Genomic DNA, 72,089 nt, shown 5'->3' on the forward strand with positions numbered 1-72,089 from the left:
TTGTATCAGTATTCTTTGACAAGCAATTGATCTTCTTCATCTTCAAGCTTATTTGGATGCAATATGTGCCTCTTGTCCTTACGACAAGAAAAACACCAGTTGTTATTGTGTCTTCCTTAGGTTGAATTTGGTTTCTTAGTCCTGTACTAAGCAATGGGTTATTTCAAGGAGTAGTGTTGAATTAGAATATCATGGTCTAGCTACTACAATTGCTAAGCTCACTTCAATCCAATATACACTTTAGGAATTGTGTACAGCATAGGTTACCCCTCCATTTCTGTGGTGTGACAATTAGAGTGTTGCTCATCTTGCTACAAATCTTGTCTCTCATGCTCGCTTGAAACATATTGAAGTCGATCTTCATTTTGTTCATGACAAAATGTTACATAATGATCTTGTTATTCAATATATTCCCTCTATTGATCAACTTGCCGATGTACTTACAAAGCATCTTCAAGCACATTGCTGTTAACTATTTATAGTAAACTTTGTGTTGTTCCCAAATCAATTAGCTTGTGAGGGGATAATAAATGGTAGATTACCACCTCAACCTAACTGCTAGAATAATCTATTAGTTGCAGCAGCTATTTATTGTGGATGCATATTACGCACCCATGTTTTGCTCTTGTTAAATCTGATACATTAAAAGCAGATATAAATATTTAACATGACAAACTCATGAGTTGGGTAGTTTTTTACTTCATTCTCTAGAATTTCAATTCACTTCCAAAGCCTATAAATAACAAATTGTTCAAACATTGTACTAACATTTTTTTTCCTCAAAGCTTAAAAATCACAAATTGTTGAGATATTGGACTGCCTTTTTTTTTTCCTCACACTTTGGTATTTGAATTCATAATTTTAGCATTAAAAGGAACCAGTTGCTTACATTATTGATTTTGAAATGTCTATATTTTGTTTTGATTGATTAAATTATCATTAAATTGCTTTGGTTCATGAAAACAATTCCAATAAATTCTAAATTCATCCCAAACATAAGAAAAAAGGGAAATATTTTGAATAGACCTAATTATGCTAATTTGAAATTGGGGATGATTTTATATGAATTAATTGCATTTCCAAGGTGTTTCAATTAAGAATTAATATATAGCAATGAGTATGATTTCCAAATTTGATGGAAGAAAGAAATGATTGATGCCATTGAGGGACCAATTATTCTCCTCCATGTAACAAAGTTATGCTTTTTGTATTATATTTTTTCTTGGTGCAATTTTTTTTTTTTTTCTTCTTGGATAAACCATGAGTTTATTATTATTTATAGAATATAAAGTTTAGTCCAAAACATAAAATAAAATGCAATGAAATTGAAAATATTCCATTGAAAACTTAAATTTTAATGAAAATTTGGGACTAGAATAATTTGCCCCAATATTAATTTCATCAGGATCTACCACTAGTAACTTTATCTCCTATAGATTCCAACTATTTCAATATCATTTGATAAATTGCATCACCATGTAAAACATGGTAAACTGTTTTCTATGAAGTATATATTCTCAAACATAATTGATGATTATAAAAAATATTTTAATAAATTTTATATTATACGTAGGTAGAGGTACTTTTACAAAAAACAAATCAAAATTCTCAAATAAAATTTTATTTTCCAAAACAATAAGTAATAGATGAAAATTAGAAGCAAAACTTTATAAGTAATGGATGAAAATTTGAAAGAAAGTCAAGTGTTTCCTATCCTGCACATGCCATCCAGATATATTGTATCAAGGCTCCCCTCCATCTCTGCACTTTCTCCCACATCCTCTTCACAATTGGCAAATAATATTCTAAATGTCGCTATGTATTTCCGCACATCGAAAGAATCCACATGGTAAATACTGACAGAACTATTTGTCCTTTCTCTTACTTGCACTCCATGATCTTGGTCAGTTCATCTGAACACCATTTGGACTGAGCATAATTTTTTTATTATATTTTTATTTTACATGCACGTTTTGGTTATCTAGTTCTAGTGAACAAGAGAAAAGATGTTGATCCCTGTTAACATTAGTGGGAGTAATGATGATTTTAAAACCCAATTAGGATAGTTAGGGGCTGTTTGGCGGTGTTTTTTAAAAATTGTTTTTAAAATAAAGAACAATAAACGGTTTTTTAGAATTTTTTAAAAATTAGAGCGTTTGGCAAGATGTTTTAAAAAATAGTTTTTTTAAAATAAAAAACAAGAAACTTGTTTGGATGAAAGAATTTGTATTGTTTTTAAAAACAATGTATTACTTTTATTTTATAAAAATAATTTATAAAGATATGAAATCAAATTCAAGTTAAATCTTATTAAAAAATAAAAATAAAAATCACAATTATATATGAGTTAAAGATAGATGATTTTTTTTTATTGTATAAAAACAAAAATTTCTATAAGATAAAAATAATTTTAATATTCATTTTTAATACAAGTTAATTAAGTACTTTAATTAATTATATTTAATTGTTTGTTTGATCATGATTTCTTATGTTTTTTTTCAAAACTTTTTTAAAGTTAAAGATTCAAAAAAAGTTTTTTAATGTTTTATAAAATTAAGGATATTTGGTAGGTTATTATTATAAAAGGATTTTAAAATAAAAAACAAAAAGACTTGTTCGGATAAATTTTTAAATTTTATTTTAATTTTTTAAAAATATTTTAAATTTAATTTATATAATATTAATTAATTAAATTTAATTGAAGTCTTATTGAAAATAAAAAATAATTTTGTAATTACAAATAAATTAAAATATATATAGTTTTTAGTAAAACATAAACAATAATATTATAATAAAATCATAAATTATATTTTTAGTAGAAAATATAATATTAATAAATTTATGGTATTAATGAGTTTATTATTTAAATTTTAAATTATTTTTAAAAATTAATAGATTTACTAACAAATTCAACACATTAAGTTTTGTTTAATTTGGAGTTAATTTGCCTAACTAAAGAAAAAATTGAAAAATTATAATTTTATGTAGAAGAGAAATAATAGAGTATATGTGTTTTCATATTATTCTTAAAAACTAATGAAAACAACTTTACTTGTTCTCTAAAAGTTGTTCTCTATTTACTTTGTTTTTAAAATCTGGAAATAGAGAACAGTAACCAAACAATGTTATGAATTTTTAAAAACTATTTTCCATTTTTAAAAACAGAAAACTATTTTTAAAAACTCCTCCAAACAAACTCTTATTGACTTATGATATACCATTAGATTGGTTTTGGTTCTAGCTATCAACGTGTTCCTTCTGTAAGTCCCATTATGATAGGTACCTTTATTAGTCTGATTATGATGGACACTTTCGTTAATAACTAGAATTTTGTTTTGAATATATACATGTTTATCATGAAATTTGATTTGATACTTTTATGAAAAATTACACATATAATACAAGTTTGTTTCGTATGGTTGTGTCGTTATTTTGTTTTTTTTATAAAATAAATGTACTTAATCTCTATCCTTTATTGGGCTCAAGCTTACTCTTTTCATTAAATATTTTTAAGTACACTTTTAGAAAGGAGCGACATGGGTAGGAAAAGCTTGAGAAGTTATTTTATTTGTTTAGTTTTGTGACTAGTTTATTTGAATTTTACTGATTTATATTTACTACTACTTTTGGGATAATTGTTATAATTTGGATTTATTGATTTTGTATGTGAAGACAAATTTCTAATTAAGACTTTTGATAAGCTTAATTATTACTTTAGATAGGTTTTATGATTAGCATGTTGTTAATTATTTCAACTAGTTGGATCACATTTTCATTCAAGTCTTTGGGTTGTACATATGAAATGACCATGATGTCCTGACATCTAGGTTTGGGACGTCACAATCCAAATTACCATACCAAATTACATGTGACGTGATATGGGGGGGTGGGGAATAAAGTGATGTGGGAAGATAGGCTGCTTCCTGTGATTTTCCAAGAAGTTTTAATCAAGAAAGCACGAAATTTATGTGAAGACAAGGCAATAGTCAAAAGTCTACAAATTTATGTCTTTGAATTATAGTTTACTAACATTTCCCAGTTGAGGAAATGATGCTAATCTCACTAAAGATACAATAAACGCCAAACTTCAATGGTTCAGAAACCACTCAAGAATACTTATTCAAGCACTTTGAAAATCTGTCATGCTTTCAATGAAACAGTTTGAATTTAAATGCTTAACACATGCCATCATTTGTACCCCAGTATATGAAAAAATGTAGTAAACCATTAATTGAACGAAGGTAAAACAATTAATCAGTCTAATGATATATGGATTCTGAACTCTGAATTGCAAACAGCAGGATCCAGTAAACCATTCCAGCACCTTTGTCAAAACAGTGAATTTATGACTAAAAAAACTAACTAGGTTCATAAATAACAGCTGGCATCTTCCATTCATCACCAAACACCAACTTTGCTTGATTAATTTTCTTAATCAAGTTCCTTATATGTGCCACCCACTGTCAGAAACTTACATAGGCTTAATAACAAATTCCAGCAAAATCCAAAGCCAGATTTAAACAAAAATGTCTGCCTAAAATATCAAAGAAAACCAGAAACAAGAACCCCTTTAAGAATTTCAGTCGCTTCAATTAATATAACTCCATAAGAGAAAGACGAAGGCTCACCGTAAAGTCGACAGAGAGATAATATACAGACATGATTGAGGAGTTCACCAGAACATTGACAAACAAAATCATCACCGATTTTGAGCATGCATGACCAAATCAACAGAAGAGGGAATTTTATTGGGATAAAGAGCCTGGATCATGTTAGTCATTCATGAGGACGTTGCGCTTGAGCTTAAGTGTGGGATTGTTGGTGGGTATGTGATTGCTGCCACTAGAACTGGTGCCCATTCCACTTCCATTGAGTCCAGCACTGTCACTGCTTTTCTCGACTACAGTATGTCCCTATCAGCTGTATTTTATTTTGGTGTATAGATTCCTTCAAGATCTTCTGCATATATAAGACATACCCCACACTTCTTCACCACATTGAATGCACTTGAGCTGAATCTGTGGGCTGCTTCAAAAGAAATCTCAATGTGATTCCAGTCATTGGGGTCATTAAATTGAAACAACCTCAACTGGGAACATGGTTGATAACCCATCCAGATGTGTTCTGACCCAACATTGTTGCCTTTCCAATGGAAATCATGACCGAATTCTTTCAAGTCTCCATAATAAAAAACATCATACTCAAGTGGCATGCAATTCTCTCAGGGAGATGTTCAAGACAGAGCAGAGAGCAAATCCCAAAAAGTCATCATTATACCAATCTGGAAGCAGCTTTACTTTTATAGACGACCCCACTTCTGATGCCTGATCCACTCCGGAATTTCACTGCCAGGAAAAGCAACACTAAATGCAACATTTTCAAGAAATTTCTGCATCACACAGGTGAAGTAGTTTCAGAGGAACAGAAGCAGTGGAAGACACATAATTATGTGGAAATCTTTGGAATGCGTTCCTCTTATCACCGTTGGCTTGGTCCTCAACTGGTTGGAGCAATTATAGAATAGGAACTGTAGCCCTTGCAATGGTGTTACATTTGATGAGCCTGGTAAAAGGGCTGCACAATTGTGTGCATCTATGTCTGGGACACTTGACGGAAGCTCCAGAATTTCCATGAGCCTCTGGCACTGCCTCAACTGGAGGTCTTTTAGGTTTATAAGTTCACTGATGCCAGCAGGTATGCTTAGAAAATTCCTTTTGCTTAGATCCAATTTCTTCAGTGAGATTAAGGCGCAATACCATTGCGGATTGCTCCTTCTATTAGTTTGCAGTCACTTTGATCTAAATTTGTTAAGGACCTGAAACTAGAAAAAACAGAAGGTAGCGCAAACCGATCCATTTGAACTGTTTCTAGGCAATAATTGATACAATTCCATTTTTAAATCCATGTAACATAAGACAGGAATCATATGTTTAATCATGTGAGGAAACCGTGCCATAAATTTCTATAGAAAGGGAACAAACCTAAGTCCATTGCGCTTAATGAAGAAGTATGGATCTTCTAAGGCTAATAGAGAGAACCACCTTTCTGCAATCTCTCTAGAGATGGGAAGCGGGAGAGAGAGGAGTTCTATCTATTCAAAATTAATCAACAGACACCAAACTTTTGTGAAAATCCCTTTATATATGAATTCCCTCTATGCTTTAGGGATCATACCCTTTGGACTGTTGGGCCTCGCGTGTCTTAGGCCCATCATCTAAGACCCGTTATGGCATTAAGCTCTACACATAAGGTGACCCATACTCAATGAACACAAATTGAAATAGATACGGATAGCTTAATCAAAAACTATGCTCCATATGTGAGTCCATAATTATTTTAACAATCTCCCACTTGGACCACATATATTACAGAACAATGTTCATGATAGTACTTTATTGAGCTCATCTTTGCTATTCTATCTAAATATCCTTAAACAATCGGTTTACTAATTATGCTAACACAGGATTAAAGCGGCCTTCGTTAATCATAATTATAACTAGACCCATCAATAATCACAACATTAACAAAATTAGCAACATGGATCAAGTATGGATGTGTAGCATGGAAATTACATGGAATGTGATCTTTAATATGTCTATTTCCAATTAATCCTACTTTATGACTAAAAATAGTCAAGTTCCACTTTCAACACTTGATGCTAATCTGCTTCTGAAATCATCATTTCAATTTAGAGTATTCAAACACAATAGTCTTTGAAAACAAGGTCTATACAGAAAACACAAACATAATAACACATCAAGAAAACAAATACAAAATCTAAATACAAACTCCCACTATACTAGCACATCATCAATATGTACAACACCCATATGTGTGACATGCTCATGATATACTTTTGGTGGCAAACCCTTAGTGAGTGGATCCACAATCATGGAGTTTGTGCTTATGTGTTCAATTGATACTTGAAGACTCTGAACTCTTTCTTTCACAACCAAAAACTTGATGTCAATGTGTTTGGACTTTAACGAACTTCGGTTGTTCTTAGAATATAATTCTACGGCCTTATTATCATAGTTGATTCTCAATGGTTTTTCAATCCTATCAACAATTCGCAATTGAGTGATAAAATTTTGCAATCATATCCCATGGTTTGATGCCTCGTAGCAGACTATGAATTCTACCTCCATGGTAGAAGAAGCAATAAGTGTTGGTTTAACACTTTTCCATGAAACTGCTCCTCCAGCCAACATGAAGATGTAGCCTGAAGTGGATTTCCTGCTGTCAAGACATCCCGCAAAATCAGAGTCTGAATATCCCACGATCTCTAAATGACTGGATCTTCGATATGTGAGCATATAATCTTTAGTTCTTTGTAAATACCGCATAACCCGTTTTGCCTTTTTCTAGTGATCCATACTTGGGTTACTCAAATATCTGCCCAACATTCCAACAATGTATGCAATATCTGGATGCGTAGAAACTTGTGCATACATGAGACTTCCTACTGCCAAGGCATAGGAAACCTCTCCATATCCTTCTTCTCAAGTTCATTTTTCGGACATTGGTGCAAACTAAATTTATCGCCTTTTGCCACAGGCGTGTCTCTTAGTGCACAATTGCTCATGCCAAACCTACTTAACACCTTATCAATGTAGGACTTTTGTGATAGCCCAAGTATACCTCTTGAACAATCCTATAGATCTGTATACCCAGCACAAAAGATGCATTACCAAGATCCTTCATGTCAAATTTACTAGATAGAAATAGCTTGGTTTCATGCAAAAGTTCCACATCACTACTTGCAAGTAGAATATCATCTACATATAGCACCAAGATAATGAATTTGCTCCCACTGAACTTGAGATATATGCATTGATCAACAGTGTTCTCCTTAAAACCAAATGAAGTAATCCCTTGATCAAACTTTCGGTACCATTGTCGGGATGCTTGCTTTAAACCATATATGGACCTTTTTAATTTGCATACAAGTTGCTATCTCTGTTATTGGTTGTACATTCTGGATAGTGTCATCAACATAATATGACCATGTCCAGTTGTAATAATAGGAATACTAACAGATTCCTCTTCAAAGACCACCTTTCTTAATGGCTCTCTCCCACTTAACTCAACATCCTCAATAAACTTAGCATTGTCCGTTTCAAAGAAGGATCTAGTTGAGGGGTTATAAAACTTTAAATCTCTCGACCTTTCAGAATACCCTACAAAGTAGCAGCTCACTGTTCTGGAGTCCAATTTCATTTCATTTGTCTTGTAAGGCCTACCCTCGATCAGTTGGACAACCCCAAACATGCAAATGCCTAATACTAGGTTTCTTGCTAGTCCATAACTCATATGGGTTTTGGCTATTGCTTTGCTTGGACTCTGTTCAAAATGTAAACTACAATTTTGACAGCTTCACCCAAAAGTGATTCTGTAAGGTGGAATGACTGATCATACTTCTTACTATATCTTTAAGAGTATAGTTTCGCCTCTCTACTACACCATTTTGGCTTGGAGTCCTCAGCATGGTGTATTGAGGAACGATACCACAGTCCATCAAATATTTGGCGAATGGCCCTGGACGTTGCTCACTGGATCCATCATATCTACCATAATATTAATCTCCACGATCAGATCTGACGACCTTTATTTTCTTGCTTAGTTGGTTCTCATCTTCAGCTTTAAAATTTTTGAACACATCTAATGACTGAGACTTCTCATGAATCAAATAAAGATAGCCATACGCGAGTAATCATCAAAGTGATAAATATTGTTGTCCATTCCAAGAAGGGGTAGGAAATGGATCACAAATGTCCGTATGTATCAATTCCAAGACGTCATCGCACCTGTTGGCATCTTTTTTCCTCATATTTGTTTGTTTACCCTTAATACACTCTATACAGGCTTGAAGGTCTGAGAAATCAAGTGGATCAAGAATTCCTTCTAACACAAGCCTTTGAATACGTTGATTTGAAATATGACCTAAACGCCTGGCCATAACATTGATGAATTCTTATTTGTTAATTTCGCTTAATGCCATAATTACTTGAATGAAAGTTTCATTTCCATTAGAGGCCTTTATGTTCAATTTGTATAATTTGTTTGTTAGACTTCCTGTACCAATTACATTTGAATTTAGATAAAGACTAACCATTCCATTACTAAATGAACAATAATATCCCATTTGTCCAAACATGAAACAAAATTAAATTCTGTCTAAACGACGGTACTACAAAAGTCTCTTCCAAATCCAAAGTACATCCAAGTCTAATTATAATCTAAAAAGACCAATATCCTTCACTACAACCTTGTTGTCATTTCCACATAGATGTATCTTTCACCATTAGTTGGAAGTCGACTCCTTAGGCAAACCTGCATCAAGACACTTATGTGAGTAGTTGCACCTGTATCTATCCACCAAGTGTCAGTAAGCACTATAGCTAAATTATTTCTGAATAAACAAAGTTGAGAAGTGTATATTTCTTTTCACGCCAAGCAACGTATTTGGTACATGTCTTCTTCATATGACCAACTTTCTGTTGGGCTTTGTGGAGCCTAGTCTTGTTTGATCCGGTTTGGCGACCTGACCCGAATAATATTGCATGGCTTTTAATGGGAGATTTACTAAGGCTTGTTGGGTCCGTTTAACCTATTGTGGACACCTTTGTAATTAGGGTTTTTAGTGTGGTGTGGTTGCCATGTTATATATAGAGAGAAATATTGTAGCCGATGTGGTTGTAAACTGTTATTCTTCCCTGATAATAGTGATATCCCTGCAACTCTGGTGGACGTAAGCAAATTGCGAACCAAGTAAATACTGTCTTGTGCGTGTGCTTGTTTTTCTTTGGCGTGTGTTTTTCTCTATTTTTGTTTCTCACATGTTGGGAATTCGGTTTAATTCCCTACACTTTCTTACAACAGAAACAAGTGATCTCCTTATCTTGTTTCTTTTGCACTTTTTTGCTTTGATGTCCTAGAAAATGCAGTTTGTTTCCTTTATTGTCCCTCTTTTTTTTCTTGTTGGTACAAATCCTGAGATGTGGAAGGCAGTGAGCATGTTCTATCTTCTCTTGTTTCAATCTCTCCTCCTCTTGTACACATTGAGCAATAAGCTCATTCAGAGTCCATTTTCCTTTTGTGTGTTATAACTAATCTTGAATAGACTAAATTGTGTAGGCAGAGAGATCAAGACCAAGTGCACGAGTATGTCTTCTGAGAACTCTAACTTTAGTGCCTTGAGTCTAGTCACAGGTTTGGACATTTTCATTATATACTCCCTTATATTCTCTTTCCCTTGTACCGCATGGAGACAAGCTTACTAAGAATAGTGCTTGTCTCAACCTTTTCATTTGCAGCGAATCAATTGCTATCTGATCCAAGAATGTCTTGGCTTGGGTCTCCTCAGGTATTGCACCCTTATAGCTTTTGGAATTGAGTGCTTCATTATCATTAGAACTCATGCGATTGGATCACTCCCATTTTCCATAACAACCCTTTGCTCAGCAGTGCTCCCATTAAGAGAGCGATCCTCTCTTAATGCATAGTCCAAATCCATGCACTCGAGCACAATATAACTTGCTCCTTCCATTTCTTGAAGTTTGTTCATTAAGCACAGGAATGTTATTAACATTAGCAAATATAGAAGATGTGAATTCATAACAATAAGCTCAAATCAGTCATAAATAAATATCATGCATATATGAATAAATTATTACAAGATACCTAGCACAAACATTAATATCAGTCTTTGGACAAAAAATATCAACTTGTAATTGGTATTCTTTTACAAAATTAATTCATAAATATTAACGAAAAAAACCAAAGCAGTATGCCTGTCTTTGGACTCACATACAACACGCAGGGATAAACTTTATATGTCACATATTTATGACTACTTTATTTATTATTAATTTAAATAATCTTCCTTTGGACCGATTATTTTATACAATAATAACATGTTTACATATTTCAAAATAAATAAATAAATTATATAATATAAGTTACTTTGGCAACAAATATATATATAACTCATTTATTTTAAACTATTAAACATAATGTAACAAGAAATGGTAAATTCTTATTGCATAATATCTCAGCCATGAACCTCCTTAAAAGCAAAGCATTATGTCAATTCTTACGAATCACCAATACTTTTCATGGAATGCAATGGTATAAGAATCCAAACAAAGGCCCTACCAGTTTTCAATTCAACCGGAGCTTTGAGAACAACAATTCATTAAAGAAATCTTCACCAAATCCTTTCACTCATGCACATATGCAAACTCGCACCATCTTCACGGCGATGCATACTACTTATCATAAAACAAATCTAATAGTGGTGAATGTTGGTGGGCTTCATAACAAAGCTACAAACAACCACCTTTGCCACCCTTCCTCTAAACAATTTATCTATCTTTATTCAATTATTTTACTAACATTCCACTCCTTTTATATATATATTATAATATTAAACATTACCTGGTATAAGTTCCCATTTCTGGGTTTCAGGGATGGGCGGATTGGGGACTTATTCAAGGACCCATCTTCCAAAAATTAAGAATAAGAACTAAGTGGGCACATGATGCCAACACATCAGCGGTGGCACCAGCATCGGAACGACAAACCCATCACTGGAACGACGCCATAACGGCATCGCTCTAGATAGCAGCGCAATGAAAACGCCATAGCACCGCCTCCGATCACCAAAATCAGCGTCAAAACGGTGTCAAGGACGCCGGCAGTGCCTCCTCTGTCCGCCAAAATGAACAGCGCCGGAATGACACTATTTTGATTCCCAAACAACCACTTCTCTAAGCCGTGTCATGGCAGTGCAAGGCTAACGATGCCTACAGTGGCTCCTCAGCGACGCCAAAACGGCACCGAAACGGCACTTTTTGATCCCCAATGACGCATTGTAGTGGCTCTTCAGCAACGCTAAAATGAAGCCTGAATGAAGTTGCAGGAACGCCTGCAGTAGAGCCAAAACGGCGCTCCTCACCGGCGTCGCAGGGAAGACACCACCAATCTGTAGCAGGCCTTGGATTGCAATAGCACTTCCAACCCTCATCCAATCAGCGTCGCGGCAATCCTACGTTCGGAGACGCCGACAACAGCACCAAATGATGTCACAACGTGCAGGCGGCGTCGTAGCATCACCGTCGTCATGGTCGCAATGGTGCCAAGGATCGGAGTCATCTTCTCCGATCACCAATTATCCGCCAAAACGCCATTGCAGGTAGGGCCACCATGACAGGAGCGAAGTTGTATGCCTGATAAGGGCTTCGACGGATTAGGTTGCAACATATTTACAAAGAACTATGCATTAAGAATTGAAATATGGCAATTTCTCAAGGATTAAACATGTCGGCTCGAATACCAATTGATATAATTCCATTTTCAAATCCATGTAACATCAGACAGGAATCGTATGTTTAATCATATGAAGAAACTATGCCATAAATTTCTATAGAAAGGGAACAAACCCAAGTCCATTGCGCTTAATGAAGAAGTACGGATCTTCTAAGGCTATAAAGAGGAAACCACCTTTCTGCAATCTCTCTAAAGATGGGAAGAGGAGAGAAAGAGTTCTATCTATTCAAAAATTAATCAACAAACACCAACCTTGTGAAAATCCCTTTATATATGATTACTACTCAAAAAGTGCTATTTCATAGCTTGTAATTAACTCTTTTAAACACTTTTGAATAGTAGTTATTACCTTTTAACTCAATTGGCATGTTAAGGACCCTTGCAATCAATTCTAATCAAATTGTGTAAGTTTTGGTGTTTTTGTTAGTAATTTGATCACCAAAGCAATCCAAGATTGAGGAGAGTTATTTGGAATCCATGGCAAAGCAATGAAGAGCTCAGAAACATGAAGAACCAAAGCTTTAAAGTCCTTTGCCATAAGCAAATCCGGAATCCAAGGAGGGGAAGTAAAGAGAAATCTACCATGAAGCATTTTTTATGACAGTCATGTCAGCCACTTTTGGAGTACTTCCTGGAGTCCAATTTATACATGCTATATACCATTTCAAAGCTCAGGAAGTCAACAATCCAATGCTTCAACGCTGCATGATTCGGAGTTGAAATGAAGGAGTTACAGCCATTGGAAGCTAATCACTCCAAGCTGAAGGAAGAATTTTGCACGGCTGCGAAATCACCCTTTTGCTGCAAAATGATTTCGCAGCCATTTTGCACAGTGCTGTGGAATTTCTCCTGAAGTTTCCCTATATTTGCAACAAACTCTTTTAGATCTTTTCTTCAGATATTTTTGTGTCTAAATTTCCATTTTCTCCTTGTATTCAGCCACTCATGTAATTCCTTAGTTAGGAAGTTTCCAAGGAAGGGTAAATTACCTTCCTATATAAACTCTCTTGTAAACACTAAAAAGGTGACTCTCGAGGAGCTTTTTCTAGGAGATCCATCATGTATATAGATATAATATATGTGAAATTGACGAACAGAGCACTTGCTCTGTTTTTTCTTCATATTTTTGTTTTCTCATTAGTTTTCTTTCTAGCAAATCAAACTCTGAGGATTTTTCCTCAGAGGATGAGAGGCTAGGCTCTTCGTCTCTTGGAGTGAAGAAAGCCGGGTAAGTTTCCGAATGAAAAATTGGAAGTTTGTTGTTTTAGTTTTTAATGAAGAGAAAGTGTGATCCTTTAGTGATTTCTATATTTTTAGTTAACTTAAAACGCCTTTAAATCACCTGGGCCAACACTTGGTAAGGCAAGTGATCTCCGTCCATGGAGATTCACTAGTTTATCCCTTGCGAGCCTCTAGGAGGTGACTTGAAGGTAGGATTTTCTAGAATTGCCAACACTTGGTAAGCTTTTGAACTCCAAGGAGACATCCATTAGTTATCTCTTGCGAGCTTTTAACGGGTAATCCAAGCATAAAGATCACCTTGAATGGCAAGTGCTAGGTGAGAGGTATGAGCCATTGCAAGATGCATCAGTGAGAGGGATTTAGTTTTTGAACCCATTAAAGGGAAGCATCTATACCATACCGGTTAGAGAATTAACTATATGTTAATTCTCTAATGCGAGGAAACAAAACAAGTGACCGGAACTCCCTTTTGTATAAGGAACCTAAGCCTGGTGATCTAAACTCCAAGAGACACTTTTCTTTGTAAGTAAAATCAGTTACTATTTTTGGTTAGTTTAAAACCAAACCTTTTTTTTCATTCAAGCATCTTTATGTTTTCTTTTAAAGCTAACCTTGAAATGAAAAGGCACCAATTCAGCTTTGAATTAATATCATTTGCAAAGTGAAAACCCATCCCAGTGAACGATCCTAGAGCCACTATGCTATAGTAGCTTTGTCTTTGCTACCCTAATTCATGGTGTAATAGGTTATAAATTTTGTTGATTACTCCCTCAATCAAGGAGCACCAGCTGGACACGAATCAGCTGAGACACCAATTGGGCATTAATCAATATACAAATTCCCTCTTTGTCTTAGGGACCATAACCTTTGGACTGTTGGGCTCGCGTGTCTTAGGCCCATCATCTAAGACCCGTTATGGCATTGGGCTTTACACATAAGGTGGCCCATACTCAATGAAAACAAATTGAAATAGATATGGATAACTTAATAAAAACTATGCTCCATATGTGAGTCCATAGTGATTTTAACAATAACCAGAATGAAAAGAACGACCCAATGAGGTAGGTGCTAATATTTGACATCCAGGATAGATCAATACTTCAAGTTTTCTTGAAAGAACAATTGAGTCAGGTAGTTGTGTTATGGCAGTTCCATCTGCATGGAGTTGTGCTAGAAGTTGCAGGCTCCCAAGTTTCTTTAGCAAATTATTTAATTATGAACAACCAGAGACAATGAGTTTTTCAAGAGATGTCAATTTACACATGCCTTTTGGAAGACTCGCAAGGTTTTTACAATTCCTTAAACTCAATAAAACGATACCTTTTAGATGGTCAATTGACAAGGGTAGCCCTTCTATTATTGTTCCATCTAACACAAGCTCTTTCAAATTTTCCATATCCTCTATCATTTCTGCAAAATTCTCTAGTTTTGAACAACTAGAGAGAAAGAGATATTCAAGAGATTCCAACTTACAAACACTTATGGGAAGACTCTTAAGATTTTTACACCTTTTCAGATCTAATAAAACAAGTCCAGTGAGATGCTCAATTGAGGTAGAAAGTTCCTCGAGAGCAGTTGAAGCCAAATAAAGCTCCAATAAATGTCCCATGTTGCCTTGAATATCTGGAAACTTCTTAAGCCCTGAGCAGCCAGAGAAATTAAGAATTTTAAGCGCTTCCATGTTGATGATGTACGAAAAACTACTAAGCCTTTTGAGTTTTTTAAAGTCAATAAACTAAGCTTGCTCAACTTTCCAATAGATGGGTTAACCTCAAGCAAACTTGAACAACCATCAAGAATTAGTTTCTCCAGATTGGGCACACTAATTAAGAAGTTTCGAATTTTAATGAGGTGTTGAGAGCAACTCAGTCTGATAGTATTTAACTTTTCAAGATGTTGTACAGAAAAAAAGTGATATAACCTTTCATGGACTTTAGAGATTAACTAAAGAAGAAACATGAATAAATTATCAATAATCATACCATGCCATTTTCCCAGAGTTGTTTTAAGCTGCTATAATGCATGTCAAGTTCTACAAGGTCCTCCACATGAAATCTTGATGGTAGAGATTCCAAAGGATATCCTTGCCAATAGAGATATCTTAGCTCATAAGAAGAGAATTCAAAGTCTTTGGACAACTCTACTTTATTATCCTCCCTGCTTGTAAAAGTAGATTCCTGATCTGAATAGATTTTGAGCAACCTAAGATTTTTCATCATTGCAAAGGATTCGGTAGTAATGTGTATATGCTTTGGTATAGACAAGTCCAAGAGTATGCCTTTAATTGATTCTATTCCCTAACAAACAATGGTAGACAACAAGTAAAGATCAAAATACATAAAAGTAAAGTACAATTTGTAACTTAAAACAAAAATGATATATTATTGAACGATATGCAATCTAAATATCATTCAAGTTTGAAAGTAGGTTTCTTTGCATTTTTCTCTTATCGTTTTTCTTGTCAATACATGATTTACATCATCAACATAGCATAATCTGCTCCATTTTCTAGGCTCTCAGGAAATTCTTTTTGAACAACGTCTTGCTTCATTTGTTGTAACAAATCATGCATCCATATCTTGTTGTCTAAAATAGTTATAAGACACTTATCAATGATGATTTTTATTCCAACCTTTGCGTAGAAGTTGCAAGCATCTAGGATTCTTATAACAAAATCTTTATCCTCTCCATTAACGAAACAAGCAACATCTAGGAATATTTGCTTTTGTTTGCACTCTAATTCATCATAACTTCTCCTGAGCACGCTTTGAATTTCTTGGTTAGCTTCTTGTTCTAGTTTATGCAATTCATCTTCCCATTCACCTAGTGTCTTGTCACATAGGAAATAACCTAAAACTTTAAGACACAATGGAAGACCATCAACATAACGTACCACAAAGTTTGAAAGTGTTTCATAATATTCTTTGGGTTGGTTCTGATTAAATGCATGCCAACTAAAGAGTTCAATAGCTTCCTTTTGATTCAGTTTCTTAACCTCATATAATGCATCCATTTCACGTCCCAACAAATGCTTCTCTCTAGTTGTTATAATAATTCTACTTCCTAGACCGAACCAATTATGATCACTGGCTAAAGCTTCCAATTGCCTCAACTTGTCAATATCATCAAGAACCAAAAGAACCTTTTTACAACATAGCCTGTCTTTCATCATAAGGATCCCTTCATCAACATTGTTTGGTGATTCAACCCTTCTTATCGAGCTATCATAAAGGAGTTGTTTTTGTAAATCAAGTAGACCCTTTCTCTTGGAACCCTCTCTAACATCAACAATAAAGCAAGTAATCATGAAATCAAAGGCAATATGGTTAAATAAAACTTTGGCAATGGTGGTCTTACCCATTCCTCAAAATCCATAGATCCCAACCATGCAAACATCATTTGGTAATGGGTTTATAATCTGCAAAATAATTTCTACCAAGCGAGAACCCATCCCAATTACATTCTTCTCAACATGTAAGAGTTTTGACTCAATCCCTGCAAAATAGTGCAAGTAATATCCTTAATAGCATCTGCTTCAGACCTACCACCAGAAAGGTACATACATTGATGAGTTAGCAAAAAACATACATGGATGAGCCAATAGAGTAACAAATAGCAAAAAACATGAACTAAATTTGATTATGCATAGTCTCATTTATAAACCTAAATTATGGGCAAATAGAATGTGTTAGGGGGGCAAGGATGAATTAATTATATCGCAAATTTAAGTGTTTTCATTATGTCAATACACATTACAATGGAGATCAATAAGGTAATAGTGTGAAATCTATTTAGCTAACATGAACTACATGATTGGCAATCCTTAGACAAATAGAGATATTATACTTGGATGATCTTTAGCCTCTTTTTCAAGCACCACTAGAACAACATTAAAAAAAAGGCCATCTAAATGTAGTCCTTTAATCATCTTTGCTAACCTTCATCCATACTAGAAGAGCATTCACCTCCCTTCTTAGATTATGTTGGCCTTTATCGAAAACTTTACATACTTTCATAAGCTTTTTTTTTTTTTTTCATGAAGTCTATCCTAAGATGGTATTTGTATGAATTAGAAAGCACTAAGAAAAATCAAGAATAGTTGTTTGTGCATACTAGCAGATTAACCTTAGAAATAAATGAAAAGAAATAGGAAATCAATTAAATTTCAATATAAGATATAGTTATATCTTCCAAATGAGACAATTTTGAAGACTAAATATATAGATCATTGTTAAATATTTACTTATATTGTGTATAAAATCTTAAAAAAGAAATAAATGATGAAGAAGACAAAGGTGATTTTACCAAAAATCAACTTATTCCCATTGGTAGAGTTTATTACACCGAAATCCTACTTTTACAAATTATCAATGATTATCAAATAGTAAAAGCAATGTATCTTAATTACACATGCAATTCCAAATAAAACATCATCAATTTCACATACAGCCAAAACAATGTCTATTTCCCGATAACAAAATGAAAAGAGGAAGGGATAGCCCACCAAAAAAGTAAGATGTAAACAAGACACCTTATTGAAATCTAGAATTTTTCTTTTTTGTGTGAGCAAATTAAAAAAGGGTTCTTTTTGGAGTTTCAAGGATAAAGATGAAGTTTGAAAGCCTTTGTTTTGAATAAAACAAAAGGATATATGACATTTTAAATTATCAAATTTTAAAGTTTCATGAAGAAGCTTTTGCCTTCTATCTTGAGTCCCAATTACATGACTTCAAGTCGTAAGACCTTTTATATGCAACTAATATCTTGAAAGAGTAAAACTATATCATATAGGATAAAAAAAACTCCAAATTAGTTCTCCGATAAGAAAAACATCATATTTGTCCCTTACATTTCAAAGAGTCACATGCCTGACCATCATTTTTTGGTGGAGAAGTAGTTTGGAGAAATGCTTTAGAAAATCTATGATTTTTCTATTTTAACTTTTATGGGCCATGAACCTAGGTGATCTGTTAATAACCAGAATCAAGCCTCGAATTTAATAATGAATAAGATTTTGATTTTTTAGGACAAGACACAAATGCGAATATAGTTTTTCATAGATTTTTCTTTTATCATGTATAAAAAAACAAAGAAAACTTGCAAAAGATTGTATGAAACAAGCTATATTTACCCATTCTGTACATGCCATCCAGAAAGATTGGCTGGCCACTTCCGTCAACGCTGCCCCCCACCTCTCTACCTTCCTCCTTCCCTCCTCATGGTCTTTATGACAGGCAAATGCTTCTCCATAACTTTCCATCTATTTTCGCACATAGGATGGTTCCAGGTGGTAGAAAATCAGAAAAACTAATTTTCCATTTTGGTTCTTGCACTCAATGATCTTTGCCAATTCATCCAAACACCACTTGGACTGGGCATAGTGTTCAGAGAGAATTACAAGGCTGCACCTTGACTCCTCAATAGGTGTCAATGTGCAAGTTGTGAGCTCAATCACTCCTACTACTAAGTCAAACCTCATTATATAGTATAGCAACCATGAATTGCAATGACCAAAAGAGATTGCTCACTTTCTTTTACAATTGTAATTTTTTTTTAATTTGAAAGAAATTGGTAAACCATAAACTCCAATGCCTTCCTAATGCTATGCACTTAATAAGGTTTACTAAAACCATTGCTCATTCCATCACAAGATGTTTTAATATCTCCATGGATTTTGTTGAAGGTCTACCACCTTTCAAAGGGAAACAAACTATAATGGTTGTTATATATTGTCTCATAGAATAAGATGACTTTTGTCCCTTATCACATCCTTATACAACCTCTACAATAGCTTAACTTTCATGGAAAACATTGTCAAGTTGCACTTATTATTTATACTTGCATATGTTATATTTAAGTAAATATCCATGCACAAAATTAAATATTAAAATAAAACTTTGGTAAATAAATTAATTTTAATTACATTTTTTATTTATTTCTACATTAGTTTATTTAGATTAAATTGGTAATTTTGTTTTATTTATCCTAGTTTAATACTATACATACTTTCCTACAACTTACATTGCTTGTGAAGACTCAAAGTGTAAAAAAATGAACTTGGGAAAATACAGGTAAGTATTGTGAGCTATGAAAAGGATAATGACTTTTAGGCAGGCATAAAGTTGGCATTAGGAAATTGAAAATTGAGTGTTTAATTTAATTGAAAAATAGGATTCTAAAGTTGAGCGTGCACTTAAGCACCCTAATCAATCACTCAAATATTCCTTAAGAGTGCACAAGCATCAACAAGGGTCGCTTAAGCTTTACTTAAAAGGCGCTCAAGCATTCAAGCCCTAAATTGCCTAGTTTGGACAATTTGTGAAGTTTACAATTTTTATCATTTTACAAATTTGTTTTTGGGAAAATCATGATTTCAAAATCTTGTCCTAAGTGTACTAGGTATACAATCATTACTATTTGCATTTAACTCAAAACTCTCAAACTGATTTGCCAATGTTCAAGGCTTTGTGATAAAGTATTGCCTCCTTCTTAAGGTGTTGAGGAGTCCACTAAGGTGCATAAAAGTTTTACGTCATCAACATGGGTTAGGTGTAGGACTAGAGCATAAGTTTCAAGGAGTAGCAACTACTAGATAAATTTATGTACTTAATTCTTTATAAGTAATGAATATTTTACCATTGGAATCTCCTACCCCCATGATATTTTACTTAGATAAAGTGTCTGGGAGACTTTGTGGGAGGTTTTTCATATATATGGCATATTTCCTTGTGTGATTGGAATTATTGAAATAACCAATAATTATTAATCTAATTAAAAAATTCATTAAAAAAAATTGGTAATTTGTAGGCTAAATTCTAAGAACTACCTATGCAACCCTCCACCACCCTACCTTAGATAGTTTCATGGTATGAGATATTAAACTTTCATTTTCAAATTTGATTTAAATGATTTTTAAAATTATAAAACGATCATGATAATATTTCTAATAAGACTTTTTATATCTTTTGTTGTAAATAAAATAAGGAAAACATGATCATCACTTACAATTTTTTTTAATAAAATTTGTAATTAAATATAAAAAAAAACATATGGTTGTAAATAAAATTTTAAATATTTTTAAACAAAAAATAATGTACGATTTTATATCATCAAATATATCCAAATTAGATGACTTATCCTTTTAATATTAAAGGCATCTTCAAGTTCTGCAAATTATTGTTAAGTATTACAAATGTTATAATAAATAAATTATTTTTCTTCAAAAATAATTTCAACAATAACATTATTGATTATTTTATCATTCCTTAAGGTTTTTCCTAACATTTTTATGAGTTTTGATCAATTTTTATCACACCAATATTTTTTTACTAAATTTTTGTGTAATAATTTTGATATTTATGAAAATTCAAAGATTAATATTTTTTACAATTATGATATTTTAATCTCTACAAGGAAAAATTCAAATAAGGAAATCAATGCAACGTTGGAGTCAATGAATGGATATTTTTCCCTTAGCTTGAACAATCTTATACATAATTATTAGAGCACTAGGTATCCCCTTAAAGGGATTATGTCTTTCTTCCCCCAATTTCTGTTTTTGAGGTCTTAATATGTGAATCAACTTCCAAGTAAGAAGCTTAAGCTCAAAGTGATTCCAAAGCAATCCAATGTGACATCAAGCTATGGAAGATCAAGTATGGGTCAAGTAGAGATCACAAGAAAGGAGGAAATGAGAGATTGATACTAGAACTCCCTTTTGGTAAGACAGTTCACTTGTATATTGATAATTGATTTAGTACAGTTTGGTAGCTGGGAATGCTCTGACGGCTTTTCATCTTGAGACAAAGTTTTCCACATAAATAATTTGTGTCTAATTGTGTGATTTCATTTTAGCTTATCATCTATAACATAATCATAACAAATAATGTGAAATTGAATTCGATTTTTAACTTTAAGTTTTAATTCAATTAATTGGTTTGGTTGAATCTCTTATTGATTGATTGAAGTGCTTCTTTACCTTAATAGAAAGATTTTTTTGGAAAGTTTTTGGTAATAGCAAGAACATGACATTATCCAAGGAAAATGTCGATGCATTGAAAAAGTGGAAAATTTTAAGATGAAATGATAATGTCTATGCTCAACATAAAATTTCCAGCTCATAAAATTTGATAATTAAATCCTAAAGCTAAAATTAATGAGTAGAGAGTACATGATTCAAAATCCAATACGAAAATTCATGGTTTGCCAACTTAACCATCTTTATTGGAGTTGGAAAGACTAATATTAGCTAATCAAGATGTTCAACTAAGTATATCAGCCGAAGTTCGTCCAAAATTGAAGAGGAAGTGTTCTTTTGCAGAAAGGGAAAAACAAATGAAGATAGCAAAATGCTTTGAGACAAAAGAAAGAAAAGAAAACGAACCAAAGAGGTAGTAAGGAAGAAGTTGATAGATAGTGTTTGAGAAGAGAAATATGAAATGCACTACAAAGAATTCAAATAGAACAATGCTGAATGCTTCCACTATGGTAAGAAAATGTTGACCAAAGGAAAAAAAATCAACTAAAAGTAACTTGATTATATGTATATGCTAATCACTAAGGTTATGTTCGGTTCCTGAAAAGTACTAAGAAAAGAAAAGGAAGTGCCAAGGAAAACAAGCAAACAAACCTACAAAAAAGTAATCAAACTTGGAGAATTGGAATGTTATGTAGCATTTAGTTATCGAAACAGTCAACAATGATAAAGAAAAATAAAGACCAAAAAAGGACAAAATTCAAACCTCTACAAATCAATTAAGAGTAAAATGTGCATGGCTACAACCAATAAAGTAGAATTAATTCCTCAAATTAAATAAGTAGACAACAAGTTTAATAAATTCCAATGCTCTAGAAGCCAAAAGAACTACAAAGCTTCATAAACATTGTACAAACAACTCATCCAGCCACATGGTTTTGCAGCTGGAAAAATTAGTGGTTCTAGAAACATTGCCATTTTTAAAATCTCTGTATCTTCACTCTTAAAGCTGAACATCTTACTGATGTTAAGACCATCCAACCAGATAACATTTCACCAAATTCTATAAACAATGAATTGAGTAAACCATTCCAGCACTTTTGTCACAGCAGTGAAACTAACTGGGTGCATAAAGAACAGCTGACAATTATATACAATAATTCATAAGAATGCAAAATTCCAAGCTGGTGGCACCGCTGCATTAATTTGGAAAGGAATTGCTCCGCAGGAACCAACTAGGTTCATAAATAATAGCCGACAACTTGCATTCATCACCCAACACCAACTTTGCTTCATTTTCTTACTCAAACAACTCATATGCGCCACCCAGTGCTAGATAGAACTCAAACTGTTAGAAACTTACATAGGTTTAACAACATATTCCAGCATAATCAAAGGTTAGATTCAAATAAAAATGTTTGCCAAAAACATTGAAGAAAAGAAGAAAGACTCCTTCAAGAATTTCAGTTGCTTCAATCAAAATAAATTAATAAGAGAAAAGATGAAGACTAACCAGAGGTTGACAGAGATATAATATACTGACATGATTCGAGGAGTTCGCCAAGAATCATTGACAACAAAAATCATCATTGATTTCAAGCATGCATGACCAAATCAACAGAGGAGAGGTTTTTATTGGAAGAAAGCGCCTGGATGATGGTAGTCATTCTTGAGGGCGTTTGCGCTTGAGCTTGAGCGTGGGACTGTTAGAGGGCCCCTGACTGCTACCACTAGAACTAGAGTCCATTCCACTTCCATGGAGTCCATCTCTGTCACTGCTTCTCTCGACTACATTACATCCCCTACTCTTAAGTTGTTTTCTATTTTGTGGATGGATTCCTTCAAGATCTTCTGCATATATAAGACATGCCCCACACTTCTTCACCACATTGGATGCACTTGAGTTGAATCTATGGGCTGCTTCAAAAGAAATCTCAATGTAATTCCAGTCATTGGGATCATTGAATTGAAACAACCTCAACTGGGAACATGGTTGATAACCCAGCCAGACGTGTTCTGACCCAAGAATGTCTCCTTTCCAATGGAAATCATGACCAAAGTCTTTCAAGTCTCCATAATAAAAAACATCAGAATTCAATCGACATATAATTCTCTCAGGGAGATGTTCAAGAATAGAGCAGAGAACAAATCCTAAGAAGTCATCATTGTACCAATCTGTAGGCAGCTCTATTTTTATAAACGATCCCACATTCTGATGCCAGATCCACTCGGGAATTCCACTGCCAGGAAAAACAATACTAAATGCAATATTTTCAAGCAATTTCTGCATCACAACAGGTGAGGTAGTTACAGAGGAAACAGAAGCAGAGGAAGACGCATCATTATGTGGAAATCTTTCTAATGCATTTCTCTTTTGATCACTGGATTGGTCCTCAACTGGTTTGGAACAAGTATAGAATAGGAACTGTAACCCCTGCAATGTGCATACACTGGATGAGCTTGGAAAAAGGGCAGTGCAATTGTGTGCATCTACGTCTCGGATACTTGGGGGAAGCTCTGGAATTATTATGAGACTCTGGCAATGCCCCAATCTGAGGTCTTTTAGATTTGTAAGTTGACTGATGCCAGCAGGTATACTTAGAAAATTATTTCTGCTTAGATCTAATTTCTTCAATGATATTAAGGAGCAAATATCATTGGGGATTGCTCCTTCTATTAGTTTGAGGTCACTTAGATCTAAATTTGTGAAGGACCTGAAACTAAATAAACTAGAAGGCAAGCGCAATCCGACCCCATTTGAACTGTTTCTATGCAATAACCAGAATGAAAAGAGTGACCCCAAAGAGGTAGGTGCTAATATTTTACATCCAGGATAGATCAATACTTGGAGGTTTCTCAAGAGAACAATTGAGTCAGGTGGTTGTGTTATAGCAGTTCCATCTGCATGGAGCTGTGCTAGACATTGCAGGCTCCCGAGGTTCCTTGGCAAATTGTTCAATTGTGAACAACCAGAGACAATGAGTGTTTCAAGAGATGTCAATTTACACATGCCTTTTGGAAGACTCACAAGGTTTTGGCATTTCCTCAGATTCAATAAAATGAGGCCTTTTAGACGGTCAATTGATGAGGGTAGCCCTTCTATAGATGTTCCATCTAAAAGAAGCTCTTTCAAGTTTTCCATATCCACCATTACTTCTGGAAAATTCTCTAGTTTTGAACAGCCAGAAAGAAACAGATATTCAAGGGATTCCAACCTACAAATACTCGTGGGAAGACTCTTAAGATTTTTGCACCTTTTCAGATCCAATAAAACAAGTCTAGTGATATGCCCAATTGAGGAGGGAAGTTCCTCGATAGCAGTTGAAGCCAAATGAAGCTCCAATAAATGGTCCATGTTACCTCGAATATCTGGAAACTTCTTAAGCCCTGAGCAGCCAGAGAAATTAAGAATTTCAAGCGCTTTCATGTCGATGATGCTAGGAAAACTGCTAAGCTTTTTGCAGTTTTTCAAATTCAATAAAATAAGCTTGGTCAGCTTTCCAATAGACGGGTGAAGCATAAGCAAACCTGAACAACCATCAAGAATTAGTTTCTCTAGATTGGGTGCACGAATTGAGATGTCTGGAATTTCAATGAGGTGTTGAGAGCAACTCAGTCCGATAGTATTTAACTTTTCAAGAAGCTGTAATAGAAAAAAAAAATAATAAAAAATTCTTCAATGTATAAGCTTTCATGGATTTGGAGATTAACTAAAGAAGAAACATGAAAAAATAAGCATACCGTGTCATTTTCCCAAAGTTGTGTTAAGCTGCTATAACGCATATCAAGTTCTACAAGGTCCTCCGCAAAAAAACTTGATGGCAAAGATTCCAAAGGATATCCTTGCCAATAGAGATATCTTAGCTCTGAAGAAGGGAATTCAAAGTCTTTGGACAACTTTACTTTATTATCGTCCCTCATAGAAGAAGATTCATGATCCAAATAGATTTTCAGCAACCTAAGATTCTTCATCATCTCCAAGGATTCAGTAGTAATGTGTATCGGCTTTGGTATAGACAAGTTAAAGAGTATCCCTTTAATTGCCTTTGTTCCCTAACAAACAAAAGTAGACAACAAGTGAAGAGCAAAATACATAGAAGTAAATTAAGATTTATAACTTCAGAAAAATGATATTATTGAAGATTTTGTATTCTAAATATCATTCAAGTTTGAAAGTAGGTTCATTTGCATTTTGTTCTTACCATTTTTCTTGTCAACACACGACTTACAACCTCAGGATAGCACAATCTGCTCCATTTTCCAGGGTCTTCAGGAAATTTTTGTCCAACAATGCCACATCCCATATGTTGTAACAAATCATGCATCCATATGTTGTTGTCTATAATACTTATGAGGCACTTATCACCAAGGACTCGTAGTCCACTCTCTGCAAAGAAGTTGCAAGCATCTAGGATTCTTGTAACAAAATCTTTATCCTCTCCATTAAAGAAGCAAGCAACATCTAGGAATATTTGCTTTTGTGTGCGATCTAATTCATCATAACTTCTCATAAGCACACATTGAATTTCTCGGTTAGGTTCCCGTTCTAGTTTATGCAATTCACTTTTCCATTGATGTATTGTCTTGCCATATAGGAAAGAACCCAAAACTTTAAGACCTAACGGAAGACCATTAACATAATGCACCACAGAGTTTGTAACTATTTCATAATCTTCTTTGGGATGGTTTTGTTTAAACGCATTCCAGCTAAAGAGTTCAACAGCTTCCTTGTGATCTAATTTCTTAGCCTCATATAATGCATCCATTTCATGCACCTCTAATAAATGCTTATCTCTAGTTGTTACAATAATTCTACTTCCTAAACCAAACCAATTATGATCACCAGCTAAGGCTTCTAGTTGATTCAAATCATCAACATCATCAAGCACAAGAAGGACCTTTTTAAAGCATAGTCTATCTTTTATCATATGGATCCCTTCGTCAACGTTGCTTATAAAGTTCTTCCTTCTTGGCAAAATATCTTGAAGGAGTTGCTTTTGTAAATGAAGTAGACCTCGACTTTTGGAGTCCTCTCTAACATTAGCAATAAAGCTAGCAATCATGAATTGAGCGGCAATTTGGTTATATAAAACTTTGGCAATGGTTGTCTTACCAATTCCTCCAAATCCATAGATCCCAACCATGCGAACGTCATTTGATAATGGGTCTATAATCTGAGGAAAATTTTCTTCCAATTGGTCCAAACGATAATCCATCCCAATGAGCTTCTTATCAACATGTAAGATTTTTTGACTAAATCTCATCAAATAACGTGAGTAATATCCTCAATATAATTTGCCTCAGACCTGCCACCAGTAAGGCACATAAATGGGTGAGGCAATAGAGTAACAAACAATAGAAAACATGAAGTAAACTTTACTATGTTTGGTTTAATATAAACACTTGAATTATGGGCAAGTAGAATGTGTTAAAGGGGAAAAAGATGAATTAATTAGATCTTTCAAGCACCATTAGAACACCATAAAAAAGGGGTGTTCTAATTAATGTTGTCCTTTATTCATCTTTCCCACCTCCATACTTACTATTTTAGTTTTCAATACTTGATATAATCATGTAATAACTCTAGATTGCTAGGTTGCTTTACTGGTATGATGTAAAAGGTCCTAAATTTGTATAAAGTTTATTAGACCCTCTAATAGATTTCTGTTTTATAGAGATACTCGCAGAAGATTATATGTATAAAAAAAATATGCATATGCTGTACTTACCAATCATGTACATGCCATCCAGAGAGACTGCCCACTTCGCTCAAAGCTGCCCTCCACCTCTGTGTCTTGTGGCCAAACCCATTTCTTTCATGATAAGCGAATGCTTCTCCATAGTTGCCCTTCTGATATCGCACATGGGAAGGATCCACATGACAGAAAACTGGAAAAACTATTTTTCCCATTTCTTCCCTGCACTCCATTATCCTCGCCAGTTCGTCCAACACCAGTTGGAACGAGCATAGTTGTGCGAGAGAATTACAAGAACCAACCTTGACTTCTCAATAGCGTACAAAAGACCTGGTGCAATATCTTCTCCCCGTAGATCATCGATTCTAAAGGTATGAATCCCTTTCCGATATAAAGCTGCATAGAGATTATCCGTGAAGTTGTGGCTGGTATCTTTACCCTTAAAGCTCAAGAAAACTTCATAATCCCATGGACCAATAGCAGTAGAAGAAGAAGAAGAGGACATCCTAGGACAATCCATGCCCACGAGGTTCTTTTCAACATGTAAGAGCTCCCGGTTTAAACTCCTGCAAATAGTGGAAGTAATTTCCTCGATAACAAGTGCCTCAGACCTGCCAGTTGTAAAGCATGAGACCTTTGGTGAGTCAACAGATACAAACACGAAACTTATCGTCTTGAAAAAGTATTGCCCTGCCATCATTGCTCGCTTCCAGAGAAATGGTTCAGAAAATGTATGATTTTCTATTTTAAATAACAAAGATGCATTTACATTCAGTTTATAACACTTTTTGCACATAGGATATGGAGATCCTGAATTTGGAAGAGTCTCTTAATTAATTTTCCCAATCAGGAGGAGATATAAGATGTTGATTACAACTTTAAAAAAGATTTCCGATTCATCATCAGGTGTAAAAAAAATAACGAATACTTGGAAATAAATAAAAAAAATTGATATTTACCCATCCTGTAAATGCCATCCACTAATATTGGCCACCACCGTCAACGCTCCCCTCCACCATTGTATCTGGTCTGGGTTTCTTCCATGCCTGTCAAATGCTTGTTCATAACTCCCAGTCTGTCTTCGCACATCGGATGGGTCCACGTGGTAGAAAATCGGAAAAACTAATTGTCTCATAGACTTCCGCCACTCCATGATCTTCACCAGTTCGTTCAGACACCACCTAGAACGGGCATAGTTTTTCGAGAGAATTATGAGACAAATCCTTGACTCTTCAATAGCTTTTAAAAGTTCTGGTGCAATCTCTTCTCCTTTTCGTAGCTCTTCAGCATCTCTAAAGGTACGAATCCCTTTCCGATTCACTGGCTTTAGCATACAGGTTCTCATGCCCATGTATCCATGTTCTCCGAGGAAGAAAGAAAGACAATGAAATCCCACGGAATTCATTTTGTGGGAAAGGTGGGTTTTTTATTTTATTTTTTATTTTAAATGAAATAAAGGGTTAATTTCTTGATATTGAGCGTAAATAGATTAATTCACTCTTAATATAAGATTTAGTTACTTTAGCAACATGTATTTCACTTATAAAATTTTACATTTAGAAATAAGAATTCATTTTGTAGAAAATAGTTAAACACATTTATCTAAGATATTTTTACCTAAATTCTCCTAAAAAATAAATGAAATAAATTTGTAAAAGTGCTAACGAACAAAATTTGAAACTACCATTGATTAAATGTGGTGATTAAATGTATTTACATCAAATATCAAGGATTTGATTGAGTAAAATTAGCCCTAAAATAAGTGTTTAAGTTAGATACTTATTTAAAAAAAAAATTGACTCAAAACCTCACATAAAACTTGTTGCCATTTCATGAAAATTGAATTTTATTCTCTTTAAAATACATTATCCACCCATGATCTAGTTTTCTTATAATTTATTGGCAAATTATAATTTAAAACCAATTTTTAAACAAATTCAGTTCTCTAGGGTTTTATTTTCTCGAACTTGTTTTAAAAAATACTTTTTCGGGTATTTTTTTATTTAAAATAAGAGTATTCTATAAATTATTTTTTAAAGAAAAAATAAAACAAAATTGACAATTTTAATTGTTTGTAAAAACAATTTTTTATTTTTTAAATTTATAAAAATTGTAAAGTCAATTCATATGAGATTAATTTAATTTACATTATTATAGATTTAATCTTGGTAGGTTGGAATGGAGGACGAAATTTCGTGCCATTGACCTAAGAAACATTCAAGTGTTTTCTCCTAATATTTAAAGACTCCGTATATTGACTGGTTTCCTTATGATAATTTAATATCATTTTAGGTGAATGACATGTCCATCACTTATCTATCTTTTTTATATTTTTAAAAGAATGTATGGTTGTCTACTATTAAAATGATAATTTAATATCATTTTAGGTGAATGACATGTCCATCACTTATGATAATGCTGATTTTCAATTATTTATATAAAAAAAAAGTTTTAAAATACAATGAAAAATCCAAATGGTTAAAATAGAATTATTATGGTTGCATGAATAGTGGTGCAATAAAGACTAAAAAAAACTTATGTGAAAAGTCAATGCATATTTTTGTCTTTTGATATCTTATATAATTTCCATAAATTATGTAAGTTATATGGACCAAATCTTAATTTTTAGGCCCAAAACACAATTCTCCCAAATATTTACCTATATTTCAATCATCATCAGCCATTATATTTTGTACCTTTTGCTTCATGAGCAAGCATGAAAACCTTGGAAAATCTTATTTATAGTATTGGTATTAAATTAAACCCCAAATTTTTATTCTCTTCAAAATACATTATCCACCTATGATCTGGTTTTCTTATAGTTTATTTGCAAATTATGATTTAAAACCAATTTTTAAACAAATTCAGTTCTCTTGGATTTAATTTTCTCGAACTTGTTTTAAAAAATACTTTTTGGGCATTTTTTTTTTAAAATAAGAGTATTCTATAAATTATTTTTAAAGAAAAAAAAATTGACGATTTTAATTGTTTGTAAAAACAAATTTTTATTTTAAATTTATAAAAATTGTAAATTCAATTCATAGGAGATTAATTTAATTTACATTATCATAGATTTAATCTTGGTAGGTTGGAATGGGGGACGAAATTTCGTGCCATTGACCTAAGAAGCATTCAAGTGTTTTCTCCTAATATTTAAAGACTCATATATTCTTAAAAGGAAAGACTCATATATTGACTGGTTTCCTTATGATAATTTAATATCATTTTCGGTGATCAATGACACGTCAATCACTCATCTGTCTTTTTTATATTTTTATAAGAATGTATTGTTATCCACTTCAAATATTTACCTATATTTCAATCAACATGACCCATTATATTTTGTACCTTTTGCTTCATGAGCAAGCATGAAAACCTTGGAAAATCTTATTTATAGTGTTGGTAATAAATTAAACTCCATATGGCATCCTTTGCTTGTCAATTACAAGTATTTAGCTTCCATTTAATGAAATTAGAAAGCACTTGATTGTGGGTCATTTTGGTTTCTAAGCTTTCAATTGAAACTTCAAATTGAAGCAAAAGGCAGTTGAGTTTATTTCCAGAAGTAGAACTACAGTTGAGAAATTATGGAAATGAATCCACAATTTTTTTAAAATAATTCAGTTCTATTGGGTTTTATTTTTTCAAATTTATTTTTAAAAATTATTTTTAAGTTAAAAAAATTATTTTTTTGGCATATTTTTTTTAAATAAGAGTATTTGATAAATTATTTTGTAAAGAAAAAAACAAAACAAAAATCTCATTTTGATAATTTTAATTGTTTGTAAAAATATTTTTTTATTTTAATTTTTATAAAAATTATAAATTCAATTTATATGACATTAATTTAATTTACATTATTATTGATTCAATCTTGGTAGGTGAATGGAGGACGAAATTTCATTCCATTGACCTAAGAAACACAAGTCTTTTCTCCCAATATTTAAAGATTCATCGGACATGTAGATAATAATGAGGGCTGCACTAGAATGATGTCAAGCAATTTCTTAAATGGAAATTGACTGATTTTCTGAAAGGAGACACCCTAAAGTCCAAAAGCTAAAATAAAGTTGCCTTTATGCTGCCCCAACAATTCAATACGTATGACTAGCTCTTTCCACCACAACGACTATATGTGTTTACCATAAATTAATTTGTGGTTAAAAAAGTATTCCGTGGTAAAAGAATTTTTCTCATTAAAAATTATTATGGTTTAAAAAATATTTTATGGTATAAGAGTCTTTTTCATGAAAATTAATTATGGGTATCGATGTTGTAAGTTGATGAACAATTATCGTTAGTGGTTTGCTTTAGTATCGAAAAGTTTTCTAACTATACCTTCTTTTTACAATCAATAAAATGAGGATATATGTAAAGGTATCACAATTAAAAAAGATATATATTAAACAAGTCACTAAATAGTTAAAGTAAATTTTAAAGAGTTATAATCTTATATATCATGTATTTAAGAATTTATTTTCCAAATGGGATAAATAAAATTTAATTTACTTAATAACCAAATTAAAATTATAAATTGTAATATTGAAAAGTTGAATAGAGAAGGCTTGATAATCAAAAGGGGAATGACAAAGTTTGAAGATTTTTTTGGTGATAAAGACATTACTAAATTGAAGATCTAATTGTAAAGATAAAAAAAAAAAAAAGTTGATTGATTTTTTTATGATACTAAAACATATGTAAGGAATATTTGAAAAAAAAAAACCAAAATTAAATTATATTATATTTAAAAATATTTGGAAAAAAAAATGTTTTAACTCATAGATTATGATTTAAAATATTTTTTTTTACAATATATTTGGTAAAGATTTATATTGTTTGTAATATATTATATATATATAGAAAAAAAAAAGATTTTTTGAAAGGAATTATATTAAGTAATTATTTAAATTTTCCCTTTTTTAAGCATTAATAAAAATTTAGTAAAAAAAATAATTGTAATTTATTTTATACTGCTAATTTATAACTCTATTGTTATTATATTGTTAGTTTTAAATTTATAGTTAATAGAGAATGATATTTCAATTTTTGTATGCAAATGATTTGGTTAAATATTGATAACATTTTTTTTAACTAGTAGATTGATATAATATTAAATAAATTTCAAAATAAACAAAAAAAACATAAATTTGAGGAGGGTACAAAAGCTATGATGAGAATACCACAAATATGAGAAGGATACGAATAAAAGTGAAAATGATATATAAAATAATTAGTTTCTTCCTATTTATCGCTTACTAGCCTATTGGCATTTTGCATCATTCATGATGTAAATTTTGGCATAAATACAGAAGAAATGAGTTGATATGAAAAAAGGACATTGGAGGTGGGCTCAATGGAACCCTATTGAAATTCAATATGAAACTTGTTTGACTCCTATCTAACCCAACAAAATTAAGCATAATTTAAGCCCAATTTAGGTTTGAAAAACTAAAGAGCAAGTTGAGCTCAGCTTGAGTACCCTCTATGGTGTCAGTGGATAAGGTGACGCTATGTTGTAGCGACACCCTATGTTTATAGTGACTCATTATAAATGTCACCATATCTCTTTTTTCTTGTAGTGTCATAGATTATGATTTAAAATATTTTTTTTTTTACAACATATTTGGTAAAGATTTATATTGTTTGTAATATATTATATATATAGAAAAAAATATTTTTGAAAAAAAAAATCATTTATAAGATGATTATCAAGGAATTATATTAAGTAATTATTTAAATTTTCCCTTTTTTAAGCATTAATAAAAATTTAGTAAAAAAATAATTGTAATTTATTTTATACTGCTAATTTATAACTCTATTGTTATTATATTGTTAGTTTTAAATTTATAGTTAATAGAGAATGATATTTCAATTTTTGTATGCAAATGATTTGGTTAAATATTGATAGCATTTTTTTTAACTAGTAGATTGATATAATATTAAATAAATTTCAAAATAAACAAAAAAACATAAATTTGAGGAGGGTACAAAAGCTATGATGAGAATACGACAAATATGAGAAGGATACGAAAAAAAAGTAAAAATGATATATAAAATAATTAGTTTCTTCCTATTTATTGCTCACTAGCCTATTGGCATTTTGCATCATTCATGATGTAAATTTTGGCATAAATACAGAAGAAATGAGATGATATGAAAAAAGGACATTGGAGGTGGGCTCAGTGGAACCCTATTGAAATTCAATATGAAACTTGTTTGACTCTTATCTAACCCAACAAAATTAAGCATAATTTAAGCCCAATTTAGGTTTGAAAAACTAAAGAGCAAGTTGAGCACAGCTTAAGCACCTTTAATTAATTAGTTAATATGGCTTGCAACACAGATTCATATCCGGTTAGCTATCAAGCAAATATCAATCCTAGGAATAAAATTTTTTCTGCAAGAGATTTATATTTTTCTTGATCTCTCCATCCCTCGATCATTTCCCTTTTCTTTTTTCTTTTGAAAGCAATATAGGGATAGGGATGGCAGTTCCATGTTTGATTAATTCCTGTCAAGAGACGATGATGCGGATGAGGTTGAATCACCTGTTCATTTATGTGAGGAAGAGCCTGAACTTGATTATCAGATACCACTGAAAGGAATGGTGTTTATGTCAGAGATGGAGGCTGAAAATTTTTGCCACCACTATGCTGAGAATATCGGTTTTAAAATGAGAAAAGGTAAGGTACAAAGGCTATCAAATGCAAAACATTGAAAGACGATTTTTTAATTTCTTTGTTCATGCTAAGGTTTTCGGACCAAGAACCAATCCAATCAGACGAAAAGCAAGTATCAGAGAAAAGAAACAAGAACAGGTTGCAATGCCCATGTCCAAGTTGCACTTGTGTGATCACAGAACTTCATCTTGAGCATAATCATGACCTTGAAAGCCGTAATCAAAGGTCAAATAAGAACTTCCTCGGCGCTTGGGTGTTTTTTCTCGGAATATTCGCTCTAGACATCTATTTGAACCAGTCGAAGCATAAGTAATCGACTTCAAAAGGGCAAAAGAAGAGGTAAAACTACCCATCACTTCCCATGCACATCTAATACAAGATATTTAGTTTTTTGACTACTTGGAATTAATGAACGTATCATTTTCCCTTCAGCCCACCTTTCGGTTTTTGTTGGTGAATTCAAAAGACAATTATAAATTCTTTCTTTTTTACTCTCTTTTTTCTGGTGCCTTAGGGTCCATCCAGGGTCATACTTCCTCCATTCCTGATGAAGTTGAATACGTAGATCAAACCATCCGGGATCCTAACAACACTGCAGAAGTGGTTCATGTAGGAAGAGTGTAAATAATTTTTATTTTAATTTTAATTTTGGGAAGAGTCCTATTGGGATTGTGTTAGTGGAGTCCATTCCACTTATAAGTAGAATAACCTTCCACTTTGAGTCATGTTCGGATTACAAGTAGAGTCCCATTAGGCTTGTGTGGTGACCTATAAAAGTGGGTCACCCCTCACTCTCTATATACGAATAACAATTTTTTAGAGAATTTTTCAGAGAGTTTTTTTAAAGAGTTTTTCTTCACACATCTATCTGGAAGAATTTTTTCGAAACTCGAGTTGTACACGTCTCGCTTATGGAGTGCACCCAAGGCGAGATCTGGCTATTGAATCCTAGAGGTAGACCACTGGTACCCTAGTGCATCGAGTTCTTCTTCAAGGATGGTAAAACTATTTCAAGGATAGTGTTTGTCACGCCTCAGCCGATAAGTTTTTCTTCTCATTAATTATGTTTTTTGTTTGTGTCTTTTGGGCTAGTCATTTGTTTCATACCCTTAAAATCCAACAGTCTTGAAATATATCCAAATGGAAGCTTCTCTAGTTCACACCCATCCTGACACCTCTAAAATTGATCCCTTCAATGGGACATTCTTTAAGAGATGGTAGGAAAGCGTTTTCTCTGCAATTGATGTAGTGAACTTGAGACACATTTTGACTGACCTAAAACCAGAAGATGGTTCTCATTTGTTACCAACTTGGGAAACTGGAAATAAACAAGTTAGACATGCTATTTTGAGTACCTTTTCTAATGAACTTTTTGATATTTATTGTCAATTTAAAGTTGCAAAAGAAATTTGGGATACAATGAATAAAAAAATATTTTTTGGAAGATGCAAGAACTTAAAAATATGTCATAGGGAATTTTAGAAATTTCCAAATGACCGTTAGAGATGTACCATCTCAAATCCATGACTACCACTTATTGATTAATGACTTAGCTATTGAAGACATTAGATTACCCAAACCTTTTATGGTTGGTTATTTAGTAGAGACTTTTCCAGAGTCTTGGAAAGACTACAAAAATGACATGAAACATAAAAGGAAACAAATGTCCCTAGAGGACGTCATAATTCATATTAGGATTGAGGAACAAAACAGAAATAGGGACAATGTTGAGAAAGCTAAGAAATTGTCTTCTAAGGCTAGTATAGTAGAAGAAAAATCCAAGCCTAAAAACAATAGGTCCAGAAAGTAAAACTCTAGGACCAAGCCCAATGCATCAAACAAGGTCCAAAACCCAACTATTAAAAAAAAAAAAAAGTAAGGATCTTGTTTGACTCTGATAAAAGAGTTTTAACCAAAAATGATGCATTTGTGGGAAATGGCTATTATAATCAGGGTTTATTTATGTTGAATGTTTATGATATTATCAATAATAATGCATCTTCTTCTTCTACTTACATAGTTGATTCTTGTGACATTTGGCATGGTAGACTAGGACATGTGAACTTTTCATATATGAAGAAAATGGTTGAATTGAGTTTAATCCTTAAATTGTCCCTAGAAAACCATGGAAAATGTGAATCTTGTGTAGAATCTAAAACAACAAAGAAATCTTGCAAATCAGTTGAAAGAGAATCAAATCTACTAAGTTTAATACATAGTGACTTAGGAGACCTAAAAAATACAATGACTAGAGGTGATAAATGATTCTACATGACTTTCATAGATGACTACTCAAGGTATACAAGGGTATATCTTTTGAGAAACAAAGATGAAGCAAGAGATGTTCTCATCAAGTACAAAAATGAAGTGGAAAATCAACTAAGTAAGAAAATTAAAAGGCTTAGAACTGATAGGGGAGCAGAGTATGAGTCCAACCCCTTTAATTCTTTTTATGAAGATAATAGGATCATTCACGAAATTACTCCTGCTTATTCCCCTGAGTCTAATGGAGTAGCAGAAAGGAAAAATAGGACCTCAAAAGAAATGATGAATACAATGTTGGTAAGTTCAGGAGTACCCTTGAACTTGTGGAGGAAAGTTATCCTATCCGCATGTCATATTCAAAATAGAAAACCTTACAAGAAAATTGATAAAACTACTTATGAGTTGTGGAAGGGTTATGCACTTAATATAACATACCTGAAAGTGTGGGGGTGTTTAGCTAAATTTCTTCTCCCTTAACCTAAAAAAAAAAAGGAAAACTAGGTCCTAAAACCTTTGATGCAATGTTAATTCAAAATTTGGTGATACACCAAATAGATGTCAAGACTGCATTCTTGAGTGAAGATGTGGAAGAGGAAATTTATATAGAACAACTTGAGGGTTGTGTAATTCCAAGGAAGGAGAAAAAGGTGTGTAAGTTGGTTAAATCACTATATGGGTTAAAACAAGCTCCCAAACAGTGGCACAACAAATTTGATCATGTGTTAATAAATAATGTATATTCCATTAATGATGCCGATAAGTGTATCTACAACAAGTACGAGGATAACACATATGTAGTCATTTGTCTTAATGTTGATGACATCTTAATCTTTAGAACTAGCCTAGAGGTTGTGTGTGAGAACAAGAAATTCCTAAGTTCTAAGTTTGATATGAAAGACCTAGGAAAGGCAAAGATGATTCTAGGAATTAAAATAATTAGAACACCTAATGAGCTTAAACTTTCTTAAGAGCAGTATGTGAAAAAGATCCTAAGGAAGTTTGAACACTTTGATTGTAAACTAGTGTCAACTCTTTATGATCCTAGCTCACAAGTGAAGAAAAATAGAGAACATAGTGTTGCCCAAATAGAGTATGCTCAAATCATAGGGAACCTAATGTACTTAATGAACTATACCAAACCCGATATTGTTTATGCAGTAGGTAGATTGAGTTGGTACACCCAAAGTCCTAATCAGGACCATTGGACTATTGTTCATAGAGTCCTTAAGTATTTGAGAGGCACCATTAACTATGGTTTGTGCTTTAGTGGATTTCCAAGTGTCCTTGAAGGATTCAATGATGCAAATTGGATCTCAGATTTAGATGAGATGAAATCCACTAAGGGATATGTTTTCATCCTTGGTGGAAGTGCAGTTTCTTGGAAGTATGCCAAGCAAACTTGCATTACTCGGTCTACTATGGAGGTTGAGTTTATTACCTTAGAAAAGACAAGTTCTGAGGTTAAGTGTCTTAGAAACCTCTTAACAGATATCCCTTTATGGACGAGACCAACCCCGAGTAAAATATTTAATGGGATGAACAGACATATATGCCTAAGGCACAATATTGTGCGATAACTACTTGAAACCGAGGTTATATCCCTAGACTTTGTGAGGTCAAAGTTGAATTTGGCCGATCCTTTGACTAAACCACTAAATAAAAAACTAGTGGAAGAAACATCGAGGGGGATGGGGCTTATGCCTATTACATAAGTCAAGAGTGGTGGTAACCCAACCTATTAGAATGGAAATTCCATAAAGTAGGTTCATATGGGTAATAACAAATCACTTGTTGACTTGAGGTGCTCTATCAACTTTAATTGTATGAGAGTCTATCCCTAAGATGTAGATAGAGTGTATTCTACATTGATTAAGGTTAAGTGTTTACTCTTAATGAATACCATATTCTTTATGGATGGTGTGTTTAAATGCAGAACATACTTGATGGATTCACTTATATGAGAGTGGAGGTGGGGCCGTTTCCTATGAAAACTTAGGCAGGTTCTTTAGAGCTCTCATGAATATCCAAGGCGGGCATGGCCTATTTGTGCCAACCCGTTTTATACAACTTGTAGTGTAGTTGAGAAAACCAATGTGGATAAAAGTCCCTTGAGTTACATCAAGAAACACTAGTTATATCATTAGGATTATTGAGCTTAGTTTCCCTTCATTTCTTTAACCTTATTACCTTAGCCTTCATTACATCTTGAATCTTAAGACCACCTTGAGACCATGACATCATGCATTATGCTTGATGGCTCACACGTGGGCGAAATTTGAGATTGGTTGGAGATCACTTGGAGCATTATGGATGAGAAACTATGAGAGGGCTTACACTAATGCATAACCCTCTCATCGATTATTGATTTTTAATATGATAGCTTATACTAGGGCATGGTCATTTCATTCCCTCTCATGGAGCATGATAGATCAGGAGTCACTCGGATTCATATCGACATACATCCATTTTTTAGATATGGGTAAAGTTTGATTTTGATTAGACTATTTACACTAGGGAATAGCCATCTCACGGAGTTTATACTAGGGCGTAGCCCTCTTATTGGTGATTAGTTTTTGAGATAATAGCTTATATTGAGGCATAGTCACTTCCCTTCTCATCGAGCATGATAGACAAGGAGTAACTTGGATTCATATCGACATATATCCATTTTTTTAGATTTGGGATAGAGTTTGACTTTGATTTGACAATTTACACTAAGGCATAGCCACCTCAAAGAGATTATACTAGTGTATAGCCCTCTCATTGATGATTGATTTTCGAGATGATAGCTTATACTAGGGCATAGCCACTTTATTCCTTCTCGTGGAGCATGATGGATTAGGAGTTGTTTGGATTCATATCGACATATATCCATTTTTGAAATCTAAGATAAAGTTTGATTTTGATTTGACGATTTATACTAGCACATAGCCACCTTAGAGACTTTATACTAGGGCATAGCCCTCTCATCAATTATTGTTTTTTGAGATGATATGTTATACTAGGGCATGCCTTTATTCCCTCTCATGGAGCATGATGGATTAGGAGTCACCTGGATTCATATCGACATATATCCATTTTTGAGATATGGGTTGGAGTTTGATTTTGATTTGACAATTTATACTAAGGAGTAGCCATTATGCTCGATTCCCTACACTAGGGTATATTCGTCTTTTGGAGGAGATTTGATACTCCCTTCACATTATCGTATGAAGATAATTTAAGGAGTAGAGATCTATCTTGATGAGATTGTGTATGTTACAAAATAACCATTCTAGAGATTACAGGTTTAACATTTCAGATGTTACCTTATATACTAAGGCATACTCCTCTTATAAGTGCTTGATTTTGAAGATGATTAATTAATTTGGGTCTTACCCATTTTGACTTGATATATTCATGTTGGGGCATAACCCACTTAGTTGGTGATTGATTATTTTTTGAAATGACAATTTATACTGAGCATAATCACTTAATTTGACTACCTACATTAGGGTATAACCATTCTCTTAGAGGTGATCAGACATTCTTTTCATATTGGAGTATGAGAGATGGTTGAGAAATATTAATTTGATGTCTTTTATATTCGGGCATAGCCATTTGAGGGAGTATTCATACTGGGGCATGACCATCTTATTGATTTTCTAGAACATTGGAATTACGCCACTTGATTAAGGTTTTTTATGGGTTATAGAGATGATGATGCCTTGGATCCAATTTTGTCACCATACTTGGTCTGATTTAGATACTCTCCTACATTTATTTCATTTCATAACACTCCTCTTTTGTTATCTTCACACCTATATCTTGTATTCAATCCACTCATCTCATTCCATCATGACATATAAACTTATTTTGCTTCCAGATCATAGGAGGATGTAGACCAATCATGAGTTCCCTAGTCAAACTTTCATGTGCCTTTTGGATACTGAATTTAACATCTTCCATGATGGCAAGGCTTAGTAGATTGTCGATTGTTTGTGATGTTTTTCATTTGATAGCCTACATGTCATGACATGACCTGGTGCATATTTAGACTTAGAGTTTTAGTTAGCTTTGTTTTTGTTCATCATTTGGTTTTATTTTGATAACATGGTCCCATGACACATAGTCTTATTTAGCTTTTCTAATTGAGGATTAGACATTTTCATCTTATTTTTTATGAGTGTATCTTAGAGTACATTGGTTGTTGTATAACATTTCGTATATTTTGTCTTTTCCCTTTTTAGTTTTATGTTAGTTGTCTTTCAATCTTTGGTATTTTCTTAGTCATCATTTGAACCCTGAGTCACACCATTAGTTCATCTTTGTCTCACCCTGGAACAACCTCAAGCCACACTTTTAGGTCATTATTTGGCCCTCGGTTCAACCTTCATGCATCTTTAAGTTTTCTCCTCTTCTCTTATCTATCTTGCTCACCGATCAACCTAAGCTTTATTGTTAGATCATCTCTTTATCATTTTAGATGAGCCTTGAGCTTTAAAATTAAATCCTCTTCTCGATCACCCTTTACACTCAAGCTACACCTTTAGATCATCATTTAGCTAAGAGCTACATTTTGAGTATTATCCTAGTCACTTTTTCAGTCATCGTGACTGTGCCTTACTATCAAAGTTTAACCCATTTTAAAGTTTCTATTAGGGTCAAACCCAACTATGTAGCTTTCTATGTCTTTATTAGTACCGTACCCTAATTGTCCAACCTTTTTATGTTTTTCTATTAGTGTCATGCCCCTATTGTCCAGCATCTTTTATGTTTTCTTAATACCGCACCCTAACTATCCGACCTCTTTTTATGTCTCCTGTTAAAGCTGCACACTAGCTATTCAACCTTTTTATACATGTTTTTTTAGTATTGTGCCTTAACTATTTGACCTCTTTTATGTTTTCTTGGAGTTGCATCATGGTTGTCTAACCTTTATGTCTCTTATTAGTGTCATGCTATGACTATTCGACCTTTTTATGTTTCCTGTTAGAGTTGTGCCTTGATTGTCTTACCTTTCATGTCTTTTCTCATATTATGTTTTCAACTATCCAACTTTTCTATGTATTTTTTTAATGTCATGCCCTAACTGACTGACCTTTTTATACTTCTTTCATTGTTGTGCTTAAATTGTCAAACTTTTATTATCTTTTTTTAGTGTCACGTCCTAACTATCCAACCTTTCTATGTCTTTTTTAATACACACCTCGACTGTTTGGCCCTTTGTGTCTTTTTTTAGTGTCATGTCCTTACTATTCAACCTTTTTATGTCTTTTTCGTGTCACACTTAAATTGTTTGACCTTTTTATGCTTCTCCCATTGTCATGCCCTAATTGTCTATCCTTACTATATCATTTTTAATGTCAAGCCTTGATTGTCCTACCTTTTTATGCTTCTCCCATTATTGCACCTTGACAATTTGGTTTTCATGTTTTTTTTTTTAGTATTATACCTTGACTGTCCGACCTCCTTTTTATGTTCCTCTTAGTGTTGCACTTTAACTGTCCAACTTCTTTATGTTTCTTTTTTAGTGTTGTGCCTAAACTGTCAAGCCTTCTTATGCTTCTCCTATTGTCGCACCCTAACTATCCAACCTTTCTATGTCTTTTTTTAGTGTCGCACCTTGACTATTCGACCTTCTTATGCATCCTCCATTTTTGTGCTCCGATTGTCCAATCTTTCAATATCTTTTTTTAGTGTTGTGCCCCAACCATTCAAACTTTTTAGGTTTCTTTTAGTGTTGACCTTGACTATATGACTTCTTTGTGTTTCTGTTTAGTGTCACACCCTAAATGTTTGGCCTCCTTATGTTTTCTTAATGTCACGCCCTAATTGGCTAACTTTTTTATGTCTTTGTTAGTGTCACACCCTAACTATCTGACTTTTTTTATGTTTTCTATTAATGTCATGCCCTGACTATCTAACCTCTTTTATGTTCTTTTAGTGTCACCCCCATACTATTCGGCCTCTTTTTGTCTTTATTAGTGTCATGCTTTGATTGTCCAACTTTTTCATGTTTTCCTAGAGTTATCTTCACTATCCAACCTTTTCATGTTTGATAAAAGTCGAGCCCTGACTGTCTAACTTCTTTTAGGTTCTCCTAGAGTCACACCTTGATTGTTAGGTTTTCTTTGTGTTTTCTCTAGTGTCCATGCCCTGATTACCCGACCTCTTTTCATTTTTATTTTATTAGCCTTGAGTCTTTTCTCTAATCATTAGTTTCCTCTATTTTCTTCTTCCCTCTCTTGTTCTCCCGTTCATTCCCTCCTTTGGATAGCAAGGTCCCTAGTGTTTCACATAGATATTGTCACTACCCTATTCAAAAGAGTCTCCCTTAAGATCCACGTAGATATTGCATGTTTCTCTATTAGTTAATCAATGAGCACGTTTCATAACCTTAGAGAGTTTGTGTCTTATAAAGACAAATTTTAGACAAATTTGGTGATCTTTCTTGTACTTTAGTAGAGCCCACTTTGTTTAGTTGGTTTATACACTTATTTCACTTGTGAACTCTTCTTAAAATAGACATATTTATAGATCCCAAAATTTACCCCAAGCACATTCTCACTTTTTATTTTATTTTATTATTTTAATACTATTTATTTATTTATTTGATTTGATGTTATTTTTACTTTCTTTTTTTCTTTTTCTTTTTTGGTTCATTCCTTGTTTTTCACCTTTTTTTTTCTCCCACTATCGTGTAACTGCAATGCCCCCTTTCCTCTTCTTATTTTTCCCTCTTCCTTCTCTTTTCTTTGTTTTTTTTTTTTTTTTTCCTTCCTTTTTGTTTTTCTTTCTTTTTCTCTCTTCTCTTTACTCACCCTCTTTCCCAAATGCATCTCCAACCATCACCTACCTTCCCCATCTTTCCCTTTTCTTATTTCTTCTCATTTTGTTTTTCTTCTTGTTACCTATATTTCTCTTTCTCACCTTGAAGATCCATAACCATGGTTGCCCCATACTCACCATGCCATCGGCGAGCCATTATTGGACTATGATCTCTTTTCTCCCTTTATTTATCTCTTTTCTTCACTTTCTCTCTCTTTCTCTTATCTCACCCATTTTCTTTTATTTATTTATTTATTTGTTATTATTATTATTATTATCTCATTCTTTCCCCTTATCCCTTATTCAGCATTGCATTCGAGAAATGGGTAAGATTCTTTCTCCTTATCCATTATACCATATTGCATTCAAGAAATGGGTAAGATGGTCCTTTTCATTTTCTTATTTCTTTAGTCATTTTATTTTTTATTCCTATAGTAATTGTTCTTGATTGTTGAGTTTACTTGCTTGGACTTTAGATAATTTCACTTGGAATTTGCATATTATATGTTGATCTTTTTTTAGATTTTAATAAATTAAGTTATCCAAAAATCTTTTAAAAAAATAAAAATAAAATAAAATACATCCAATAAGACATTTTCATTAAATAAGAAAAATGGACCAAAAAATTTCTTTTAATAAAAATAAGTTTTAGACATCTTTTCTTAGATAAAATAGTCCAAAATTTTTTTTTTTAATAAAAGAAACAATTCATAATTTTAAAATAAATAAACAAATAAATGGTTCAGAAATCTTTTTTCAAATAAAATAAAAATAAAACAGTCTAGCAATCTTGTTTTAATGAAATAACAGTTCAAAAAATATTCTTTTTAATAAAATAAAGTTTTCTTAATAGAAAGTTTAGATAAATGTTTTTTGAGGAATCTAAATTTTTTTAATAAAAATTCAAATTTTTTTTAAATAACAAATGGTCTAGAAATTCATTTGTTTAATTAAAATTTCCAAAAAAATTTTGATTTTTAAATAAAATTGTCCAAAAAGTTAATTTTAATAAAATCGTCCAAAAATTGATTTTTAAATAAAATTCTCTTTCCTTGATAAGAATGGGATTAAAAGTAATTTTTATAAATAAAGGTCTTAAAGAATTTTTTTTAATAAGAATAGGATAAGTAAACCTTTAAGTCAAACTGAAAGACCTTTTTTTTTTAATATATTGATAACATAATCTTTTTCTAGATGAAATCCAAAATTCTTTCTTAATAAAATTGGAATCATTGGGAATAAATTTGTGAAATTCTTTCTCTAAATAAATTGGTAATAAAGAATCTTTTTCTAGGTAATATATATATATAATAAATTGGGTTGAAATTCCTTCTTATAAACTTGTAAATATCTTTCTTTAAGTTTGTAGAAATTTTTTAAAAATAAATAAAGATTGAATCAAAACACTTTTTAAAATAAATTAGTAATATTCACCCCTTCTTCATAAGGTAAACAAAAATCATTTCTTGTAAATCAAATCAAATCTTTTGTAATAAATTGAAGCGTTGTGAATAAATAAATTCAAATCATTAATTTGAAATTGGTGTTAATATAAATGAATTCTTTGAAAATTTTTGGAAATTGTATTATGATATTTGAAATAATAAAATTTTTCTAATAAATTATTTTGTGCATTTCTTACGTATCATTTTTGCATATCCTTATAATTTGCTTTTGCATTGCTCCATATACTTATATTAATTTTTTTTCCAATATCCATGATTAATTAATTAATTGTAATAATTCACTCTAATGTGCTTAGTAAAAACCTTTTTAAGGCTTAAAAGAGTGTTACTATGGTACCTTCCCATAGGTAACCTAACCTCTAAATTCATATTTGGTTTTTGCAAACACGTCTTTTATTTAAAAATGGAGTTACACTAGAGCTTTATTTCTTATTATTTATTTATTTATTTTTAAATAGTAAGTGATGACTCCAACTTTTCAAAAAAAAAAAAGTTTTTTTACAATAAAAACAAGTTTCACCGTCAAGTGGGGACGCACATGAAAAATATGGGTTTACAATTGTATTTCTTAGACTTAAAATATAAAAGAATTACTAAATCAACGAATGTTGTAGTTTTTAAATCTTTGATCATAAAAGATTCAAAGTACAATAGAACAAATAGTTTTCAAAAGAAGATAAAAAGTTTAAAATGGAAAATCTAACAATAAAGACAATGAAACAAGGTGATATGTAGGAGTTAAATAGAAAAATCTTTTATCCATGAATATATAGTTTATTTTGTAGAAAAAAAAAGGTCAAAAGAAATATTGCATACATTAATAGATGAAGTAGATAAAAGGGATTTAAGTAATTTGATATTTACGCTTTAGTTAGATAACATCAAATAGAAATTTGATATTATTAGTTTCCGTACTAAATTTAGAAATCTATCAAATGGATGTTAAGATTATCTTTCTTTGAATGGTTATACCAATTAAAAGTATATGGGGCAACCTAATGGATTTATTGTTCTAAGACAAGAACACAAAATTAGGGATAGATACATTTAGCTAGGTTGGTTTTTAACCAATCTAAGAATCAAATAGGAGTTGATTGGTTTTAACTAAAGTACAACAAATTTATTTATTTACTCAAACTAATCCAACTTAATATCAGTTCAATTCAGTTTAGTTAACTCAATTTAGACAAAAAATTTGAGTCTATATGTTTTTTTTCTCCACATTGACCATAAAACCAATATGATCAAATTGTTTTAGATAAAAATAATTTTTTTTACAAATAATACAATTAAAAATTTTAAAAATAATGTGTAGGAGCAAACCTATGGGTTATTTGCTTGTTGGGAGTAAGTCAATGAGTAGTATTATTGACATATTGGGTGCTTGTGACTTGAAATTATATTATCATCATTATTAAGTCCCATGATCTTAAATTTTAGATCATGCTTATGCCATAAGCAACTTGTAATTTTTAATAAAGCCATAGGAGTTAGGCTCCAAACCTCCAACACCAAATTGTAGCCCAGCTAAGTTGGCTTTGGATGAGCATGATTTAACTCACAAAGTCCCAAGATTCTCCACAGCACTCCAAAATCCAAGAAATTATATTTGTCCCACTCCTCTACTACTTAGGTTTGTTTTCCAATCCACTTTTGGTAAGTGATCTAGGTTGAAGCTGCCATGAGCCAAATACTCAAACTAGTTTAATCTCTAGTTTCACTATACTACCAAAATAGAGTAATTCAAGTAGAAAGAACCAATGGCACATGCATGACAAGTTTTGTTGTTGAGGAGGTTTACAAATAGTCTGTGGAGATCATTTTCTAGTATAATTTGGGACAACTACTGGTAGGGTTGCCTATGAACTATTATCCAAGGCTAGTTAGGCTATCAAACAATGCAAATTGAAGATTTAGGGGCCAAATGAAAGTAACCAAGTTTGAAGTTGATGGAATTACTTATTAGCGCAATACAAAGGCTTATCTTAAACACCTTCTCAATACACTGCTTCAAGTGGATTAACTACATTCATGCACTAAAGACTTCCACAACAAAGGAAATTTTGCAAGAATAATCTAGAAAGCTACTACAAAAGAGAATAGTCTTGTGAACATATGTAATTGATTTTGCATTAATTAAGTAAGATGGCTTCTAAAGTTGGGTAAGTTGTTTAGAATTTTTAATAGGGAATTTGAAAACATCACAGAATTGATCTAAGAGATGTTTACTAAGTTCTATCATGATAATAAAGTATTGAGGAAAAACCGTACCACCAAAACCAAGTTGCATTTGCTAATAATACTTGCTACATTTCTATTAAGAAAGAAACTATCTAGTGATAGAGGACAAGTTAATAATTTTAGTTCATGAAGTTTTCACTACCCAAGCTAACATCAAAAGCTATAACAAGACAAATCCTAATAAGGTAAGATAAAAGGCTCACAGAAGGACATCTTGCTCCTTGTTGAAAGTCCCATTCAATTGCAAACTTACCACATCAAGAATGCTCCCTCTACTATAATTTTCTCATACCCAATCCACAACACTATTATTATAGTTGTTTTGCATGCCCTTTTTTTTTGGCTTTCTAAGTTAATTTTTATTTGGTTATAGCAATAGATTCATTGGTGTGTTAAATTCTCTTATGGGTAATTCCTCAAACATGTTGTCCTTATTATTGCTATTAAGTATTGCAATATGAAATGATAAATTAAAATTCTTATATTTAAAATCAAATGGAAGCACAAGAATTAAAAAATGCAAACATAAGAGAAACACTCAAATCCAATTCCAAAGAGTAGCATCAAAATTTCCATATCTACAAAATTCAAGTGTTTAGATTTCCAAAAATGAAAAAAAAAGGGGGGGTTCATTGAGAGAAGTCCTACATCTATAAAACATTAAGGTGTGAGGTTAAGAGAGAGAAATTCAATCCATACCTGATCAAGGTGTGAGGTTAAGAGAGAGAAATTCAATCCATACTTCATACGGAGACATGGATTCAAACACATTGACTAGATTTGAATAATGCAATTCATACATGGGAACTTGTATACCAAAAAAATGTTGGTTTTTAGAGGCACTGGAAGGTGGTTGAAGTAATGGTGGTGGTTGTTAAAAGGGTCAATGGTGGTGGGAAGCCATTGTGAACCACTGGTGAAAAGGAAGTTAGCTGAATTGGAGACTCGGTGAAGAAGATAATGTGAGCTTGGTAAAATTTCCTCCAACTTTTCCTTCTCCATTTCTTATTTTCCTAACTAATTTTTAAGGAAAGTAGTAGGGAAAATATTACAAAATTTTCTTTAGTATTTTCCTCTTTTTTTTTCCATCATGTTTTTCATGTCACCCAAACAAAGGAAAATAATATTCCAAAACATTTTTTTTCCTTTCCCTTGCATTTTTCCAAAACTAAAAACAACCTTTATAAATAAAAATTAAGAATTACAGCAAGACTGTATATTCTTTCTCTTTATTCCTACATTTCTACATCCACTACTCTATTTTACATTATATTTTTACTCCCTTCTTCAATCAGCATTCCTCCCTTTATATAGAGTTATCTTCACACCAATGCATAAGATAAGAAAGATGAATGAACCTTGGGCTAAGGTTGGACAACCGGTGGTAGCTAGTCAAGGCTAGAAGTCAACTTTTGATTGATTTTTTGGGCATGTGCAGCAATGTGTGGACCCCTCTTTAGCATGAAAATGGCTAGAACATGTTAAGCTCTTTTATTAGATGATGTGTCAACCATGGGGCAATCATAGGGTGGGGAATATATGGTAATTATGCAAATAAAAAAAAAAAAAAAAATGGTATCCAATTATATAGAAAGAAATCTTCCAACATTTGATATAATTATGTAAAAATTAAGAGAAAATATTTATAAAAAAAACATATTAAATCTAAAAATAGGGACTTAATAATAAAATAAAGTAAAAATGTAAAACTAAAACCAAATATTAAATATGAATATAGTTTAAGCATTAAAAATATCATTGTTTATGTTTAATCATTGGGTTTGCTAGAGGAGTTTATATATATATATATTAGTTTTTTCTTTTTTTAATCCTATCTCCGTTGTTGATATTAACTAAAGTGAACTTGTTATCAGTAGATTCAATTTAGTCATGTTGGTTGATATCAATAGGTTATTTTTAACTACATAGAAAAAAATCAAATATTTTTTTCTTTTTCTATTCGACCAAAAAACAAACATCATCTAGAATTTTAGGTAATAAAAATGCTTTGACTAGAAACAAATTTCATATGGACCACTATCAAATACCATACACGGGAGAAATCTGGATCCTCACTCTTTGATTCTAATGATGCTACCTAAAACAAAATTTTATTTCATGTCCTCTATTATGAGTGGACAACCATTCCTTCTGTTAGATTTTAGATAAAGAACGAATATTGAAGATTGGAGATGTAAGAAATTAGGAGAGAAATTAGGAGATCCTAATTTTAAATATGTAACAAAGTTCTATAATCACTTCAATCCACATTTTAAAAATTGTATTTCTTTCCAATATGGGAGCAAACTTTTTCTTTCTTTCTTATATATTTCATTTGGGAATGATTTAAAAATAAATAAATAAAGGTCCTTCTAAATATTTAAAAAAAAACACTTTCTTATCAAAATTAATTAGGTGGATGGTAAGGTCAAATTTAGGATAGCTTCATATTTTTGCTTTAACTGAAAATAAAAATAAAAATTAAAGTAATAATTTTTAAGGGATAATATTGATGTTGTAAAAGTTTTATTAAACATGAAATAACTTCTTATGTAAACAAAAATAGAATTATAAAATTCTTATAAGAAATAACATTTTTATGACTTCAATATGAAACATTTTTTAAAAGTTGTAAGTTTTAAAAAAAAATTAAATAGGTATAAAAACTTTTATTCAATTTAATTTTATTTATTTTTAACTCTTAAAAGTCAATCCAAATAAAATTTAAATTTATTTCAAAATCACTTTTAAAAATCCAAAAAGTCACTTAAAAATTTCTGAACACTTTTTTTTAATTTACGTTTAAATACTATGTGATTCTTTTTAAAATCATTTATAATGTCAAAATATTTTTTTTTATGGATAAAAACATTACAAATAAAAAACATTTTAATCACAATTAATTTATTTTTTAATTCATGAAATTTTATTTATTGTTATTTATTTTTTGGGATTTAATTCTTTACAATTATTTTTGAGTGTTTATAAAGTATAATTAGGCCATGCCCAAATTTATCCTTTTAACTCTATCTATTAGGTATAGGTAGCGTAAAATTTTGGCCTCTCTCCACCTATCTTCGCTTCTGACATTGTCATGCACTGCTTCATCAACTTTAGGTCATGCCCAAATTTATTCCTTTAACTCTATCTATTAGGTATAGGTAGTGTGAAATTTTGGCCTCTCTCCACCTTTCTTCGCTTCTGACATTGTCATGCACTGCTTCGTCAACTCTAGCCACAACTACTAATGATGGAAGAAAATGAGACAAGGTCAATGAATAATTTGTTAATTTATTTCTTAATTCAATAACATTGAAATGTCAACTGGACTTTACAACTTTCCTGCCTGCCAACTTAATTTATTGACTTATTGGAGAGTTAGGTCAATTGCAACAACTTAGTTAATTGGTAAGTGGCTTTTCTCTAAACCATAAATTCAAATTATCAATTCCTATGTTTTAATTTACAAAAATCAGTGATTTGTTTTATTATTTTAAATTTAAAGAAGCAGGAAAGGGTTTACTTTAATGTAAAATAAAAAATAAAAAATAAAAAATGGGAGCTGAAAAGTAATCAAATCACTACAAAACAGAATTGGAGTTCTTTTGGTGTGGGGTTGAACTCAATTTGTGGTCGGTAATTTTTTTTTTTTTTTTTTCCTTTTCCTTTATCTTGGTGTAGATTTTGTGATATTGTTACTAAAATAGAAGGTAAAAATATAAATTATATACAAATTATTTTAACTATTGTGGACATGGCATCGGGAGGCTTCTTAGCATTGTACTCGGCTATTTAATGAGCTGTTCATATTGAAATTAATTAAGGTTGAAACAGGAACATAACATCAATCTCTTTTCCATAATCAAAGACTTTCGTGGCAAATTCCACCATATCATATATCAAAGATTATTCAAATTCCATTATCTTTATAGACTTTTAACAATCCAAGAAATTGACGTTAATAATACTAGACAACATCTATGACTTTACATTATTCTTCTTATGAGCAGAAAATAAATCATGAAAGCTGAATAATATGAATATTCAATGAAATCTTTGGCATGCTATTTCTTTGCAGCTTCAACATGGCAGCATGTCAGATGGAGGAGGTAGCATTTGAGCTTCTGGGTGTTTACCATTTTTCACTATGAACGCAGTTTCCATGCCCCAACTCAGATGACGTTCTATATGGCAGTGCATGAACCACACTCCTGCAACAGAGAAAATACACAACATTACACCTAACTTAATTGTAATATTAAGAAAAATTATTTCCTTGGTCTGCAGGTTGGTAGTTTCAAGGGTTTTTTTTTTTTTTTTTTTTCTAATAGAGGACATGAGTGCTTGCAACATACCAGGGTTGGATGCCTCAAATCTGATTGCAACCCAACCATTCCTAGGAACATAGATGGTATTCTGATGGGGAGGATCCACCAGATTGTAGCGTAAAGGATCCCTATTTTCATCGAAATTCCCAATTCCCCATCCAACAACATAGAAACTGTATCCATGGAGATGCATGGGGTGGGTTGTCCCTCCAATCAAGTTTGTCCCTTGAAAAACAATCTCCACTGTGGAGTTATACTCGAGCACCCTTACTTCTGTTCCTGTGCTCGGCAACTGATAGAGTAATGGAAGATAATCATATGTAAAATTGAACACTAGTGGTGGAAAGCTAGGAAATTTATCTCCATATACACCACTGATGTTATAATAGTAAGCTTCCAGTATGTCAATTGTAGGGGTATGGAAGCTTATGTTGTTTATACTTGAGGCGGACCGCGTCCCATTGACCCCTAAACATGAATCATTGACACATGGGTACGAGTTTAAAGAAACGGTGTAAAACAAGTTAGTGCTTGTGCTCAATGGGACATTGCAAGGATGCTCCGCATTTGCTAAGCTTCGGAGGCTGGCCATGACTTGAAGTGATGCATTTGTGTCATTGTATGCAGGTAAATAAGGCAAGAAGGGAGGTGAAGATGGAGTGTAGTATCCCTTGTACTGTATAATAGTTGTGGTGGTTGTGTTATCATAAATATTAAGACCTGTTGGGGCTTCAGAATAAGTTATAGCCGCCATGTAATAGTGATCCGGGCGTTGGTTAGCTTCTAGTAAGACATCGAAGGTTTGGCCAGGAAATATTGTGATATAATCTTGTGTCAATGGTTTTGTGTAGCTACCATCTGTTCCAACCACTATCATTTTATGCTTGGCAATGGAGAAGAAGAGAGGCTCGTGCAAGGCAGCATTGATTATGCGAAGTAGATAGGTCTTTCCATGATCCACTGTTAGCTTGAATGTGCCTGCAATTAGAAAGGGAAAGTTGTATACTTATGACTAGCCAAAAGAAAAAGAAAAAGTTTCCATGAGGATCCACCAATTATGAAGTGATTGATTGATCAGGGGTGTAAATTTGGCTTCATAGTTTAAAATTATATTATGACTAGCCTTTTCTCATGTGTTAAATCATGGCTCTACCATCCTCGTAGCTATAGTCCTCTTTTTTAGCATTAAGCTTTAAATATGTTAATGTTTATAAGAAAAAAATAATATGGTCAACAGACAAGAAAATGACATAGTGTACAATTTTAAAATGGGAAGTTAAACTTAATTTGTACCTGATTTTGAGCATGGAAGTAGATCACCAGGTTGTCCATTTATCAATAAAGAATTAGAGGCATTGACATCAGCTCCGGTTGCAAGCACTTCATCTCGAACCGCATTCACATCACTCATCCACCATTGCCCTACATTTCAACAACTCCAATAATTTTAGATTTTGTTTTACGGGTTAATTCATAATATGTAAATTAACATTTAAAAGTAACAACACTTATACCTAATATGATGAGAAATTCTGCGTTAGGTTTGTGAAAAGGATACTTGGTTCCATTCTTGGGATAGATGATTATAGCTCCATGAACAGTGGCTCGGGTCCAATCACTATGAGCATGCCACCATAAAGTGCCTTCCTCAGAGGAAAGGATGATCTTCTGACTAAACTTTGACCCTGGCTGAATTGGGCATTGTGTGATATACTCAGGACCATCTGTCCATGGATATCTAGGCATGTTCACCCCATGCCTACAAAACAATAACTATACATTAAAACAAGTAACATCAACTGTATTTCAATGGAACTGAACCAAATAACCCTAAAGTATTGTTTTAAATTTGACTTTGTTTGCAAAGCAATATATTGCAGCCCCATCTTAAAAATAAAAGAATGTTGCCATGTAGGCATGTTGCCACCGCTCTTTCTCTAAGACATGTTCAAGACCTACCAGTGAATGGTGATGTTTTCTTTTCCCCTGTTATAAACGTCGACAATGATTGTCTCTCCTTTCATAGCATGTATAGTAGGTCCCGGAAATTGTCCATTTACTGTTAAGATGTCCTTGGTGCTACAAAGTCTTGTATATGAAGCTTCTCTCACCTACAACCAATTAAAAGTTAACCATGTAACCTCATCCCAAAAGAAATATTACATGCATGAATAGTTGCATAGATCCATTTATGCAAGTGTATAACCAATTAGAAATTGATACCATGCATGAACGACTCAACAACACCAGGGTAAGGGGTCCTACCATAGAAAATGAGAGTCATATTGCTCCTTAAATATTATGATCAAAAGGTGTCATTAAGGCCAGAACCATAAAAAATATTTACCACAAAAGTATGCCGACGGGTTGAAGCTTGGCAATGGATGTCACCACCAAAAAGTTGAAACACTAAAATTTGCAAGAGGAAAACCTTCATGATCAGCCACATCTTCTTAGGAATAGAAGCGTCTTCTCTTGTCCAAAACAAACTCCTTCAATTTTCTTACTCCTTTTGATGTGTTTCTTTCATATATATGATTCATTATATAGTCATGATAATTCTCTTGGGAAACAATACTTCCTCTCCACGTTTCAATATAATAGGAAGTGATTTGAATGTGTGTTGGCTTTTAATGTTCTTTGACCACTTCAATGAGCAGTTTCCGTACACGTTTTTTTTTAATAAATTTCTTACAGGTTAGGTACAGATTATTTCAAGAAATGTTAATTAAGACATGAAAACTTTCAGTACCTTATCTAGATTGGTCATGAAAGTCAACTAATTTTAAGAGTTATTTTTAAATTATTTTTTAAGAATTATTTTCGTAAACATTATTTAGAAAATCCTTATTATTAGTCTCACTTGTTTTCATGTTACTTAATACAATTAATAGTGCAGAACCGATGATTATTGTTTTCGTATGAATGGGACAAAGTTGTTTCCCAATTTTTTTGAAACTTGAGAATTGAGATTATAAAATACATGATGATAAACTAATTTGGTATTTCATAATTTTCCATAAAAAACACAAAAATATATTTTGTAAAAAGTTGAAAATAGAATACGAGCAACTCCTTGTATGTTGTGAATCACTTTAAACATCTATTGGGACTCATACTATCTTTTCTCTCAACAAAAAATAATTTAATAATAATAAAAATAAATAATTGTAGATTTTAAAAATTATTTTTCAAAATAAATTCAATCTATAATTTATTTGTTCGTATGATATGTATATCTTGATTATAATTTTTATAAGTCTATCTTCTAGAATATTTATAGAAATATTTTCAACAACTTTCATTATTTTATAAAAAAAATCTAATATTACAATAATATATAAAAAGACAAACGAAATTGAATAATTAATATTTAATTTAGAAAATTGACCGAAATCTAATAACAAGTCAAAAACAAATTAACTGATTTTTAAGGTTCCCACCAAACCAACCAATTGTGAGTCATCATGGGTCAGTCTCACTCTTATAACAATACTTAAATAGCATGTTACTATGAGGCCCTTTCTGTGATTCATAGTTAGGCAGGCCACCTCAGTTTTTGCAAAGGAAGTTTGGAATTTAATATTTGTTCAATATAGTAAAATAATTTAATAAATAAATTATTTAACAATTAATTTATTCTGCTTAATGGCTTTAAATTCTGAACTCTGCATTATTACAAAGTGTTTTGTGTAATTAATTTGATAAATTGACATATTATATAATAAGTCTACGTGGCACTCATTTGTGATTATTATAAACCAATTTTAGAGGACTAAGCCAATTTAGGAGGAATTTGAGGTCCAAATCATATTATTAAATTGATATGATTTTTTATGGTTCATTTAAAAGTATTTGAATTTTGCAGTAGTCTTTTTGTCTTCTTTTAATAACACAAAAAAGGGAAAACATTAATGGTCAATTATCCAACTACTCCAAATAGATTGCTTGAGAGGAAAAAGGATTCCGTAAAGGATAAGGGAGAATTGTGATTTGAGGTGAGGTGAACCTCAACATTCATCAGAGACGCGTAAATCACTTTTTATTGATTTTAAAGATATAAAATAGTGATGGACTAAAATATCTATTAATATTTTACATAAACTTTTTTAGGCTTTATTGCACTATTGTTCACACAATCGGAATAATTCTATTTTAATAATTTGGATTTTTTATTATTTTTCAAAACTATTTTTTTTATAAATAATTAAAAATCAGTATTATTTTCTATTTTAAATTATAAATAAAGAAAAATTATGTTAAAAAACTATTTTAAAAATTACTTTCTAAAAAAAATATGATAATATGATTTTTACTTTTTGTATTTTATTTTTGAAAAAATGTTTAAGTAAAAATTGAAAACTATTTTTAAAAATAAAAATTGAAAACCTTGTTTAGTGCTTTTTTTTTTATATGAAAATAATAAAAAGAATTGAATTTCATTCATTGATTATCCATTTTATTTTTTCCATTATATATATATAGTATGCTTACAATTAAACAAAGGAAGTGGTCAATTGTTTATTTTTTTTGTGTGACTATCATTTACATGAAAAATAATTAAATAACTAAATTATATATATATATATATATATATATATATATATATATATATATATATATATCTTTTTAATTTTATTTTCTCTATTTTTTTGTGTAATAGAAAATTTTAATATATCAATAATTAACAAAGTAATAGATTAAATGTGCATATTTTGATCTTTTAAAATAAATTACTTTCTAATTTAAATAAATAAAATGAAATAAGTAAATAAATTTGAGGTTATTTATATTTTCTAACATATCTTATATTAATATTCTTTAAGATTAAATAAAAAATTTATTATTTTTTTCTTTAATTCCAAAAATAAAATGAAATTAATAAATAAATTTGGTATTTTCTAACCGATCTTATATTTATATTTCTTATGGTTAAATAAATTTTTTATTCTTTTTTCTTTATTTCCAAAAATAAAAGGAAATAAATAAATAAATTTGGTTTAAATAATAGTTTTTAAGTAATTTCTTTGTCTTATTTTTAATTACATTTTGCATTGAAAATAAAATAAAATAAAATAATATTTTATTTATTTTAATTATTTTAAATGTCAAACCATTGGGAACATAGTTTACACACTCATGTGGACATAATTAATGCATATGTATGGAATTTATACCATTGTACAAGGCTATTACACTAATTGTACAAGGAAAATACACTAATTGTACTAGAGGTGTACAAGACTATACATTTTGAACAACTTTTTTTTTTCTTGTCATCTAAGGATTGTACACTTTCCTACCACAAATTCTTTCATTTCATGTACTTTATTGAATTCGCATATGACAATTCAAATACTTACCCCAATAATGATGTTTGAGGAAAAATTTTGTTTTTACATTTTATATCATTTTCTAAATCAAACCATTGGAAATATGGTTCACACATCATATGTCGACACATATTATATGCATGTGGATGAAATTTGTACCATTGTACAAGAGTGCTATACTAATTGTACAAGGTAAATGTTCTAACTAGACAAGGTGAATGTTCTAACTGGACAAGACAAATGTTTTAACTGTACAAGGGGTATATAATTGTGAAGGATTTCAATTGATTTTGGATAACTCTTTTTTTGTCTTGTCATCTAAGGATTGCACACTCTCATGGCACACATTCCTCTATCACACACTCATCTTATGCACTTTATTTTAACTCGCACATGACAATTCGAATACTTATCCCACAATGATGTTTGAAGGAAAATTTTGTTTTTTCATCTTCCACTATTTTTTGAACCAAACCAATGGAAATATGGTTAACTTACCTATGGGCACACATTGAGTAGGGCATATATGGAATTTGGGTTACTAAACAAGGGTGTATAAGACTATCATTTGTGAAGGATTTTAAATGATTCTGAAAAACTCATTTGTTTATTTCCCCTAATCGACGATAAATGACATTCCTCACACACATTGGTTAAACATATATTCATCTCATGCATTTTATTTAACTTGTATATGGTCATTTGAATAGGTATCTCACTTATAATGATTGTAGAACAAAATTATACAACAATTTTTTGTCTTCTTTTAAACAAAACCAATGCAAACATAGTTAACTGACCTATTGTGAGATATTCATGAGATAATGTATGGAATTTGAGTTGCTATACATAGGTATTACACTAGTTGTACAATACAAATTTATTAATTGTACAAATGTGTGCAAGACTGTTTTTTCTTAAAGATTTCAAGTGATTTTGAAAAACTTTCCCATTTTTTTCCACTCAAGGATTTTTCCCTACTCAAATTATCTCACTCAAGAATTGTTTCGAATTTTATTTTTAAATTTTATCATCAAAATTTTGTAATTGCATATTTTGTTTTTGTAGTTTTAGCAATGTTCTTTCTTTCCACCATTTTTTTTTTTTTTTTGTGAAATTTTATCCAAATGAATCTATATTTAAAATTATAATCATATTTATCAAATTTTTTACTAAGATTATCTTTAATTCTTTTAATATATTTATACTCATTTATTTAAAAAATGAAAAACTAATTTTTTTGGTAAACATGTTCTATTACCTTTCAAGTAAAAAATTAAATAAGTTTGAAAATCAATAAAAAAAATTAAATATCACTTTTAATAATTTTTAGATAAAATTTTATATAACATAATTTATTTAAAATTTAATTTCTAAAGTTTCACTAAAAAATTGTACTGACAATTTTCTTGTTGTGAGTAAAAAAACTTTGCATTAGTTTATCTAGATAAGAAAAATTATTAATATAATATTAGAACTTCATATCATAGTTATTTTTTCAATAAATTTTTCTTTTAAAAATTTTAAAATAAAAACATTAAAAATTAAGAAGCTAAAAGGATATATATATATTAATGTGGAAAATAAAAAAAATAAAAAAAAAGAGAAAAAATAATTAAAAGGGTAATGTAAATTTAAAATAAAAAATGAAAATTAAACTAAAAGATAAATACAAAAAGATAAAAAATATTTGGATGAAAAATCCCAAAAATTTTATCCTTGCTAATAATAAGAGTAAAATGATTCAATATCTTTAAAAATGAAAAAAAAAATAGTATTTTTTATTTTACATAAAATAGAAATATAGATTGGAAGAAAAAAAGGAAAAAAAAAAAAAGTTAGAAATGGGTAATACACAATAGGGGAATAGAAAATGGGAAAAAAACACACAAAAAATTGAAATTCACACTCACTGTGTGTCTATGTAAGGGTTAAAGGTATTTTAGGGATCAATAAAGGATAATATCCTTCAACTTGATTTTTACACTTTATTTCGGTCTTCTCTTTCAGTAAAGTGGTCAGACTTCTTTGAAATTGATAGGCCAGCTTTTCATAATTTACAAAATAAGTTTTTTTAGGCTGCTTAGCTTTATAGTTAGGAAAGTTATTCTTCACACCCAACTTTTTATGTAGTTTTACCTTTTTTTTTTTTTTCAATTTTTGCTTCCTATCGGTTGGACATTGGAGGGAATTTTTCCCGGTACGAAAGATTGACCTTGGATACCTTAATCCAACCTTGAACTTTAAAATAATGTTTTCAAAACAGGTTTTAATGGTCGGATCGATGATTGAACTATGATCAAATCGATAATATTGTAAATATATAATTAATATTTTATTAAAATTAAAAATATATAAAATTAAAAATCAATAACAGTTATTTCTTCAATTTTATATAAATGTATTAGTATTTTAAATTTTATTAAACAAAACATCTATAATATTTAAATATAAAAATATATTGAAAATCAAAGAAAAATTGTACTAATAATATATGTAATTTTTTTTTGTTTTTATAATTTTTAACATCAACAAAAGAGTTATAAAAATTATAATTTTTATAATTTAATAAAATAGTAATTTATTTAACACATCCGAAAATATTATAATATATTGTCAAAGTAAAATTTTATAATGATAATTATGTAATTAGTAAAAAAATTGATAATTTGATAATAATAGGATTTCTGTTATGTTTACTTGTTAAAAAAAAAAAAAAAAAAAAATCAAATTTAACAATTGTTTTTATGTGATATTATATTATTGTACAATCCATTGTTCCATGTCATATATTATAGCATAGATGTGCATACCCATCAGTGCATAGACATATATCTTTTTTATAATCTATCATGAATGTCTCATGGACTCTAATTGAAGTATGTAGCTATTATAGTATAAAGATGGCATAGAAAGAGGCTCCAGGTTTACTAGTTCACACTTAACCATAGCAATAGGGAATATAATTACACATTATTCCCATCTAAAGGTAAGCTAGAAAAGACCCTTGGAAATGGAACTTTTAGATAACACATTAGGGGTGGCAATGGATGAGTCTAGGAAGGATCACCTCCATTTCAATCTTGTGTCATTTATTTCTATTAAATGGGGTGAGACAGGACAAAATCATGTTCGAACCTGTCTTGAACTTGGTATGAGGGCAAGATGGGTTTCTAAAAAAATCAGCCTCATTGTCATTCTTAGGTATGCATCTATACCAATGAAACCTTTTACATCTATTAAAAAATTTCAAAAATTCAATGTCCCCGATGTTAATTGACTTCACCAAACTACCCATACTTGTAAATCCATTTGCTTATGTTAGCAACGAGTTGTAAATTATCCTATGAGCTTGCATGGTGTTTTGTGTTCTTCTTAGTTGCTTCTTGCCTTACTTCTCATCATATTGGCTCCTTTGTAAGACAAACTTGCAATAATTCGATTCCTTCCACATAAACATTGTTTATTTTGGTCTAGATGAAACAAATACCCTTTATATATAAAATATTGTGTGTTTTGGTCTAATGAACTTGTGAGATTGTTCAATGTAGATATTGTTTATAATAATCCAATGAGTTAGGCTTGCAAGGTCAAATACCTCTTGAGAGGTCGAATAGACAAAGGCAATTCATTCTAGTAGATATTGTAAACAATGATATAATGAATATGAGGGATGGACTTGCAACATCAAATACCTCTTGTGGTACTGAATAAACAAAAGCTCAGGTCAGAATCAAATACCACACTAGTCCAATAAATCTTTATATCTTTAAAATGGGTAGTTCTTTGATACCGGACCATTATTTATTTTGGGGTACCTACCCACATTTGACCCCACTAATAAAATGACATGTATAAAGTGTATGAGATTAAAAAAAAAAAAAAAAAAAAAAAAAAAAAAAAACCTTGTCAAATAGGTAAACATGACCCATTGATAAAAAAAAAAATAGTTATCAAATAGGTAAACATAACCCATCGATGAGAAAGAATCACATGCATCTCATATGTATGTAAATATTACAATTTTCTTTTTATAATTTAAGATTAAATATCAAATACAATTTGTTATTTGATGAAATACGTAACCGTTATCTAAAATAACAAAATCTTATCAACTACCCTTGTGTTCTCATTATTTAAATATACAAAAAGAGATAATAATTTAATATGAAAATTAAATAGATTCAACTACTATATTGGAAAATATGTGAAAATATGCAGGATGCATTTTGGTAAATCACATTTGAAGATAAATTTTGAAATTTCTTGAGGAATGAAAACAAAAAATTTGAATTTCTTGAAGAAGATATTGTAGGAAGGATTTCAAATGATTAAAAGTGTTAAAGGTAATATTTGATACTTTTTTATTTAAATATAAATTTTGTAAGTAGAAATGTCATGTTAAATAGCATTTGAATATGTAATGATGTATAAGATTTGGATTTTATAATTTTTTAATGAGTTTATTGTTAACAAGATTGAGCTGATTTAGTCATCATTTGTTATCAAATTGTTTTCAATATTTTTATATCATTTTTTTTTTTTTTTTGTGTTCATAGATTAAAATTTATATGTTTTGAAGAAGGTAAACAAAAAATTTTATTTCTAGAAGAAGATATTATATAAAGGATTTCAAGCAATTACAAGTGTTAACAAGTAATATTTGATACTTTTTAAAAAAAAATTAAATATCAATTTTGTAGGTAGAAATGTCATGTTAAAATAGCGTTTGAATATGTAATAATTCATAAGATATAGATTTTTGGAATTATTTTTTTTGTGAGTATGTTATTGATCAAATTGTGATAATTTAGTCATTTATTATCAATTTGTTTTATTTTTTGTATATAGGGATTATAAAGTATTATTCATGACTTTTTAAATTTTTAAATCATATATTTACTATAAACAAAAATGTGAGAAAATACGTGAAAGAATGCAAAAAAAAAAAAAAAAAAGACATGAAATATGTGAAAAATGGTATAAATAATGTGAGATAAGGTACAAAGAATGTGGAAAAAAAATGTAAGAATAATATGAGAAAATGGTATGAACAATGTGAAAAATGATACAAATAATATGAGACATGGTACGAATATTGTGAGAGGGGATACAAATAATGTGAGGGAGGGTACAGATGATATGAGAAAGAGTACAAACAATAAGAGAAAATGTATGAACAATGTGAGAAATGGTGCAAAAAATGTAAGACATGGTACGAACAATGTGAGATATAGTATGAAGAATGCGAGTACGGGTACTAAGAATGTGAGAAATGGTACAAAAAATGTGGAAAAAAAAATGTACGAGCAATGCGAGAAATGGTATGAATAATATAAGACATATGGTACAAACAATGTAAGAGAGAGGGTACGAAAAATGTGAAACAGGATACGAACAACATAAGGAATTGTACAAACAATATGAGAAATGATACAAAGAATATGAGGAATGATACAAACAATATGAGACATAGTAAGAAAAATGTGAGAAAATGTACGAAAAATGTGACACATGGAACAAAGAATATGAGATAAGGTACAAATTGTAAGGAAACCCAGATCATTTTATTATCTATCTCAGAATCAAGTCAGGTGCATGCAAATTAAAAGGAAATCAATTGATTGATTTTCTTAAAGGAGGCACCATAAAAGTCCAAAAGTTAAAATAGTGTTTACGCCGCTCAAACAATTCAATATGTATGACTAACTCTTTCCACTACTATGACTATATGTTTTTACTATAAATTAATTTATGTTTAAAAAGTGTTTTGTGGTAAAATAATTTTTTCATTGAAAATTATTGTGGTTAAAAAAAAAAATTGTATTAAAAGAGTCTTCTTCATTAAAAATTATTTATGAGGCATCATTGCTATAAGTTATTCAGTAATTATTATTAGAGTTTTGCTTTGAAAAATATCATTTATAAGATGATTGCCGAGGAATTATATTAAGTGGGTGTTTGGCTTTAAAGTAACTTAATAACTTAATTTAAGTTATTAAGTAAATTAAGCATGTTTGATAAAATAACTTAATGACATGACTTAAAATAAAAAACAACTTTAAGTAATAAGTAAAAACAATTAACTTATTCTTAAGTCCACATCTTCATTTTGTCTTTTTACTCTTATTTGTCCTACTTACTTCTATGATCTCTTTTGCTACTCCATGACCTTCATTGTTATTCGACCACCTTTACTCTTGTTATAATTTATGAGAATAGATATGTCAATTTGATCATTTAGAATAAATTTTTAGCTAATTTTATTAAACAACCTTAATATTTAAAGTAAAAATTAAATAATAAGTTTTAATCAATAATTTAACTTAAAGTCAACTTAAATAATTAAATACCATGTGTTAAGTTTTACCAAACACCCCACTCTCTAAGTAATAAGTATCACTTAAGTGGTGTTTGGTAAACTTAATACTTATTACTTAATAACTTAAATTGACTTTAATTTAAATTATACTTAAGTTGTTGACTTAAAACTTATTACTTAAGTAATTAGATTGTTTAATGAAATTAACTTAAAATTTATTCTAAATCATCAAATTAACATATTTATCTTCATAAATTATAATTAGGGCAAAGAAGGTCGAGTGACAATAGAGGTCATGGAGTAACAAAAAAGAGCGTAGAGGTAATTAGGACAAATGAGGGTAAAAAAGTAAAATGAAGATGTAAACTTGAATTTAAATGTTTTTACTTATTACTTAAAGTTGGTTTTTACTTTAAGTCATATCATTAAGGTGTTTTACCAAACATCCTTAATTTATATAATGACTTAATTAAGTTATTAAATTACTTTAAGTTATTAAGTTGGTTTACCAAACACCTACTAAAAGTATGTAAAAGAATATTTTTGAAATACATTCGTTAAAGTGTTCATTGATAAATTAGAATATAGAATATACTATTAATTTAAAATAGGGTAATTAATTTCTTTAATTGTAATTATATTCTTAGTTTTTAATTTATAGTTCAATTTTTATATGCAAAGGGTTGGGTTAAACATTGATAGTATTTTTTTTTTTCAAATTATTATAATTTAAAATAAATTTAAAATAAAAAAATATATATAAAATTTGATGATGGTATAAAAATTGTGATGAAAGTACAAAGAATGTGAAAATAGTATGAGAAATGTGAAGATAGTATGAAGAATGTGAGGAACGTATGAAAAATATAAGGAGTGAAAAAATAATATGAAAAATGTATAAAAAAATGTGATAAGAGAATGAAATATGTGAGGAATGTACGAAAAATGTAGGAGTTGTATAAAATAATGTGAGGAGGGTATGAAGAATGTGTGAAATATACAAAAAAAAAATGTATGGATGGTACAAAAAATGTGAAAGGGTTATGAAAGAATATGATAAAAGTACGGAAAATGTAAGAAATATGACAAAAACATGAGAATGGTACAAAAAATATGAGAAGGTACAAAAAAAATATGAAAATAACATGGAAAATGTGAAGAGGGTATGAAAAAGCAAAGAGATTTATGTTTTTTTTTTTTTTCTTAAATGCGAATTTGGAGTTATATTTTTATTTAATTCAAAATTTTAAAAAATCTTATATTTGTTCTTATCTTTTAAAAAACATTTTAATATGAAGGAGGAATTGGTCAAAGGTAAGCTTGAAAATGGCATGTACAAATTCCATGTCTGTAAATCAACCAATTATCATTCAAATTGTCACTCTCACGAGCCTTTTAATCATCTTTGTTGTAGCAGTTAATAATGCTATCTCTAAGACTTTTGATATTTGGCATTCTTGTTTAGGTCACCCTTCAATTGAGATTGTAAAGAAGGTGCTCTCACTCTATTTTCTTGGTTGTATCCTTTGCATACAAATGGTCAAGCTTTGCCTATATTTGTCCGCTCCAAAAATCTTGTAGAAAACCAATTTAATATTAAGATAAAATATAATCAATCTCATGGTAGGGGTAAGATAAAAATATAATCAATCTTGTAGAAAACAAATTTAATATTAAGATAAAATATAATCAATCCGATGATAAAAAGGATTTAAATATTTTTAATTATTATTTTATTTTAAATGTAAGAAATAGGTTTGATTCCAACAATCCACCCATCCACCCACACATGTGATGCGTTCAGTTTGTTTTCTTTTAAAGTAGGATTATTTTCAAAGGTTCTATTTAAAAAATATTCTTTAAATAAAAAATAAAACAAAAAACTTATTTAAATATTTTTATTTTTGAAAATAATTTTTTTATTTTGATTTTATATAAAAATTATAAATTAATTTAATTTACATTATTGTTACGTGGGAATGGAGATGAGGAACGAAATTTTTTGTCATTGACTAAGAAACATTCAAGTCCTTCCTAACATAGGAAGACTTATGGTATTTAAATAACAGTGAGGGCAGCACCACCATGATGCCAAGAAATTTCTTGACTGATTTTTTAAAGGGTGTCATCGAAGAAGTCCAAAATTTAAAATAAAGCAGTCTTTAAACTACCCAAACAATTCTATTTGTGGGACTTGCTCTTTCCACTGCAACAAATACATGTTTTTATCATAAATTATTAATTTAGGTGGTTAAAAGAAAGTATTTTATGACATGTTATTGCTATCACTACACTTACTATCAAGAACATCGAACCAAATTTCATCACTAGTAATTTGTACACAAATCTTGATATGAAGAGTTAAGAGGCTTGAACAAGCAAATCTTCAGTCATCTTTTACTGCAATTCAAACGAAGGTTATCTTTCAACAAAATTATAAAGAAGGATCAATGCAATTTGATAATTATTTTAACACATACTTCAAATATGTCTTTATCCTAATGGTTAGAAAATCATTTCCTTGAATTTATTTGAATATAAAATAAAGTCATAAAAATTTCTTTGACACGAAAGCGGTTTATGATTGAAAAAAGATTCATGATGTCTTAATCGTTATTAAGACGTAAATGTAATTTAGTTAAATTACGACCAAGTCTAAAACCCACCCACTTTCAATATTGTCTTTTTATTTGTTCTTGACCTATGAAGTCTACTTGTGTGAATGCTTCCATGTCCAAAAATGCATGCCATGCATGCCACTTACTATGGGGCATGCAATGGTGGGCAAGATTGTTAACAAGTAACGATGAGACCATAAAGACACCACGGAGCATGGAGATTGAGTGACAAGACTACTATTCTCAATGTTTTCATTATCGGATAGAAAATTGAACCAGAAAAATTTATGATTCACCGTTCACTCGTCGAATAGCGGTCGAACCGATAATGTTATAAACATATAATTTATATTTTATTAAAATAAAAATTATTAAAATATATATAATTAAAAATGAATAATATTTGCAATATTAGTTATTTATTTTTGTATAAATGTATTAATATTTTAAATTTATTAAACAAAATATATACAATATTTAAATATGAAAATGGGAAAAAATCGTATTTAAATATGAAAACATATTGAAATTGAAAAAAAAAAATTCGAATTATGTAATTATATATATATTGAAATAGCCTATGGAGTTTTTTTTTTGAAATAGCCTATATATATTATCAGCTCCCTTGTTGCAACAGCAAATCTAATTTTTTCTTTAAAGCCCTTCACATTGATCCCACATCGGAAATGAGAGGAAAAATGAAGAGTTTTATAAACTTCTTTCCATCCAACACAAACCACATGGTTGTTGAGCCAAGGGGTTAGTGTAGGCTATAATGGCCCATTTTGCAATAATAGGAGTGGGCCTGGACTATTGGGTTGTGACGGGGAAATTTGGCCCATTTTGCCAATAAATAAATAAGTAAAAAACATGTAAAAGGTGGTGATCTTGATTCGGTTCTTGAAGAATGAACTGATTCAGGCGATATACCATGGACAAACTAGTCTTTTTGAACCAAACATAACTTAATACTCTCTTTGAAAAAGGTAGCTTGAACAAACTGCTCCTGGTTACTTTCGTATATATATATATATATATATATATTTGAACCAAACATAACTTAATCCTCTCTTTGAAAAAGGTAGCTTGAACAAACTGCTCCTGGTTACTTTCATATATATATATATATATATGAACTGTTGAATGCCAAAAAGACCCTCTAGCCTCTAATCATGGCGAGAAGTAATCCTGCAAAGCCTTGTAAGTAAACTGGATCAGAACTTTTGGTATTTCTTTCTGAAAACTCTTACTACTCTTTGACCAAGGGCGGTTGGAAAGCTAGCGGCTAAGCTCATCCCATCGAGTACAATGGAACCAATGAAAGGGATTCAAGGCCTCGTGCTAAGTTTGATCAGGATATCACATTCAATTCTACTAGCATATATAGTTCCAGCAGTAGTAGGCTGGATGTTTCAGGAGTTGTGTATTCCTGTTGGCATGGCTCCCAAGCCGGTGGTGGGTTCGTGGACCAAGTAAGCTGAATGCATTTTACGAATTTCGTTCAGTTTGTTTGCAAGATAGCTTCAATCAAGGAGATGGCTCGTGAAGAAGAAATTCCAAGGCTCTCATCCACATAGCTTTTAAAAACTTCACTAACACCATCGGACTAAACAATGTTTTTGTAATACACAGTTTTTGTAACTTCAATTACCAAACTTATTTAAAAAAAAATTAACGAATTGAAGGGTGCAAGGTGTAGAAATGTTTCATGAAAAGTATAAGAGAGGCAATAAAGTAAATACTCGGCAACTAAAATCTTTTCGCCGTTGTGTTTTCATATCTAATATCTTGGAAATTGATAATCATTTTGTCTTCTCACTATTAATTAACTTCTTCTCTATTCGCAAAATTGTGATTCATAGAAAAAAGCTATCACATGGCACAAATCCTGTCTTCCCTCTATTAATTAGCTTTTCACTAGTGCTCCAACTCAACTACTCACTTGTGGTTTGACTCAACTACTTAGCATAACCCGTAGTACCATGTAAGATATGACACTATCAAAAAGCAAAAAGTAACTATTATTTGGATACTACGTTTAAAAGTATGGCATGATATAACAATAAATAGTTTTCATTATTATTTGTAATATGATTCTAGATACCTTTTGCCTATCCTATTCATATATTATAGTAACATCATTTGCATTATGCATGACTTGGATTAATTAAGAGTTGCACCAAAGATCCAAGTTATAGGTTCTTTGCAAGTTGGTAATTAGTTCACAATTGATTTATGTATTTATATAATCCATTTAAATTGTAGTGCATTATCTATTAATTAGAGGGGTACCTTATTTTTATCATTTGGATGAGGGTTTTATGGTGAGTGCACTAGTATGTATGATTGCATATTAGATAAGACCTATGGTGTGTTATGACATTGGCTATCAAATAGTCATAACCTCACTAAGTTGCTTTGTTATATAAGCTCTCAGCCATAAGAGATATTGAGTTAGTGCTAAGATTTTTAGTGGCTTTGACCTACAAATGAAATTCTAAGATAGTCATATATTCCCTATATATTGGGTCATTGTTCATTAAGGCAAGTGACAACAAGTATTCTCAGGATAGGTACCATGATATCTCATGGGTTTGAGATAATATGTCCCCTTGTGTGATCATAAGGAGATGTGATCAAGGAAATCTATAGTCATAATAATTCTTTACACATATACTCTTGGAGAGCTATAGTATGTCAATTGATCATATAGTAGGAAGATCTAAAACTCAAGGATGGTAGAGGTAATCTTGAGAAGTTGATAGCATTTATCTTGTTAGATTATTGACACCAATTCATGGGGAGCTTGCATGTAGTGGATAATAGGTGATGTGCCTAAGTTTAATATCTCATTTTAATATTATAGGATACTAGATTTCAGTTCTCTCTATAGTGGGATGTTGAATTAACTTTTAAATTAATTAGTCCCAATGGGCTTCAATTAATTAATTAGCTCAATCCACAAATTCAAAAAGATTATTCATAAAATCTAGTGCAACCTTGCCTTTTTATCAAAACACCTTTATGCATACTTATGAACTACAAAATAAAATCCCTCAAATAAAATGTACCACATGAGCTAAGACCTCTAGCAGGGACCATTGGGAGACAAAAAATTATTAGCTCCTTTTAAATCTAATTTTGAAGTTGACTTAATACTCCACTAAAGAGAGTCAACTAAACTCTAGTATCTTATGAAATGACAACGAGACAAAGCTCAAGTTCATAACCTACCATTCATTATATGCAAATTCTCTAAGAACTAGTGTCTATAATCTAAATAGGTAGTGTAATCACCCCATTAAGATTACCTCTTTAATTATTGAGTTACAAATCCTCCTATTATGTGATCAATTGATATACTCTAGCTCATAAAGAGCATGTGTCAAATTCCACTTAAATAATTACTATAATCATAGATTTTATGATCACATGTCATGTGGATCACCCAAGGGACACACTGTCTCAATCTTATGAGATATTACCATGCTTCTATTAGAATACTTGTTGCCACCAACTTCCATCAACAATAACCTAATCCATAGGGAATATATGACCACTTTAGGATCTCACCCATAGGTCAAAGCTTCTTATTGATTTTAGGATCGATTTAATATTCCATGCAACATAGTAGTTTGGTGAATCATGACAACCCAATAGCTTTACATCATGATTCACCATAAGCCTTGTATAATGTGTAACTATACACATTAATGCACTCGCCATAGGAACCTCATCCTAATGACTAAGACAAGCCACCCTTAAATTAAGAGGTCGTCCACCACAATCTTTATTGAATTGCTCAAATCCAATAACCAATTGTGAACAACTTATCATCTTGTAAGGTACCACAGTCTTGTGTTTTATTTTTTTAATAATAAATTTTATTACATGTTTTTTATTGTTCACCATTATTTTTTTCCTTTTTTATCATAATTTTTTTCCTTAATTGATTGATTATTAAGTTCAATCATGGTACATATGTGACCTTCACTACCACAAAAGATTTAAACCAACTCAACAATTAGTTGGTATCAAAGTTTAAGAAGATATAAAACTTGAGGAATCACATTAGTGACTTTACAACTCAAATTTGGTGAAAATTTCCATCTATTAGATCGAGCTTTGACCATTATTGCCTTTTATGGAATTCAACATCACACCTCGTAGGTTTATTCTAAGAGCCATCATTTGGGTGACCCATCCTTGGGGTTAAGAGTGGCATTGTTGCACACTAACATGATGCTCCCTTGACTCAAACACATAACCCTTGGCTTTGATACTAATTGTCGGATTGAGTTTTGACTATCTCATCTGAAAACCAATGGGTGTTTAATGATGTGTAGACCCTCAATTTTGTCCCTCGACACTGGCATTTATCCTTTGGGCGTCACCTGCACCCATCGTTCTCATATGGCACCACTAGGGCCCCTTTTGGGCTTAGTCGGTGTCCGAGCCTCATGTGGGCTTGTCTGTGGTCCATTGTGGTGCGTATGAGGTTCATTTTGGAGGGTCACCATGGCCATTTTCCTAGTCATTCACATCATGCTATAGGAAGGAAGTGGGGTCATCCCGATGTTTTAGCTTAGTTGGAGTTTATAGGGGCATGTTGAGGTTCGGAGCACTCGGGCTTGTTTTGATCGTATCTCCCTCATCTAAACTCGGAATCAAGAATCGTTTCTTTTTATGGATTCCTTATTCTTCCAGGAACATTCTGTAAAATTTTCAAAATTTTTTGCAACCGGTCGGCTGGTTGGCAGCCGGTTCATCGAGTCAGCCGGTGTAGAACACTGATTTTTGGTAATTGTTTTGATCATATCTCCCTCTTCCGAACTTGGAATCATGTACCGTTTTTTTTCATGGATTCCTTACTATTATAGGAACATTATGTCAAATTTTCAAAATTTTTTGCCATCGGTTCGACCGGTGGGCATCCGGTTCGGCCGGTTCGGCCGGTTCATTGAGTCAGCTGAGGTAAAACACTAATTCTAGTAATTTTGGGCCCAAATCCTACATGGCTCAGGCCCGTAAGCTCCATATTGGTTTTGGGAAATGTTGTGGGTCCATTTTGGGCCTTGGTTTGGGTTCCTTGCAGCCCACCACGAATCCATATGGATTCTTGGTGGTGAAGCAAACTGAAAGCTGAAGGGAGTGAGCTGGCCTTGTAAGTTTAAGAGAAGTAATGAGGGGTGTGGTTCCCATGCTGATGAAGGGGATTTCGGTGCTGAAGGGGAAGGAACCCAGGAGGCTCAAATGCTGAGAGGGGTATGAGTATAAAAGGTGGGAAGAGAGGAGAGCAAAGGACCTTTTGGCATTTTCAGAAAGAGGGGAAATTTTGCTGGTGAGAGAAACAAAAAGGTCAGGAGCATCTTCTGAGTTGAGGGTGTGGGGGAAAGCTTCAGCACTGTGGTTTCTTTGAAGAGGAGAATGACAGCATCTTAGTTTTGGGAGTCATCATTGGCATACACGGATCTATTTGGTGGAGATTCTGAGGTAAGCATGCTGAATTTTCTTTGCTGACAGTTTATCTTCCTCGTCTTCATATGTTTTTCTCCTTCCTCATCATCTTTTCTTCCCTTTGATATGAATATTGTATTGCTTGGGTGTGGATAACAAAGGCCACACATGATTTTTGTTGATTGGTTATGAATGGTTTAGGAACTTTCTAACTGAATTTGGGATTTTTTTTATCAACCGGATGAACCGGTTCAACCGGTTCAGCCCCATAACTGGCTGCCTCTGTCAGCCATGAGGAGCACCTGCCTTTCTTGGTCTGGTTCTCACTCATCCAGGCTCGGAATTGAGAACCGTTTCTTTCTTTTGCTTTCTTAATCACTTAGGAACTTTCTGACCAAATTTGTGATTTTTTATCAACTGGATGGACCAGTTGGGAATAGGTTCAACCGGTTCAGCCCCATAATTGGCTGCCTCTGTCAGCCATGAGGAGCACCTGCCTTTCTTGGTCTGGTTCTCACTCATCTGGGCTTGGAATTGAGAACCGTTTCTTTCTTTTGCTTCCTTAATCACTTAGGAACTTTCTGACCAAATTTGGGATTTTTTATCAACCGGATGGACCAGTTGGGAACAGGTTCAACCGGTTCAGCCCCATAACTGGCTGCCTCTGTCAGCCATGGGGAACACCTGCCTTTCTTGGCCTGGTTCTCACTCATCCGGGCTCAGAATTGAGAACCGTTTCTTTTGTTTGCTTCCTTAATCCCTTAGAAACTTTCTAACCAAATTTGGGATTTTTTATCAACCGGATGGACCAGTTGGGAACCAGTTCAACCGGTTCAGCCCCATAACTGGCTGCCTCTGTTAGCCATGGGGAACACCTGCCTTTCTTGGTCTGGTTCTCACTCATCCAGGCTCGGAATTGAGAACCGTTTCTTTTGTTTGCTTCCTTAATCACTTAGGAACTTTCTGAACAAATTTGGGATTTTTTATCAACCAGCTGAACCAGTTGGTAACAGGTTCAACCGGTTCAGCCCCATAAGTGGCTACCTCTATCAGCCATGAGGAGCACCTGCCTTTCTTGGTCTGGTTCTCACTCATCCGGGCTCGGAATTGAGAACCGTTTCTTTCTTTTGCTTCCTTAATCACTTAGGAACTTTCTGACCAAATTTGGGATTTTTTATCAACCGGATGGACCAGTTGGGAACAGGTTCAACCGGTTTAGCCTCATAAGTGGCTACCTCTGTCAGCCATGAGGAGCACCTGCCTTTCTTGGTCTGGTTCTCACTCATCCAGGCTCGGAATTGAGAACCGTTTCTTTCTTTTGCTTCC

The 72,089-nt window shown here is 31.6% G+C and overlaps 4 protein-coding genes across 4 annotated transcripts; all 4 read right to left on the bottom strand.

Moving 5' to 3' along the window:
* Positions 1-22,513: 22,513 nt before the first annotated feature.
* On the bottom strand, positions 22,514-25,523 carry LOC117907538 (disease resistance protein RPV1-like). The gene is made up of 3 exons (XM_034821109.1): positions 25,289-25,523; positions 23,061-25,190; positions 22,514-22,879 (listed from the first exon to the last, which is right to left on the bottom strand). Exons 1-2 carry the CDS (start codon positions 25,520-25,522, stop codon positions 23,211-23,213), a joined length of 2,214 nt encoding a protein of 737 aa, XP_034677000.1. The 5' UTR covers position 25,523; the 3' UTR covers positions 22,514-22,879; positions 23,061-23,210.
* On the bottom strand, positions 25,523-26,783 carry LOC117905641 (disease resistance protein RUN1-like; the record flags this gene model as incomplete). Its single annotated transcript, XM_034818525.1, has 2 exons — positions 25,750-26,783; positions 25,523-25,600 (listed from the first exon to the last, which is right to left on the bottom strand). Coding segments are annotated over exons 1-2 (1,092 nt in total), but the record flags the coding sequence as incomplete, so codon positions are not given.
* A 27-nt stretch (positions 26,784-26,810) lies between these two features.
* Positions 26,811-28,594, bottom strand: LOC117905642 (disease resistance protein RUN1-like). Its single transcript, XM_034818526.1, has 4 exons — positions 28,203-28,594; positions 27,536-27,854; positions 27,277-27,398; positions 26,811-26,853 (listed from the first exon to the last, which is right to left on the bottom strand). Exons 1-4 carry the CDS (start codon positions 28,592-28,594, stop codon positions 26,811-26,813), a joined length of 876 nt encoding a protein of 291 aa, XP_034674417.1.
* A 22,017-nt stretch (positions 28,595-50,611) lies between these two features.
* LOC117907460 (laccase-15-like) lies at positions 50,612-53,471 on the bottom strand. The gene is made up of 6 exons (XM_034821006.1): positions 53,381-53,471; positions 52,993-53,144; positions 52,548-52,792; positions 52,327-52,455; positions 51,061-52,011; positions 50,612-50,916 (listed from the first exon to the last, which is right to left on the bottom strand). The coding sequence occupies exons 1-6, from the start codon at positions 53,468-53,470 to the stop codon at positions 50,786-50,788; spliced, it is 1,698 nt and encodes a 565-aa protein (XP_034676897.1). The 5' UTR covers position 53,471; the 3' UTR covers positions 50,612-50,785.
* Between the last annotated feature and the right edge of the window lie 18,618 nt (positions 53,472-72,089).

Source organism: Vitis riparia, chromosome 18 (genome assembly GCF_004353265.1).
Source record: "Vitis riparia cultivar Riparia Gloire de Montpellier isolate 1030 chromosome 18, EGFV_Vit.rip_1.0, whole genome shotgun sequence".
NCBI classification, from domain to species: domain Eukaryota; kingdom Viridiplantae; phylum Streptophyta; class Magnoliopsida; order Vitales; family Vitaceae; genus Vitis; species Vitis riparia.

What these genes read in the sequence shown, in the direction of transcription:
- LOC117907538 (XM_034821109.1), bottom strand. Translation starts at nt 25,522, where the DNA reads ATGATGAAGAATCTTAGGTTGCTGAAAATCTATTTGGATCATGAATCT. An exon ending in AACTTTGGGAAAATGACACG is followed by an intron (nt 25,191 to 25,288) that starts GTATGCTTATTT and finishes TTTCTATTACAG; the next exon opens with CTTCTTGAAAAGTTAAATAC.
- LOC117907460 (XM_034821006.1), bottom strand. Translation starts at nt 53,470, where the DNA reads ATGAAGGTTTTCCTCTTGCAAATTTTAGTGTTTCAACTTTTTGGTGGT. An exon ending in GAAAACATCACCATTCACTG is followed by an intron (nt 52,793 to 52,992) that starts GTAGGTCTTGAA and finishes ATTGTTTTGTAG; the next exon opens with GCATGGGGTGAACATGCCTA. An exon ending in ATTTGAGGCATCCAACCCTG is followed by an intron (nt 50,917 to 51,060) that starts GTATGTTGCAAG and finishes TCTCTGTTGCAG; the next exon opens with GAGTGTGGTTCATGCACTGC.
- LOC117905642 (XM_034818526.1), bottom strand. Translation starts at nt 28,594, where the DNA reads ATGGGCATGAGAACCTGTATGCTAAAGCCAGTGAATCGGAAAGGGATT. An exon ending in GGATGGCATTTACAGGATGG is followed by an intron (nt 27,855 to 28,202) that starts GTAAATATCAAT and finishes TACAACTGGCAG; the next exon opens with GTCTGAGGCACTTGTTATCG. An exon ending in AGAAGTCAAGGTTGGTTCTT is followed by an intron (nt 27,399 to 27,535) that starts GTAATTCTCTCG and finishes GTGCGATATCAG; the next exon opens with AAGGGCAACTATGGAGAAGC.